This window comes from Miniopterus natalensis, chromosome 2 (genome assembly GCF_054644295.1).
Source record: "Miniopterus natalensis isolate mMinNat1 chromosome 2, mMinNat1.hap1, whole genome shotgun sequence".
Classification (NCBI taxonomy): Eukaryota; Metazoa; Chordata; class Mammalia; order Chiroptera; family Miniopteridae; genus Miniopterus; species Miniopterus natalensis.
In genome coordinates, this window is record NC_142082.1 from 82,048,836 (window position 1) to 82,120,924 (window position 72,089).

Consider the following 72,089-nt stretch of genomic DNA (forward strand, 5'->3'; position numbering starts at 1 on the left):
GGAATGAAATCCAGTGTTTGGGTCTGAACATCAGGGAGAACTAAAAAAGAAAAAAAAAAAATGTTTCAAATTTTTTGAAGGTAATTCTCAAACAAGAAAAACAGCAAAAAATATAACTGGGGCACCAACTCCTTCATTTCCTAACTTATCTTCCTCACTCACCGTGCCTCCCTCATTTATCATATCCCTGACTGAAAACTGGCCACAATTCTCTGGGTGAATTGTCCTCTTCTGCCAATCATCTGACTTTTGAAGGAGACATGTGGAAGAGTAAAAGAAGAAGGGATCAACTAAATGACCAGGCAAATAATCTCTGATGGGTAGGGTGACACCTGTTGCAGTCATATCACTTCCAGTACTTCACCTTATTAAGGTTGGTCTACAGGAGGTATTTAAGATAAGGCAGAATAGAAACTCAAAAGTGGTTCAAAAATCTTAGTATGATTGGAATGCAAGCTTTATAAATCAATAAAATATAAAAAACAAAACAAAAATCAGTTTAATGATCATGACTATGAAAGCTATAGCAAGTGGTATCAAGCACCCCACTTCAATTACCACTGAACATCCAGCCTCACAAAACAGAGAAAAAAAACCATGCTTGTATCACATGCTGTGCAATGATAATCAGATGAAAAAAATACTTCCCCTTTTTCTTTCCCTATTACTTGTCCCCCAGATTAAATCCTTTGGGAAAGTTAGTATAATATCTAGAGTCCATAAGTTGTCCTTTTTAGCTGCTTTTACTACAATCACACCATCATTCTCAAAATACTATCCCATATTTGTCTATATCCAAATACCCATTCCCTGGCAAAGTGACTATTTCAACCATTCATCAGATTACATTTACCAAGTATCTTACTTGGCTCCATCAGTGATTCCCAACTCTAGTACAATCTGAATTAATGTTCAGATATATGACTTATATTGAAGATCTACTTGACAGTTGGCTTTTGGATATTATAGATCATTTCCACAGCTATGCCTCAAATATGACAGCATTTTTCAATGGTATTAGGCTTAATGAAATTCATGTTTAATATTCATGAGTCATTGAGCTGTCTCCTTGCCTCCTGATTAAATTTTTCTTTAACTGGTCTAAGTACCAGGATGGCTATTAAGCATATTTTTTTTTTCTTTGTTAAAGCCAGTATTTCTCACAGTAAATATCACATTTGGAATGTTTCTTGTGACCCTCCAGTGTCTTTTCTCTAAATTATAAACAAATTCTTAATGTTGGATGGAAAAATAAAATGGAAGATAAAAGAGGCACTCTAAAACTAAATAATGTAAGGAATTTACATTGTTTATACATCTTTAAAGATAAGTAGATTCCATTAAAATAAAACTAATTAATAATCAAATTTAATCTCAGAACTTTTATACTCTTGGCTTCAAAAATGTTATGAATGAAGCAGTAATCGACAGTTGATTAAAATCAACTAACAGTGATCACACTTCTAAGAATATATCCTAAGAATCCTGAAACACCAATCAGAAAGAATATATGCACCCTTATGTTCATAGCAGCACAATTTACAACAGTTAAGATCTGGAAACAGCCCAAGTGCCCATCAGTAGATGAATGGATAGAAAAGCTGTGGTACATTTATACCATGGAATACTTTATAGCTGTAAAAAAGAAGGATCTCTTACCCTTTGGGACAGCATGGATGGATGTGGAGAATATTACACTAAGCAAAATAAGCCAGTCAGAGAAAGACAAGTATCGCATGATCTCACTCTTATGTGGAATCTAAAGAACAAAATAAATTGACAAACAAGATAGGACCACACACATGGAAGCATGAAACAGACTGACAGATCTCAGAGGGAAGGCAGGAGTGGGTGGGTGGGTGGGGAGAGATTAACCAAAGAATTTATATGCATATATGCATAACCCATGGTCGCAAACAATAATGTGGTGAAGGCCTGGGGTGGGGGGGTGTGCAGGGTGGAGGGGGTCAATGAGGAAAAAAAGGGGACCAACTTTAATTCTTTCAACAATAAAGATAGATTTTAAAAAATCAACTAACAAATATTTTTTCTTCGTTCACTGAAGTTTCTGGGCTAGGAAACAAGGTACCAAAATGAATAAACCATTATTTTTGTGTGCAAGAAGCTCATGATCTAGTGGGGAAAACAGGATATAGGCAATTATAACATGTTAGATTATGATAAATATTAAACAAGGGCATAAGCACCAAGCCTTGGGGACTCAAAGGGGACAGAAAATAATTCTGACTAGAATCATCAAGGGTTACTAAAGACTTTGTAAAGAATATAGAATTTAATGGAGACCTGAAGGCAAGGTAGGATTACTGGACAGGTGATGAATAAGAATATAGAGTATATTCTACTATACTATTGTTGAAACAGCAGAATCAAAGGCTCTGATTTCTAAAACTAAATGGAATGTTTGGGAAATGGCATAGTTTGGGGCACATAGAAGGTGGTTTTGATGAAAAATTAGAAAAATAGCTTGGATACAGATTATAAAAGACCTTGCTACTAATGTGAGTCAGACAGCCTTTTGATAGAAAGCCTTTTGGGCTTTTTCAGCAGAGGAGTTCCTTAATGACAAGTGTGCTTTGAAGATAACTAGGGACATTGTGGAGAGCACACTGAAAGGGGAGATGCTATTTTGATCTTTGCCAAAATAGGAAAGCTTTGAGGAATTATTTTTCATTACAAATCATGAAATTAGGAGGCATGTATAAACAAATACAAAAAATCCCTTCTGAAGATAGTTATTTCAACATAGTTATTTCTAAACCAAAGGAGGGGACTGTATTATGGTCTGGTAGATGATATAATTCTGGATATGAGGTGTTTGGTGCACTCATTTAGTCCCAGGCCTGACTTTTATGAGGCTGGTGCAAAAGGAGATAATGTGACATTGTGATCAGGTCACATTGTGATCAGGTCACAAAGGAAACTTTGATCAGAAGTACTTGTTAATCCTGTGTAAATCTGATCTCTGGGTGGGACCCTATTACTTGGGAGGGGTCTATGTGTAATATGTTTATGATTGCTTTATATTCCCTGTACGTCTAAATTTAGTCTCTTGAGGTGTGAAGAGCAGATCTGATTGAAATATAAAATTTTCATTTAAAATCCAAAACCATAATGTTAAAAAATTATCATACTCATCAGTCTGAAAAGCAACATATAATCACAGCAATCAGACCTCAAGTTCTGTTAAGAAAGTAGAGGTTGGTGGTAAAACGTGACCTCTGGAGCCAGCCAGACCAGACCTAAGTGCACACCTCCAGCTTTACCGTTTACTGGTTTCAGCTTCCTAACTGTAGAATGGAAATAATAATACCTGCTTATTAAATTATTGATACATTAAATAATTTAATAGATGTTCATTGTTTTGTTATTATTCACTACATCATTTCCTACTGCACGGTACTCACATATTCTTACTGAATGTCACTTCTAATTCTTAAGTGACAAATATTTGTGCTAAATATTTTTTCATGAAATTTTTATCCATTTATTCATTTGTCATTAATTATTGATTCTACTGTATGCTTGACACTAGGCACTTTAATTTTGATTATTTGTATCTACATCATATTCTTTACATAGAAAGTTTAAGTTAGCAGTACACTCCTGTTTGGAATCACTGATATTTTTCATCTGTACAAGCAAAATTATCTTATTACATATTTTTATTTTTATTGAATTTATTGGGGTAACACTGGTTAACAAAATTATGCAGTTTTCAAGTGCTCAATTTCACAGCACATTATCTGTACACTGTATTGTGTGTTCACCACCCCAAGTTAAGTCTCCTCCCATCACCATTTATCCCCCTATAGACCCCACATCCTTCTTGCCAGAACTGTCAGCCTGCTCTCAATCTATGAGTCTGTCTCTATTTCGCACAAGCAAAATTATTGAATGCTTTTTTCAGACTGCACTCCTCACCAGCTTCCCCATTTATCCTCTCGTGTGTGTGTGTGTGTGTGTGTGTGTGTGTGTGTTAATTCATTAGGATGTTCTTTCCTTCCTTGGAACCCAACTGGCATAACCCACAGGATATCCTGAGTCCTTTTGTAGGGAAGTGTGAAAAAGTCAGCATCCTTGGCAGCTAAAAACTTATTTATTTAGATTGCTTCTCATTCTACCTGAATTGAAAAGACAAATTTTCAGTTTAGTTTCAGTTTTATAAATGGCCAAAACTAGTTATACTGACATTAAAGGCCTACCTGACTTTATCATCATGTGCTCTCCATTTGCATCCTGTGATCTAGTAGGTCTTCATTCCTTATGTGTGCACACAGTCCATTCAACTCTTCATGCTCTTGATTATTATAGGGTTTTTCTATATGCAACATCTCCTTAACATTGTCTTCTACCTAAAATACATGCATCCTTTAAGTCTCAGCTTATTTTCACCTTGTTTATGAGATTGTTCCTGACCACCTGAGTCCTAGGAGATTCTCCTATAGTCCCCTTTCTTAAAAAAAGATGGCAGTTATAATCTGAACAAACAATTGTTTATAATGTACTTATTTGTTGAGTGTTCCCTCTGCTTAATTTTTATTTCCTAAAAATTCTATCAGTGTTTTGGGAGAAGGATCCATGCCTTATAATTTAACTGCATTGCCCTCAGTATCAAGGAGACTTTGACAAATAGAAGTTGCTGAATTAATATTTTTGGCAGATTAAATTCCATATCAAAATATTATTATTTCCATTTTATATTACAATATAACTTCTTCACAAAATCATAGAAATTGTGTATGCAAGGCATAAAATTATTTTTAATCAAATATCAAAAAATGTAAAAAATATTCTAACTGGGCCAACAAGAAAAAAATGACTTAGAACTTTTACTACTCTTCTAAAACGCATGGGGTAGAAGGTTTTTGGTTTTTTCCCCCCCAAGTCAATACTTTTTTTCCTTATTATTATGAGACCAAAAATATGAATAAGGCTTCAAAGGAAAATGTAATATAGGAGGTTGGTGACTGATATTTGTGCTGCATTTGTGCTTTTTTAATTCTGAAAAAATGAATTAATTTCTTTTCCACCTACATTTTTTTGCATTAAATAAAATGTTTTCATGGATTTGTAAGTGTTAACAGGACATTTTCCATTAGCTCCAGGTGTGTGTATGTATGTATATGTACTATACTTAGTACCCATACTCACATTGTATTCTAAGTACATTTTAGAAAATCACACCATGGAGAGGAAGAACAGCGACTTATGGTTTAGGCAGTGGAGAAGGTGCAAACTGATGTTCTCTTTTAAAAATGGACCATGTCAGTTGCCGGAAGCCATTCCATCCTTGATGCTTGACACAGTCCTTCAAGGAGGAGACATTTGCACAGCCAGTGCTCCATGGGACTTGGTGTATGGCATATCCCTCTTCCCATGCTTGTTCCCCTTCCTGACGCTCTGTGTCCTTACTCGAGTCATTGTGAGGTAGGAACCACCACCATTTTAGGAAGATTTCCCCATTTCAGGTATCAGATTACCTGCCTGAATGTATATGTAATCTTATCTAACCTCTGTAACCGTGCCCACTATTTTCACTCCAAAAAGCAGGCCTGACCTACGACCCTATAAAGCTGACCCAAGCCCTTTGTTCAGGGCCCAGAATTTGGAGACTGCTTTCTCTGGGACCGCATGCGTTAAATAAAGGTATCCTTTTACCTCCTCCGGTGTACGGCCTGAGTCTTTTCCTCTACAATTGCACCAGAAAAGGGCATTGCCCTAGCTGAAAACTTTTCCCTAGCAGGGGAGTTGGATAGAACTGGAAAAGACAATGATTCAGTAAAAGCCCCAAGGAGTACTGGAAAATCATGTGCCGCTTATGAAGAAGTCAAACTGTCAGCAGAAAGTTTTGGACTTGTTAGGCCCATTACCACAGGAAGTTCCCCACCAGGGAAGAGGCCTGGGTCTGGGGTCCTGCTGATTCGCTGGCACAGAGCAATCCACAGGGAGGCCACCAGTGAGTTCCCACTAAGGAATGTATTACTGAGGGATGTTTATATTAATGGAAAACTCTGGGAATCCCCACAAGGAAAGAGTAGTCTAGGATAGAGATTATTTCAATCTACACCTGAACCCTTATCATACACAGGATATTACAATGAGGATGGACTACTGCAAAGAATGTAAATGGAGAGACTAAGGCTAGGTGCCAGCCAGGAGGCCAATCACCGTAGCTAAAAACAATCACACACAAGCTACAGGACCCTTACTTAGGGCTTGCATAGCCTTCACATAAGAAAAGCTGGCTTAGTTATTCTCCTTTTAGCTGTGTGGTAGAGCAATAAAATAGTAACTTCAGAATATAAATAACAAACTAGAGATTAACCTGTATAATAACCTATAGAAATATAAACAATAGGTAAAAAAATTAACATACCTAAACAGATGTAAATTCTTTAGCCAAGGTCAGATAAGAAGGTATATTCATTAACTGTGAAAGGCCAAGACAGAAACCTGAACAAAGCATGGTCATGTTGTTTAACCAGCAATAAAATCAAATAGCATAAATACAGTTGTAAAAAGGAAATAAAGAAGAAGCTGATTCTCCTGATGCTCTGAACACTGTATCCTTCAGTCATTCTTTGCTGACACTGTCAACACCTTTGGGGACCCTTGGGACCACTGGGGCTGGACCCCGGCAGTCAGTGACATGAAAATGCTGATGTGCAGTTCAACTTTTTAACTTATTCACAGGAACCTGTCCTTGATAGGAAGGAAAAGGTGAATGCTAATTGATGCATAATAATAGAATCCATATAGAATAGGCATTACTACATCTTTTTGATCTTCACTTTAAGTTCAGGAGGCAATCACTCATTTCCATTTTACAGATGGAAAAATGAGGCAAAGAGAGGTTTAGTGATCTTTGGTCACATAGTGAATGACAAAGGTAGATTTCAAACACTTGCATTCTAAGTCCAGAGTCCACAATTTAATTGCTCTACTGTAATTGTCTTTTTGTCTAGTATAATACTGTTATGTTAATATTATAAGTGTCGCGGGAAAGGCTCAGGCCATACACCGGAGGAGGCGAAAGGATACCTTTATTAATGCATGCGGTCCCAGAGGAGGCAGTCTCCAAATTCTGGGCCCCAAACAAAGGGCTTGGGTCAGCTTTATAGGGTCCTAGGTCGGGCCTGCTTTTGGCGTGAAAATAGTGGGTGGGGTTACAGAGGTCAGATAAGGTTACATATACATTCAGACAGGTAACCTGATACCTGAAATGGGGACTCTTCCTAAAATGGCGGTGGTTCCTACCTCATAAGCAGTAGTAATAATTGTAGAAATATAATCTCGGCAACATACCGTGACAGAATATATTTCCATTCCCTTAAAACATGCACATACAGACACACCACAAAATCTATCATACCACTCTGTTTTGAGAGATTAACTACAATTTATAGTTTTATAAATTGTTTATAAGTTACATGTTATCTATTACTATGTCATTGCTAAACAGAAAAGAGTATTTTTAGGTTCTTTATTAGTTTTCTAGGACTGCCATAACAAATACCACAAATTAGTTTTCTTAAAACAATAGAAATTTATTTCCTTATTGTTTTGGAGGCAAAAATGTCCAAAATCAAGGTGTTGGCAGGGTTGGTTCCTTCTGGAGGTTCTGAGGAAAAATGTGTTCTATGCCTCTCTCTTAGCTTCTGTTGGTTGCTAGAAGTCCTTAGCACTCCTTAGCTTGTAGACTCATCACTCCAATCTCCCCTCTATCTGCACATGCATCTCCCTGTATGTATCTCTATGTCCAAATTTGCTTCTTCTTATAAGTGTAGTGGAAATGACTCAGGCCGTACACTGGAGGAGGCGAAAGGATACCTGTATTTAACACATGCGGTCCCAGAGGAGGCAGTCTCCAAATTCTGGGCCCCGAACAAAGGGCTTGGGTCAGCTTTATAGGGTCATAGGTCGGGCCTGCTTGTGGCGCGAAAATAGTGGGCAGGGTTACAGAGGTTAGATAAGGTTACATATACATTCAGGCAGGTAATCTGATACCTGAAATGGGGAAATCTTCCTAAAATGGTGGCAGTTCCTACCTCATAAGGACATCAGTCATTGGATTAGAATCCACCCTAATCCAGTATGACCTCATCTTGACTTGATAACATCTGTAAAGACCTTAGTTCAAAATAAATCATATTCACAGATACTGGAGGTTAGGATTTTAACATATCTTTTTGGGAAACACAGTTACACTCCTAGAAGTTTCCAATCTATAAGTCTACAATGAGGCTTAGTCTAGGAGCTCAGTGGTGATAGTTTTAAAAAGCAGGCCATTTAAGACCAAACTGTCAAAGAGAAAAAGATTTTCTTTATTAGTTTGTGACTTATTTACTTAGTGTGCTTCCCTCTCTGGTTTGAAAGTATCTCTAGGAGCAAGCTGTGACACAAAAGAAGTACGTATTACTATCTGTTTTCCTTGTGCAAGCACATTTCTACTATATGCAAAGTGTTTGTGAAGAATATACAAATTCTTCAGTCTTTGCTTTGTCGTAGCTTATAAATAATACTTAACTGTCTTTATTAATTTGCTGAATGCATTTCTTACATTCCTGCATTCCCTCAAAAAAAATGTAACATGTCTGATAAAAAGCACACCATGTCATTTCACTTTAATTATATTAGATTTTCAGTGTCTATCATTTTATCCTGCTTTCTTCCTTAGTTTTCATGTCTATTCCTTCTCACAACTAATAGTCACTTATCTTTTTAAAATTTTTTCTAGATGATTACAATATGAAATATCTAACATTTATTTTTACAATTGTCACAATAAAAAATTAGTAAATTACAGAAATGTATAAAAGATGTGAGAATAATAAAGATACTATTTTGATATACTGGTGTATATTTTATGAATATGTATTTTTACATAATATTAAACTAACTATAGACATTTCTATCCTTGTAGTTACTCATTTAACTTTAATAGCATATCAAAATTATTTATGACATTATTAAATACTTATAAAATAATTTCAATAGCTGAATAATATTTTATAATAGCTTCACTTAGTTATTTTTCTTTTGTTGAAGATTTGAGGGATTTCTAGTTTTTCTTTATTTATAAATACTGCTGTGATTACCAATTTTGGATATAAATAATTGACCATAAATGTGATTATTTTCATATTACTTATGTTTAGATGGAGAAATAGTCAAGAGTTCTGAACATTTTAGAAGTTCTTCATTTACATTAATCAATTTGGTTTTCTTTTTAATTTCATTTACTGCACTTGAAGTTTACCAAATTCTGTGGGGCCTGGGTCTTAATTGATTATTTGGTTCAGTTTCAGATTCAATTCATACTTAACAAAGTATCTGTTGTTATATTCCAAGTACTTTTGCAACTTTGTAAATAGTCTTCTAAAACCATGATTTATTTGAAATAATATCTAAACTTTATATTGTTTAACTCCTTTGTGTGTATCCTACTTTTCTACCTACCATCTCCAAGATGGTAAAGAGCTAATGAAATTACGTGGAGGTAAACACTAATTCAAGATACCATCTTTTCCCACTAATTGCCATTTACTCATAAGTGGAATCTTTGCTTCATCTTTAATTATCAAATAGATATACAGATAAAAATGAGAAAGTTCAAGGTGACATTGGACAAACCACTATTGTGATTACTTTTACACTGGAGGTCATTTAACCAAAAGACTAATAATTAAAGGTACTCCAGCACCAATAACTACAGCAGACAATAGAGAAGATCTATATATTTTCCATCAGATTACCTCTGTTTGGAGAAAAAAACAGAAGTACTAATGTACCTTGCTTAAGGCACATATAAATATTTTTAATTTTCACAACCTAAGAATTTAAAGCCCCTCTAAGAAAAAGGTAGAGAAACAATGATTTGACTGGAGCTGCCTCTAAAAGCACTATAGCAAAACCCTTCAGAAATTTTTTTTTTCTTTCTCTTTTTCATCTCCTAATGCATTTAGTTCCTCAGTGCAGAGCATCTTTATCATTTGTTCTACTTGGTTGACCAAGAAATTAAGGCCCATGGAGATTTGATGAAGATTACAGTTCCCAGTAGAGCCAGACGAGAGATTTTACAATTTTGAGCTCTTAATTCTTAATACTGGGCAAAGACTGCAGAGGTTATGTTTGTTTTTTAATTCAGACAGATAATCCTGTCACCTCCTCTCAAACTACCATTTCAGCTACCAAAAGACACCAATAAGAATTTCTCCTCTAACCTGAGTCTACTATCTTAGTGCTAAAAGAATAGTTTTCCAAGAACTTCAAGAATATTTACCCATTTGAGGCAAAATCTATATTTTATTCTGCGTTCTATACTTATTCCATTTTCAGGTAAAGTGAAGGTCACAGTTAATAAAGGCTAAATATCCTCTTTAAGTTTAGAGACATTCTGTACTCCCCCTCAAATAATTCTAGTTGATCATTGTTTCATGTGAAAGAAGGTTCCCAGAATGCACAAATAAGAGCCTGTTTAGAAATATCACTGAAATTGCTAGAGCTGAAATGGAAGTTAGAAAACACCCAAACACATAAATACCCTTTGATGAACTCATCAATAGACTAAATATAGGTAAAGAAAAAGTCAATGAATTAAAGTTACATCAACTAAAATTTTTCAAATGAAACAAAAAGAAGAAAATGTAAAAACAAACAAAAAATGCAAAAAACACCCAGAAACTTCAAGAGCAATGGGAAAATACGGAACAGTTTAACATATATGTAATTAGAGTCCTAAAGAAGAAAAATAGGTGGGTAGAAGAACTACCTGAAGAAATAATGACTGAGAATTTTTCAAAAATAATGAAAGAAATCAAATTACATATTCAAAAAGTACAGAAAACCCTAAGCACAAGAAGCATCAAAAACAGAATTACATTTTGATACAGCAATAAATAAAAGAACACAGATATATTTTAGCCAAGTAACTTTAAATCAATGATAACATCTTTAAAACAGCTAAAGGAAAAGATATATTAAGTACATAGAAACAAAGATGAGAATTATAGCAGACTTCTTATCAAACTTATGATACTAGGAAACAATGGAGTGATTGCTTTTGGCCACAAAAAAATGCTAAAGAAAGTTTGTCATGGCAGGAGTATAAAAACTACATGGAAATTTTGAAATAAAAAATACTAGAAAGAACATAAGTGAAGTAAATGTAAAATAAAACTTTTTATATTTAATCTCACTTTTAAAGATAACCGACTAAGGCAAAATAGGAATAATTTACTGTAGGGATTTTAACATAAAGAAAATATAATGTATGACAGCAATAGTATAAAAAATGGAAGAAGAAACTGGAATTATATTGTTGTAAAAATCTTACATTATATGTTAATTGTACAGTATTACCTGAAAGCAGACTGTGAAATATAAAATTGCACATTGTAAAGCCTAGACCACCACTAAACTTTTTATTAAAAAGGTAAAACTTAAAATCCAATAGTAAAAATGAAAATTGATCAAAAATATACTCAATCCAAAAGGAGGTAGATAGAAAGGGGACAAAATAGAACAAGCAGAAAGCAACCAGCAAGTGAATGGATTTAAAAGCAATCATGTCAATAATTATATTACATGTAGAATGTTCTAAATGTCCCAATAAAAATTATAGATATTGTCGTACTAAATAAACGAGAGTCAACTATATGTAGTCTATAAGAAAACCTTTTAATATAAAAGAAACAGGTATGCTAAAAGTAAAGGCATGTGGAAAATACATCATGATAATACAAATCAAAGGAAAAGGTGGAGTGGTTATATTACTATCAGACAAAGTAGACTTCAGAACAAGGAATTACTGGCATAAAAAGTGTCATTACATAATAATAATGAGTCAATTTATCAAAAAGACACAGCATGTAAAAAATATGTATGTACCTAATAACAGAGTTTCAAAATATATGACATAAAGGTGATAGAATTGAAAGGAAAAATCATTTCACAATTAAAGTTGGAGATTTTCAACACTTTCAGTAATTGATAGAATAAGTCATCAACAACAACAACAACAAAACAGTGAAAATATGAAACAATAGTCAACCAGCTTAATCTAAATGACACTCTTAGGACATTCCATCTAACAAGAGCAAAATCTACATTGTTTTTAAGTATACAGAGCATTTACAAAGATATGTCATATTCTAAGCCACAAATTTCAACAAATTTAAAATAATTGAAATACATAAATTATGTTCTTTAACCAAAAGGAAATTAAACTACACATAGACATCAATAACAGAGATATATGTAATATGTCAAATATTTAGAAAATAAAAAAAACATTTTTCTAAACAGCACAGATGAAAAAGTCACAAGGGAAATTATAAAATATTCTGAATAAAATAGGTAAAAACATGATGTCAAAATTTATGAGGCATTACTAAAGTAGTACTTATGGGGAAACTTCTGGCACTAAATACTTATATTAGAAAGCAAAAAGGTTTTCATATCAACACTTTCTCCCTGTTCCCATTCCCAGTTTCCAGGTCCCTGCCTGCATGAATCCTGCATGGACAATATCGTTTGACTGCTCTCAGGTTCTACTCACCCCAGAGCAGTCTATCCACTGTACTTGTAAAATTCAAGTAAACTTTTCTTTTTCTCCTCCCTTCCACTCCCACTACCACTCAAGGGTTCTTTAGTGGAGAAAAAGAAACCCCATTCTTCCATGCTACCTGCTTTATTCTCAGAAGGAATTATTTTATTTTTTCTAAAACATTTCCCTCAAGAATCAGAAATGAACCATAATTATTCTTTTAATTTTATTTTTCAATTACAGTTTCATTCAATATTATTTTCTATTAGTTTCAGGTATGCAGCATAGTGGTTAGACAATGATATACTTTACAAAGTGATCCCACCTGGTAGCATACATAGTTATTACAATATCGTTGACTATCATATCTATGGAGTATCATACATCCCTGTGACTATTTTGTATCTAGCAATTTATATTTGTTCATCCCTTCACCTTTTTTCACCCAGTCCCCCAACCCTCCTCCCCTCTGGCAACTATCACTCTGTTTTCTGTATCTTTGAGTCTATTAACATTGGTAAGTTGTTAAAGTTGCTGAAAGAGTAAGCACATGGACATTTCTCCCAAGGGAAATTTTTGATTGAAGTGGAATTTCTACATAGCTTAAAAATGTTTTTGTCTTGTTTAATTTTTGAGAAAGGGGGATGAAGAGGTAGAAAAACGTTTGTTTATTTGTTCAAATCTATGGTATAAATTCTTTTTCTACCTGCTTTTTATGTGAATGTAATATTGCTCTCAGCCCCAGAAGGAAATCTAGCATTCTAAGCAAAGCACACTGGTAAATAAAAAGTGATACATCTGACAACTCGATATAGATAGTGTTTTGATAAGCCTAGAATGTAAAAGGTGCTTTCTTTTTTCTTTTCTTTTCCCTCCATCCCTCTCTCCATTCTTACTTTTTCATTGTCTTTTTCTTCCTTTTATTTTCTCCTTCTCTGCTATCCAAGCAGAGCAATCTCTGTGGCACACTCATGTATATTTCTGACTGAACCAAAGAATCAAATGAATAAAGATGAATTTCAGCAGTAGCCGTGTTTATAGGAAGTTTCATATTCCATTTCAAATTGAGACCTGGGATCTCAGAATAAATATGTGAAGAAAAATTTACTGTTTTAGTACTTGGATTGGAGAAAGGGAAATTCAATTCAATTGTTTAAGAATCCATTAGCTAATGCATAATTGTATCAATATTTCCAGAAAAATTGGCTGAAATGCTTTGGTAGGCAACTGCTCAGCTCAGAAGAAACCAAAGAGGAGGTGCACTAGGAAAGTTAGGACCTGTATAAAATTACATTGTAAGACAGAAGATATCATTTGATGAGGATCAAACATCTGAGAGTTGGGCTGAAGAAAAAATAGCCATAAATTCTATCTGAGCACAAGATTTCTGAATTTGTAATTCTTTGCTTTGAAAGCTAAGTGGGTGTTTGAATTAAACGAGAACCCACACAAATTACATACTTTATGAATAAGAAATTGCTTGAATAGAGTGGTCTATTTATGGAATCTACAAATGTCTGTTCCCCTAATTTATGACTTAAGGTTCAATCTTGTTCATCATACAGTTAGAAGGGCAAATTCACAAGTGCATACAAGTGAGGTTTCACATAAAAATTTTCTTCCTCAAAAATGCCTTCCTTAATTTCATAGAGAATACAGCCCCTCCCTAGTTGCCAGTCTACCTTATTCCCCTTTGTATTCTGTTTATTGTCCATCTACTTCCACCAGAATGCAGGTTCATTCTGTTTAGGAAGCAGGAATTTCAATTTGTCTTGTATCTCCACAATTTATAGCAGGGTTTAGAACACACAAGTTACTCAATATTTAACTGAATGTCTAACACACTAATTGCCAAACATATTCACAAATGATGCCCATAAAGGTACATTTTAAAATCTAGCATTAAGGATAGAGGCAGTCACATAGGAAAATAACCATAAAAATGTGCTGAATGAATGAATAAATGGCTAAGTAAATGAATGAGTATAGGTACTTGATAAATCTAAAAACTTAGCTGAGGGCTGAGATTAAGAGAAAAATATTCAGTTTTGAATTTCTATAAAGCAACATTGATATGTTACAAGGGCACTTCCATTTTGCATCACTCTTTGGATTCCTGAGGTTCTAAACCAAAGAATGAAAATAATTCAAGATTCCCAATTACCCTGTAATTATCAACAGTTCATGGAAGCAACTTAGCTCACTTCCATCTTCCCTAATCGAATGTGTAGGAAGCAGCCCTTTTCCACACACTGTTTTAGGTTATGTACAACTACACAATTCACTGTCTCAAATTCTCTGAACAATTAACACTGATTTATTTGCACCATAATCGTCTCAGTCACCACAAGTCATTATTGAACCCTTCTATGCAATAGGTATGGACACTGCGGTGGGTGCTAGGAGGATCTGCATGGTGGAGGCAGGATAATGCACCTCCCTTCCCCCCAGTAGGATGTAGAATAATGTCCACATCCCATTTTCAGAACCTATTTATATGTTACCTTACATGATAAAAGGGACTTTGGAGATGTAATTAAATTAAATTTCTTGAGGTATGACATTATCCTGGATTATTCAGGTCAGCCAAGTGTAATCATAAGGGTCCCCATATGAGAGAGGCAGAAAAGTCAGAGAAAAGATATGAAATCAGAAACTGAGGTTGGAGTAATACAGAGCTACAAGTCAAGGAGCATGGGCAGCTTGTAGAAGCTGAAAGAGGCAAGGAAACAGATTCTATTTTAGTTCCAGAAAGAATTAAGTCCTACTGACACCTCGATTTTAGCCCAGTGAAACTCATTTCAGACTTTGACATTCAGAATTTTAAGATATCTATGTTGTTTAGAGCCACTAAGCTTGTTATAATTTGTTACAGATGCAATAGAAAACTAAATTCGACAAATTAGTATAATGTGAGGCCTCACCTCAAGGAGCTTACAGGACAGTTGATTACTCACATTTTGCATATAAGTAGTTGTTCAGTCCTGCACATCCCCATGCTTTCTCCATACCCTGTGCAGCATTCATCACAACCTGTACATTAACACCCAGGCTTTTACCCTTCATTACCAGTTAATGTTATTATTTCACACTTTCACTGAAGTAACAACCTCCTAATGATTTTCTTTATTTCTGATTCTTTCATCCTCTGTGAACAAACAATTAATTTTCTTTCCAAGCTACTCAGTCATGGAGTTTGACTCTCAAGGTGATATAGGCTAAAGAGCAAACGTATCATAACTATCATCCAAATGCATCAGCAGCATATTAACATTGCTTGGAAATTTTTAGTCCCCCCATTCCTATCATACACATTTCTACCATCTTCTATAGGCAGGCATGTTAGTAAATGCTTTGTTATATTAACTGTACCTTTCTAGTTATATCTCTCTACTTATTCTCCAAAACTGAACCAAATTCTCTGGAGCACTAAATCTTCCTACTTCTGCACCATTTTCATGCTACCTCTGCTGCCTAAAATGTTCTTCTCACAATACCTATAGGAATTTATCTGTCCCCCAAATTACAGTCTAAAAACAACCAAGTTTCTCTATGTAGCTTACAGTTGAGTGAGAAAGGCAGATATTAGAACCACATCATCAATCATGAAATGACAAATGTGCTAAGGGCTTCAAAGGAGAAACGTGGTGCTATCAGAGCGCACAACTAATTAACCTACTCAGGAAGGCCAGCAGAGGCTTTTCTCACTGACCTGAGGTCTCAGTGTTGATGAAGTGAAGGTGGGGACAGGGAATAGTCTAGACAGAGGGTACAGCCTATGCACTGGTCTAGCAGCAGAGATGCACGTGGAGTGCTTGAGGAAACAGAAGAAAGATGGTGTGGCTGGTGCATAGTGAGGAGCAGGCTGGTGCTGGGAAAACAGGCATAAACCAAATAGTGTGGAGTTTCTCAGATCGTGTTATGGGTATTCATTTTTATCACAAGATGAACTGTTGGAGTATTTTCATCAGGAAGGTGAAATAATCAGGTTTGAAACTCATGAAGATTGCTCTGACTGGAGGGTTGAAATTAATCATAAATGATAATGACAAAGGTGGATGCAACAGATCGATTGAAGTAGCGTAGGCATAAGCTGATGGTAGCTTGGACTCTAGGAGTGATTATGATTTTGGAAGTGGAGAGAGGTGGACCAATTGGAGACCAATTTAGGAGGTGACATCAACAGAACATAATGGAGGCTGATGGGGAGAGACAAGATGAAGTGCCTTCTAGGTTTCTGGCTTAAATAATAGAATAGAAGTTGTTATAACCATTCACTTGAAGAAGACAAGATTTGCAGTTTGGGGGAGTGCAAGGTAGTAATCACTGTAATTACTTTATATGGCATCCTCCATAATAAACTTTGTGTTGTTGTTTTAGTATAGATGGCACCTCTACCATGTAGTATACATTGCACAGCACCTAGCTATATAGCTCACACATGGTAGACACTACATAAAATGTTGATTAAATGAATGAATTCACAAACCCTTGCCACACTTGCAAGGGCCAGGTGAGATAAAGAGCTATGGTCACTCACAAATAGTACAAGAAGTATCTTAAACAAATGATTCACTTGTATCTTTAATTTTTGTGCAAGATTTAAAGACCAAATTGTAGGTATTTATTTTAAATAATTAAAGTGGCTATTATGTTTATTTAACATCTTCAGCGTTTATAATCACTGAAAATTTTATTTAAATAGATCATCTTGGCTGTCAAATTGTGGTATAAATCCTCAGAGCTGAAGTTTTATAGTAATAGAGTATCTAGCTCCTAGAACCTTTGCTCTAGTCCAAAGATATTTTCTAAGAAGTTGATCTCCCAAATGACTAACTTAATTCTGCTATTGGTTTGAGGTCATGTCATGGCTTCTTGGTGAGAGGATGTCTCCCTGAATGTCTCCCACATATACTGAAATTTGAGAAGCAGCTTGATTAAGGGAAGAAAACTCTGATTCATTCTTTAGCTTTGACACTAGTGAGTTATATAACTTACATTAAGTCATTTAACCTCTTTGATCTTCAGTTTTCTCATATATGAATGGGAATTACTCCCAATTTTAAGAGAGTATTAGAAATGAAGAACCTACAAAAAGCAAAGGAAATGTGTAATTGCAAACAATGTGTTTGAATGCTCTGCATGTTAGAATTCTTTTTTTTTTTTTTTTTCTTTACATGCTTTAGGCTTGGTTTGATGAAAAAAATTTAGATTTGCACCTAATGATTTCATTGCAACTATATGATACTTGGTATTATTGCAATGGAGATGAAAGATGGTGCTGACCTTAGGAACAGGCAAGTAAAAGAACTTTTGCTAGCCGTTCTGTATGATATGCTGTGAGGACACACACACACATTCCATTTAGAAAACAAGGGAAAAACCTGTCCTCAAAAACCCTGCCATACAAATAGGTAACTGATGTCAAACATGAGAAAGGCACTAAAATGTACTGCAACGCACAAGCAAAATGATACCATACATATATAATAATAATAATTGTAAACTTGTATAGCATTTACCAAGCAGTAGGAATCATTTAAAGTGCTTTGCATGCATGAATGTATTTATTCCCCATAACAACCTTACATGATAAGTACTATTGATATCTTCATTTCACAAATGAGGAAAAAGGTACTGGAAGGGTAAGTTACCCAAGGTTACAGAGTTACTGGCAGAGCTAGAGTTCCATGCTTTCAACCACTCTGTGGGAGGCAGGTATGCCATCTCAGATAACTGAACATAATAATTGTGTTCTAATTTTTGCCACAATTCTGAGAATAGATTTTGTGTAAAGAAATAAGAATAATAATTCTTATTTCCTATAACTTGATACCAGAGTTCTTAGTTTTTAAACAAATTTTCCACTAATGATGCATTTATTTCCTATCAACAGAAAAAAAAAAATGAAACCTTAGATAAGACTAATCATCTTGACCTTTGTTTTGAACAAAAAAATTTTGGCTGGAGTGATCCAGAAAATCCAAAAATGTGTCTTTTAACAATACTATTTTAGAAAAACGACAGAGGAAGTAAAATCTGAAAAAAAATTCAAACTCCAAATTCTACTTATATAAGCTATTCCTTTTATCCTGAATACTTCCTCCCTTCTTTTCCCCCTGGTCTTCATTCCTATGAAGATTTATCTCATGTATCATCTCCTACCAGGAAGTGCCACCTGACATCCCTCTTCTTCCTTCACTCCAGATGGTCTTAGTGTTCTATGCTCTATGCATTCACAGCATAGAGCTGTGCTCCCCTCCGTCATGGCATTTAAACCACTTAGCAGAGGTGTTTTTTTGTGTGTCTCATTTTAAAGCTTTTGAGAAACAGTGCCCTTTATCTTTGTAACCTCAGCATTTATCATGGAACCAGGCTCTCAATGTATATGTTTAGAATGAATGTCCACAAACGTTTTTATGTTGCTTCATGATAGGTTTTATATAAGAGCCACCAGTCTCTTCAATGGAGGATAGTTGATGAAAGGGATAAATGGCGAAATTTTATGTGACCACATCTGTGGTTATTGCAGATGTTGTGTGTTGTTGGGAAGAGGGAGAAAAAGTGGCAGAAGACCAGTGAAGTGTATTTTATTTCTTTGATCATTGTAAGTCATCCATGAAAACAATACAGGAATATTCATATCCTTGAAAACTTGTAGCTTTCTCCTCCTCTTGCTGCTTTGGCAGCAGTCATCACCTACTACCCATTACCTCACCAATTAAACCCATTAGCCAGAAAATGCAGCACAGCCAGATTACTTCACTGGATATCCTTGTCATTGTTGGTCAGTCTTTTTAACTGGTAATAAATTAAGACCACAATTTCAAAATAGAAATGATAAGTCCCCTGGATTTTATGGGAAAAAGATGTGGGAGAGTTGGGGCTAAGTGGCAGGGACATATGTACTCTCACTTTCTCCCAAAATTTCAAGGCTAAGGGAAGCTCTTTGAAGTTTAAGATCACCTCCCTTCTAAGCAAGCGATTACTCTATTTCAGTAAAGGTGGTGAATAACAGTGGCCTGGAGTTAGCTATTTGAGAATAATCAGTTTATAAACTACAATGCTATGCAGATTTTAATTAATACATTTTAATCCCCTACACAGTGCCTGCATGGAATAAGCACATATATGTGATGAAGTGAATGAAAACTCAGTTGTGTTGGAAGAAAAGAGATAAGGCAGAGAAGAATGTCCAGGGGTCCACTAGATTCATTTAGCATTTAGTGCAAAACAAGCCCCGTGTGCTACGTTGGAGCATGGAAAGATAAGTCAGGCAGCACCTACTGAACAATCTATTGGAAGATGTAATGTGAAATGAGATCAGAGGTGCAGAACTCTGGAGAACTTCTGTCAAGATATGAGGAGTGGATGAGAGAGAACAAGGAAAGGCCTGTGAGAGTTCACAAGAGCCCACTGTATAAGGTGACATGCACCTAGACTTGAGTGTTTTCTTTGATGAAATCTTAGAAATTAAGATTTAATGACTATAATCATTTAAACCCAAGCAGATCTGGGTTCTAACTTTTAGATTAAAAAATTAAAACTGATGACTTGCTATAGCTTTCTCCACCATCTCATACCCTATTATGTTTTTAAAGAACTATGAAGTAAAGGGGAAGAACTGTACTGTTCTTTTTTGTTTTCATGAAAAATGTGGGGTGTTTTTTATGGTGTGACTGGGGTTGGGGGTCATGATCATCTTTAACTATGAATCCCTGAAACGGAATTTCAATATGTGACTCTCTCTAAGTACAAGCTTTAGTCTTTGTATGCTTATTTTCAAGACTCAGTATACCATGGTTGGCTCCACAAGGTGCTATGGTCTCTTAAGATGTTAACTGAAAGAAGTTTCTCTCTTTGTCTCTCATTCTTTCTGTGTCCCTGTCTCTGTCTCTCTGTCCCAAATACACACTCATGCACACGCATGTGCTCACACAAGTTACACAGTCTTGTTCTAGGTTCAAATGATTATTTCTAACTACTTCATATATTTTATTATTTTAACTAAAATATTTATAAAACTCCTTCTGTGCACCTCATAATACGACAAAAATATAGATGTCACGAAATATATAGATACACCTGTTAGATGTCACAGAAATATACTGTCATATAATTTAGTTGAGGGAAAAAATGTTTAAATGCTTAATAAATAGACTATCTTATGCTAATGTGTTATGCTCCTTTTAATGAACTTTTTTATATGTTACCTACTTTGAATCTCAAGCAACTATGTGAGGTTGATGGAAAAGTTATCAATATCTCCATTTTCCCATTGAGGAAACTGATATAGGGAGTTAATATCCAGCCTGTGATCATATAGTTGGTATAAGACATGGTCAATAAGAGAAGCTACATCTTCTGAAATCTGATCCTCTGTTCCACAATTACCTTATTTGTCCTCTGGATGAGACTAGGTAGAAGCAAATGCTCACATTTTCATGAAGGGGCTCTGGGTCACAGGACTTGGAACCACATCATTCTCTTGGAAAAGGAAAGCAGAACAGAGAGTCTGAAAGTGAATGGGGCATGAGGCCAAAATGAGAGAATGGCTGAGTGGAAATGAAGCCAGCCATATCAAAAGTGAACAATGCTGAGAGAGAGAGAGAGAGAGAGAGAGAGAGAGAGAGAGAGAGAGAGAGAGAGAGAGAGAGAGAGAGAAAGAGAAAGAGAGAGAGGGAGAGAGAGAGAATCAATAGCTAATCCTGAGAAATGGTATGTGATTGAAGCAGTAATTGACAGATGAAAGTTTCTTCCAGGAAGAAACTTTGTCTTACCAGTAACAAGACACAACTGAGGCCAAGTATTAATTAGATGGCTGAGTATGTATAGATCTAGGGCAAACCAGGTTTAAGAAATAGGAGACATTTCTGCTTAAATTGATCAACATAAAACTTTTAAAAATACCAGCAGAAATTGATAAGCCAAACCTAAAATTAATATAGAAATGCAAAGGACTAGGCAAAAAACAATTTTAAAGAGTAGAAAGTTGGAGGATTTTCACTTCCCAATTTTAAAACTTTTTATAAAGGTACAGTACAGTAATCAAAACAGTACGGTGTTGCCATAAGGATAAGCAACTGAGAGTCTAGAAATAAGTCATTATGTTTATAGTCAATTAATTTTTCTTATTGTTAAAACCTTTATTTTTAAAATTCTTCCTCTGTCTAGAATGTAGTACCTATAAAATGAGAAACATAGATGAGATAATAATGGCAACATAAAAAAAAAAAAGGCGATGAGCGTGACAACAGGACACGTTTTTACTTATAGGGAACTGTTAAGGCAGAAAGAGGAGGGAGGAAAGAGAAAGGGAATGATAAAAGAGCAGAGAGGCAACAAGGAGGAAAAGGTTTTTGGCAAAAGTGCAACAGCAGTTTATTAGGAGAATGGATAATCTCTTCAACAAATGGTGCTGGGACAATTAGATATCTAATTACAAAAAGATTAATTTAACTCTTACCTCATGTCATACCCAGATTTATCCCAAAAAGTGATCATAGACCTAGATATAGGAGATAAATCTATAAGCCTTTTAGAAAAAAAACACAAAAACATCTTTATGACCTTGGGTTAGACAAAAAGTTCTTTAGAATCAAAAGAAAAGAAAAGAAAAAAAATGGACTTTATCTCATACTTTTGGGTTCTATTTGAGCAGTTCAGTAAGATCCAATAGAAGAATGGTGTATATTGAACTGAAATCTTTTTGTGTCAGTAAGCTTTTTTTATTCATCCTTTGCTCTGATCTGGGCTAATAAACCCATTAATTACCAGTAATTACAACTACTGATAATAGTAATTGTAGTAGTTTCCTATGACTGCTTTAATAAATAATCACAAAATAGTGGCTTAAAACAACACAAGTTTCTTATCTTACTGTTCTAGAAGTCTGATGTCCGAACAGACTTACAGGACTAATGTCAAGATGTCAGCAGGACTGGTTCCTTTTGGAGGCTCTAGAGGAAAATCATTTTTCTTACCTTTTCCAGCTTCTACAGACCACCTGCTTTCCTTGGCTCATGGCCCTTTCTTCCATCTTTAGAGCCAACAGCACAGCATCTTCAAATTCACTTTCTCTAACATCTGCTTCCATCATCACATTTTTTTTTCCCCCTGACCTTTCTGCCTCCCTCTAATAAGGACTCTTTTGATTACATTGAGTCTACCAAAGAATCCAGAATAACCACTCCATCACAAGATACTTAATTTAATCACACATACAAAATTCATTTTGTCATGTAAAGAACATTTTACAGGTTCCATCCAGGGTTAGGAATGGACATTTTAGGGAGATTATTATTCAGCTTAATACAGTAATTAAAAGTATCATCAAAAATGTTAATTCTGAAGTTACCTAGTTTACTGATTCTTTTAAAAGATACAATAAACTAAACATAAAAACACTTTGATATACAATTTAATTCCAATAAGATTTTGCATTTTGGAGGAAGAGTGTGTTGTGTGTGTGTGTGAAGAAGACTGTCAGATTTCAAAGCTTATTCTGCATTCTGTACTTTTACTTTGATACTCTGAGAATAAAAATACCACCAAATGCAAACTACAGATACAGAGATCATGGTATGAATAGACCATCATGTTCCTACTCCTTGATGTTTTGAAGAAAGGGGTATACTTTAGCATAATTGTAGGACACCAGCTGGTAGAATGTTCAGAATATCTTTATTTTATTTTTTTTGCTTTTCTTAAACATCTGGTCTCTTCTAGTAAATTTGTATGTCAGATAATTTTAATATTTTTGAGTTATTGAATTAACACTCCTATCATACTTTTGCAAATTCTACTTAATTTATAAGTTAAAGTTCATTTTAAATCCCTGTCTAGATTTTGTGACTTGCCCTAATAAGTAGTATAAGAAAGAATTGATTATATTTCCTCCATGTTAACAGCTTTCTAGCATCTCATTAGACAGAACAGGATTAATCTGAGAACAGTAATATATATCATGGTTTGGTAAGTTTGATATTTTAACACCAGTATCCTGTCATTCCACTCTATAACTAGACATAGTTATTGTTTTCAAAAAAATATTCATCTACTCATTTTTATTTATATTTTGCTTTGCTCTAAAAAGGCTTTAAGAACTTTTTTTTTAATTTAAAAGTATGTGTCTGGAACAACTTTATTTGATATAAAAATCTCAATGGCACTTTCAGAGTTTCTCCTTGAAACTCTCCAACCAGAAGTGAGAAAAGCTTCCAGGATTCTTGATAGCCACATTTTGACTCAGGTGCCCACAAACCATCTTAGATGGTGACTGGAGTTGGCACACTAACAATAGCTAATATTGTTGAGTGTTCCTCTGGATACATGCCTAGGACAGTGTGGATTCCCTCCACTGCCCCTGAAATCTGGTCTGTGTCCAGATGGATCCTAGCACACTTAGTGCCAAGGGGGTAGAGTGTATCTCTGGCTTGGGTGAGTGCCAGTGCCTCCGGTTGGGCAAACCTGTTTAGCCAGGTCCTAGAAGATTGATACCTGCTCTGTGGTTGAGGTATCCCCCATGGCTTGAGTATAAACATCAGTCTCATGTTGAAGTACTTCAGAGGTGTTGTTTTGTTTAATTTCATGACATGCATATGAAGTAGGCATCATAATTATTCCCATTTTACAAATGAGGACTCTGAGGTAGATATGGAAATAATTTCTCCATCCACTTGATTTTCTTGGCAATTTTTCTGTCCCTTGTTTAAAAGCGTGGGTGTTGGGGTCTATCAAAGATCAACTACTAGATATACACTTACTGCTGAGTAATCTTGAGCAAGTTACTTAACTTCTCTCAGTCATCTGTAAAATAAAAGGAATAGCAGTGCTTTTCTCTAAAGGGTTATCACAAAATCACCTTAGATAGGACCTCTAAATTATTTAGAAGAATGCCTGACACACAGTAGGTATTAACTACATCTCAGTTCTCATTTTTATTATATTTTCACCCCATTCTTTGTATTATAGCATTTTGTATGTGATCTCTCCCCCTCCCTCCACCCCATTAGAATGTAAGTTTTTCTTTTTCTGATTTTTGTTTTGTTTTATTTATCTTTATTGTTGAAAGTATTACAGATATACTCCCTTCCCCCCCCACCATTAATCCCTTCCAAACTGCATCCTCCACCCCCCCCAGGCCTTCTCCACACTATTGTCTATGTCCACGGGTTATGCATATATGCATATAAGTTCTTTGATTAATCTCTTCCCACCTACTCCCCAACCCTGCCTTCCTACTGAAATTCATCAATCTGTTCCATGCTTCTGTGTCTCTGGATCTATTTTGTTTCTCAGTCTATTTTGTTTATTAGATTTCACATAAGAGTGAGATCATGTAAAACTGAATCAGGAAGAATCAGAAAACCTGAATAGGCTAATAACAATTAATGAAATTGAAGCAGCAATAAAAAAACTCCCAGCAAACAAAAGCCATGGTCCAGACAGCTTCACAGGGGAGCTTTCTAAGTCTTTAAGTTGTAGTGTTACATAGTTTACTAAAACTTTTTCTTGCTTTTTGAGGTAGGCCCTATAGTGCTATGAACTTCCCTCTTAGGACTGCTTTCAGTGTGTCCCACAGATTTGGGGTTGTTGTGTGTTCCTTTTCATTTGTTCCCAGGAAGATTTTTATTTCTTTTTTGATCTTATTGGTAACTCATTCATTATTTAGTAACATGCTATTTAGCCTCCATGTGTTTGAAAGTTTTTGAGTGTTTTTCCTATAGTTGATTTCTAATTTCATGCCATTGTGATCTGAGATGCTTGATATGATTTCAATCTTCTTGAACTTGTGGAGACTGTTTTTCTATCCTAACATGTGGTCAGTTTTTGAGCATGACCCATGTGCACTTGAGAGAAATGTATATTCTGCAGGTTTGGGGTGAAATGTTCTGTAAATATCAATTAAATCCATCTGATCTAGTGTGCTATTTAGAATTACTGTTTCTGTGTTGACTTTTTGTCTGGAAGATCTATCCAGTGAAGTCAGTGGGGTGTTCAAGTCCACAACTATGATTGTATTGCTGTTGATCTCTTCCTTAAAGTCCTTATTATTGATAGGTTCTTATTTATTGCCATTTTAATTCTTTAATGCCTGTTTTTCTATTTAACATTTCCTGCAATGCTGGTTTGGTGGTGATAAACTCTTTTAGCCTCTTTTTGTCTGGGAAGCTTGTTAATTCACCATCTATTTTGAATGATAGCCTTGCTGGATAGAGTGGTCTTGGTTTCAGATCCTTGTCTTGCATTACCTTGAATACTTTATAACATTCCCTTCTGGCCTGTAGAGTTGCTGATGAGAAGTCAGACAGACTTATGGATATTCCTTTGTAGGTAACAGATTGCTTTTCTCTAGCTTCCTTTAAGATTCTCTCTTTGTCTCAAATTTTTGGCATTTTAATTATGATGTGTCTGGGCCTGGGCCTCTTTGGATTTCTCTCGCTTGGGACTCTCTGTGCTTCCTGAATTTGTATGACTTTTTCTTTGACCACGTTAAGGAAGTTTTCTGCCATTATTTCTTCAAACATGTTCTTTAACCCTTACTTACTTTCAACCTCCTCTGGCACTCCTATGATGACATTATTGTTACATTTCATGTTGTCCTACAGCCCCCTTAGATTGTCCTCCTATTTTTTAATTGTTTTTTTTTTTTTTTTTTTTGATCTCGGATTTAGTGAATTTTCTCTACCCTGTCTTCTAATTCACTGATTTGATTCTCAGCTTCCTTTAATCTGCTATTCCTTCCAATGTGTTCTTTATTTCTGCTATGTCATTCTTCATTTCTGACTGGTCATTTTTCATAGTTTTCATATCTTTTTTCATGCTATTGAGCATCCTTACAACCAGTATTCTGAACTCTATATCTGACAGATCGCTTATCTCCATTTCATTTGGGTCTTTTTCTGGAGACTTCTCTTGTGCTTTCATTTGTGACTTGTTTTTGGTGTCACCATTTTGGCTGCCTATTTAGCTTTATTTCTATGTATTAGGTAGGCCTGCTAGGACTCTTAGTCTTTTTGGAGGGTCTCTGGTGCAAGCCAATGTCAGACACTGTTTGTAACTGGCCCTGAGTACCCTGTTTGGAGCTATCAACAACTCAAGGCTTGAGGTCTCCTCTGCTGGGGCTGGGTGTGGTTGGACAGGACCAAGAAGCACACCGAAGTCTGCTTTTCTAAGGCCTGGGTCCAGAAGCAATCAGGCAAAGACTCAAAGCCCTATGAAGTCTGCCTCTGCCTGCAGGCTGATTAATCTGATTCTCTTAATGAGCCTTAGGCTATAGAAACTCCACAGGATGGGGGACTGACTGTTATCAGTCTCTTAATGAGCCTCAAGCTATAGAAACTCCTTGGGGTAGGGTGAGAGGTTTACCAACAGGGTGGGGCAATTACTTCCCCCTCAGGTAAAAGCTACTTAGAAGGTAAATATCTGCCCTTGAAGTATGGGGAAATGACAGCATAGGAATCCATAGGGGTGCCTTCTAAACTCTATCTCCAGAGCCCGCAACCCTAGATTCTCCTCACACAGCTCTAGTCCACTCTGCCCCTGCTCTGCCTGGAGCCCAAGGTGAATGGCTGCACATGAAACTTTGTGTGTTGGCTCTTTAAGAGGGTGCCTGCACTTCCAGCCATTTCTCCCTGGCAGGCAGAAACCCTGCTGCTTTTCACAGCCAGATGTTATGTGGGCACCTTTCTCAGTTCTGGTGCTCTTGGCTGGGAAGCCCAGCCTGGAGTTTAGGCCCCAGAGTCCTCACTGAGAACTCCCTGCCCCTGAGATATCCCTCTGTACCTTCAGCTGCTTCCTGTGGGAGCCCAGCCAGCCCTCTCATGCTTCTGCACCTCCTATAGTCTCTTTGTGGTTTCCATTTTTCCTTCTTGGTTATGATGGTGCTCTCTAGCTCATCTTCAGTTGAAGTTGAATATTCAGGATGGTTTTTCTATATTTTAGTTATAATTTTAATTTGGTCTCATGAGAGTGTCAGTGTAGCTTCCACTCAGTCTGCTGCCATCTTTCTGTAGTCTATCCTGGCATTTTTCACAGCCCCATTCTTAATTGTCTTCTTTACTTTGTGTAGTCTTGCATTCATGGGTCCAATGGGCTCCCCTGTGCATAGACTTTGTGCTGTCCTGCCCCTCTTCTTGGGGCCTGGACTCCTGAGTGTTCATGATGGGGGGGTACAATGGTTTAAATGTTTATAAATTTTTATACCTGTTTTAAGACATGAGAAGAGCAAACACAGTTTTTTTTTGTTGACACGTATATTTTGATACCAACAATTACAGGCTTTGTATTGTAATGTGGAGCATGGCACGTTCCACTGCCACCTTACAGCTTATAATGTTGATAGTACTAAATTAAAGGTATTTTATATCAAATCTTGCCTTTTTTGCAAGTTTTCTATTCTTGCTGTAGAAAGCAGTTTGGCCATTCTGCCCTGGACTTTGAATAAACCCTTTGTATCTTGCACACAAAAAAAGGAAGTGTGAAAGCCAAGAAAGACCCCATGCCTGAGGCAACATTTAAATTGAGTAGTTTGTTATCTGAGGTATGAAACACCTTTATTCAAATTAAGAGTGGTCCATTCTATCCCTACTATATCTGATAGTATTTAAATTAAAAATAATTTTTGAAATTTATCAAATTATTTTTCTATAACTTTTGAGACAATGATTCCCTTTTAGTCAATTAATTTGATTGTTTTCTTTGGTAGATTTTCCACTGTTGAGCCATTCCTGACTTCTTGGAATACTTGTTTGATCATGTTTTATTTAAATTTACAGATTTATTTGCATAAAATTTTATATAGAATTTTGAAATCTATGTTTATAAGTAAACTAGGCCTATATTTTCTTATGTGTTGTGCTGTTTTTCATGGTTGTTGAAATCAAGTTAACGCAAACATCAAAAAATAAATTGACAGCTCCGTTTCTGTTTTTCAGAAACAATTCTATTATTGGTTATTTTCCATGAGTATTTATTATTCTGTGAATTTGTTTGTTAGCTGTTACTATTATTATTATTGGTGGTTGTGGTATTATTTCCCTGGTTGCCAGCTCAGGTTGCAGGTTAAGTTAGCTGAGATACATATATGTATGCATTCTAATACCTTTGTCCTTTCCTATACCACAGTTAAGTTAAAACCTCTAGAGTAGAAATGAAGCATCTATTTGCAATAATTTCTTAGAAATCTTCCCCAGGTGATAGTAATGTACAGCCAGGAATACTGCTGAGTTAGTTTCCTTCTTATTCAAATAAATAACTTTTGAATAGGTTCTAATATTTTTCTGGGTTTTTAAAAATCTTTTGTTTTGTCATTTTTTTTGTTTTTGCTTTTATTAATTTCTTTTCTTTTCTAGTTTATTTTGTTGTTATTTTTTCTAATTTTTGAGTCACTGTTTACATGTATATGTATTATATCTTGTTCTTATATTTTTACTATTTACATTGTTTTATATCATTTATATAATATACATAAATATGTGAATTTTCCTCAGTGCTGCTTTAGTTATTATTAAAATTAATTTTTAAAAATTTTACAATTATACTGTGTAGTTCCTTTCTAAATATTTTGGATAGAATATTTAAACTTTCAGATGGAAAAAATTTTTAATTATTATAAATTTCTCAGATTTATTACATTTAAATCAGAATGTTGTCTGTTTCCTCTCTACTTTTGCAATTTATTGAGGCTTACTTTGTGTTCCAATAATATTTAATTGTCATGAATATTCTATGTATACTTAAAAATATAATGTTCTATATTTTCAGTGATATATATTTTTTTCTCTCTTTAATTCTCCTTTATATTTCAATTAGAGTTTACATTCAATATTATTTTATATGAGTTTCAGGTGTGCAGCATAGTGGTTAAAGAATCATATACTTTACAAAATGATCCCCCAATATTTCAAGTACCCACCTGGCATGATACATAGTTATTATAATATTATTGCCTATATTCTGTATGCTGTACTTTACAGTATATATATATGATTTACTTTATTATATTACTTATGCATTTATATCTTTATTGTTTTGTTCACATGATCCACTTTGCATGTTAAAGTATCCTACTACTAGTCTAAGTTACAGAATAGACCAGAATATCTCTTGCAAATTTGCTTCATACCTAAGCCCTCCCTTATACCAGAGTTAATTTAGAATCTCTAGAGTAGAAATAAAGCATTTATTTTTTAAAGCAATAATTTGCTGTCATGTTAATAGCTGCCCAGTCTCAAGTGCTCCAAATCCTTAATTTCTGCATTATTTAATGGTTTTTAAGCTAATTTAAAAACCTTTTCAATATTTTTGTTTCAATTGCATCTCATGTATATAGCATACAGGAACATTCTTTCACTAGGAGATTTAAGTTGAAAATCATTCTTGAAAATTTCTTTTTACTCACCCCTCTGCTCTCTCTTTCCCACTCACTCCCATCTTCCACATCCAATCCAGCAGAAAGCCCCATGATATTATCACAGAACTCTCAAATCTGCTATTTCTTTAACTCCCAACACCTTAGTCTAGGCTAACATCATTGGTTGTCCAGATTTCTTCAGGAGTCTCCTACCTGGTATCCTCTCTCCCTCCCCTTTCCCTTACCAATCACTTTTCCCATCAAACTCAGAATAATCTTTTTAAACACTTGATTAGATTTCATCACACCTCTGCATAACATTATAAATGTCTTCCCCTAATATCCAAACTCTTAAGGTAGACTATGTAGACTTATATGGCCTTTTCCCTGACTAATTTCAGCCTTATTTCATGACACCATCTTCTAAGTGCCAAATATTCTGGCATTTTTTAGTTTCTCCAGCACAATGTAATTTCCATTCTGAAAATTTATCTATGTTGTTCATTCTACTGGAAATTCCCCTGGCTTCTCTTTATCTAATTAACTTCTACTCATCTCCCAAGCCTCTGCTCAAATATTAATTTCTCAAGACACCATATTCAACTACCCCATCTATAATGGCTCCTTCCTGTTATTTATAGAAAACCATTCTTTTCTTTCATTACACTTATACAGTTTATACTTAGATAGTTATTTGTGTGTTAATTATGTGTGTGTGAGTCATTTCTCCCTGACTACTGCCCTGTTCTATTAGGAAAGTGATTTGTGTCTGCTTTATCTATCCTCAGATATTTAGGGTAAAGTGTAGTTTCAGGCAAGTTGTAGGTCCTCTACAAAGGTTTGTTGAGTTAGAAAAGTTTTAGTTATATGTGAGAAAACTGTCTCTGAGAATTTATATAACTTTACTTATTCATTAAAACTTCAAGATTATCCTATGTTTTAGTTTTAGTTGAACCTTACAAGGATTTTGAGAACTTTTCATTACACAGGTCAATATAAGTTAAAGTCAAAGGTTTATAATATTATACAGCTGGATTCTGGCCATGCAAACATTGCCTACCTTAGCCCTTATTCTATGGACCTCCATCCCAATAAGGCAGCTACATGCAATCTGGGCAACTGTGGCCAACTCTGCCTCAGGACTATTGGGCACTTCGGCCTTAAATCCTTAGACATACTTGGAGGGAATCCATCACTATCCCCACCAATACTGCCATTAGATTTCATCTTTGACACAGAACGTGCTGACACTAAGAAGGTAATAGGAAAAACTCTTTTATCCTGTGAAACATTCAAATATTAATATGAACAGCATCACTTTTATTTTACCATGAGTTTCTCTTAAAGGGGGACAGAGACATTCAAGAAGCTCAAACAAAAACCAGCATTTAAAAAAAAACCTTTTTTTAAACAAGAAGTAGGACAGAAGAAAACTGTAAAAGAAGTTAAAAGAGGAGGTTTTCAAACTATTTTTCATCTTGATGGGAAAGAAAAAAAATCCTTGGAAGCTTTCCCAATACAGGAAGTTTGGATATTCTTGGCCTAATTCCTGTCTAGCACTCTGCACTGTTCCTCTCTCCAGCACACCTCCTCCAACCCCTCTGCTAAGGAGTGCTAATTTGCATAATTTAACTGCTTTACAGAAATGCCCATGGAATATAGTTTATAAAGTTAAGTTTACCATGGTCCTATTGGCCTGAGGGAAGACAGAAATGATGCATAAGCAAAGGGTAAATAGGAGGGTCTGTAAGAACTGAATTGGAAAATGTAAATGCATTTTACAGCTCTTGGGGCTAGCTCATGAAGGCTGATCTCATATATATGAGGAGTTAACTCTCCCCATGGTAGTAAATATGACACATACCATAAAATTCCAGCCACTAGAGTCACTAGTTTGGGTAAAATACTTTCAGGAAGCTGCTTCTAAGATGCACATAGTTTTTTTGTGTCATTTTTATTTGTTTGTTTGCTTGTTTCTTTTGCTTAGAACACAGGAATAAGACAAAGAGCTAATTCTGAATAAGGATGAATTCTGGAGCATAAAGGGAAAGCCTCAAGCTGGTTAAGTTTGATCTGAAAGGACATTGCAACATGATGCCTAAGATATAAAGGTTGATGTGAGAAGGAAAAAAGAACTTTACCTTTCCTTTAGCTTTGCCTTAGGATAGCTCTGTTGATGCAACAGGCATCTAACTATTAATAATGTTAACAGGGAAAATCAGTTAAAATGCTTGTGAGTTGAAACATCTGTGGTTTTTAATATGTCTTAGCTAATGACAATAGAGATGTTGGCCAGAATCCAGGGCAGAAGAGTTCTTCCTAGTGGACTTTCCCCACAGCACAGATTCATCTCCAACCATGGCCTGTATCTCTCCTGAGCAACATCTGTTGTCTAGAGATACTTCAATCTATTATCCCATAGGGTTTAACATGAGTCACATTGTGTAAGTTGAACCTCAGCATCCATGGGCCATTAGTCCAAGCTGATGCCCCTCCTGTAGAATATAAGCTTCATGACAGAAGATACTTTGTCTGACTTGTTCATAGCTGTATTCACAGTACCTAACCCAGTGCCTGTATCATAGTAGGCACAAGTAAATATTGAAACAACAAATGAATGAATGAGCAAACAAGAAGCTAAAGCAGAAGCTTAGTAGAATGATCAACTCATCTGGTTTGAAAACTGAAAAATCCAGTAACCCAGGAACCTCAGTCTTAGGCAAAGCAGGGTGGTCAATAACCTAATGTCCAATCATATGAGTAAAATCTACAATGTGGGCATGAGAGGTTATCCATCCAAGAAATGTTGTTTGAGTATCTAGTATGTTTCAGACACTGCTCCAGGAACTAAGATTAGGACAGTGCAGAAGACACAATACACCAAATGGAGTTTACATTCTGGTGTAGCAGTCATTAAATACACAGACCAACAGACATATATAACATAAGGTCAGGCAGTAAGATGTTCTATGAAGAGCAATGAAACAGCAAACTTGATAAAGAGTGATGAGGGAAGGGTGCTGCTTTGAATATGGTAAGTCAGTAAGTGTCTGCCTGATGTGATTGGTGTTCTGAATGAAGTGAAGGAGTAAAATTTGATGTTGTGTGGAAATGAGTGTTCAGAAAAGAAGAAAAGCAGATGCCTAGGCCCTGCAGCAGGAGAAAGCTAGGCTGTTGGAGAATCAAACTTTGCTATTGTTTGAACTACCCTCTGAAATTTAGGCCTACAGGAAAACAAGCCTGTATGATCACTCTTTTCATTTGTGCATTCCTTTATTCATTTACTTATTTCAAAAACACATTTTTAGGTGCCTACTGTGTCCAGGGGCTATGCCGTATATCAACATACAAGGACAACATTGTCTGGTTCTTGCCCATCTTTTCTCCTAAGGGACAGGAGCTCTCCCCAGTATTCTCTGGAGGTTTCTGAGGTTATATTCTGGACAGACTAAAAATTTTAAGGAGCCCTGAAGCCTAACTAGCTTCTACTAGTGCCGTAGCCTGGAATATCCTGCTTTAAGTCCCACCCACGAGGCTCATCGCTGCAGCAATTAGAGTTAGATAATTGAAAGGACCTACAAAATTCTATAGGATGTGCCCTGGATAAAGGTAAGGACATGAAACAGCAGGAAAAGGAAAGCACAAACATCAAAGAGTTCTGTGACTTCCAGCTCCAGTCCCCAGGCTGTGCTTCATTTTTAAATTGATTATTAACCCCATGGACATGTTGGCCTGAGGGTAGTCAAGCACAAGTTTACAGAGGGTTTTTATGTGCCACTCATCATGTGACTAAAATCAAGCTTAAGAACTGGTTAAATCAGGGACAAACCATCAAGCTATACATTTCAGTAAACAGTGTGGAGATGGTAATACTTGGTGCATCCAAGGGAGTTTTGGACATTCACCAGCATGTTATAAATCATTAGCTATTAATTTTCATCCTTATCTTGGCTGAAGATAAGGACCAGACTTCCAGGTGTCTTTGCCACTATGACTGCTGCTGCCTCAGCACTAAACTGTAAAAAATGTGAAACTTCATCTTTGCCCATTTTCTTCTTTCCCTTCCTGCTCATCTCATCTGGATCCATAAATTTGAAACACATTTATCACCTGATGAAACCTGAATTACAGCTTCTGCATTTAGCCAATTCTTCACTTAATATCACTGTTTAGATATCCAGGAGACATCTCTAACTTAATATGTTCAAAATAAAATTCTTATTTTTCTCTCCAATCCCCTCCCTCTCCCACCACCTTTTTAAACCCCATCCCCAATGCCCCTCCCTTCTGTCCTCATATGTTCTCTTGTGTCTATAAGACTATTTCTAGTTTGTCCCTTTATTTCATTCTTTAGATTTCACATATAAGTGAAATCATATGGTATTTGTGTTTCTCCGTCTTATTTCATTTAACATAATACCATCTAGGTCCATCCAGCTGTTGCAAATGGTAAGATTTCATTCATTTTATGGCCTAGTAATATTCCATCATACATATGCACCAAAACCTTTTTATCCACTCAACTACTGATGTATACTTGGGTTGCTTCCGTATTTTGGCTATTGTAATAGTGCTGCACTGAACATGGGCGCATAAATTCTTTCCAACTACTACTTATGGTTTCTTTTTCTCAGATATTAATTATAAATACAGTCTTATCATCTGTATGTACTTTAGCTATATAAGAGACTAAAATATATTATGACACCACAGCTGAGAATGAAAAGTACTGTGGATAATGTCGGAGAGGGAAGATTGTGGCACTGTGACAAGCAGCAGAGTGCCCCTGCTCCCAGCCACGGACCTGATTTGCTCCTATAATACTACATAGCTAGCTTGGAAAAACCAGAGAAAGATATCTGAGTGGACATGTTGCAAGTAGTGAGCACTGAAGAAACATCATAGAGTCTGGTAAGAGATGGGGGGTGCGTAGAAAGGAGGAGTCCCCCCTGAAGCCTGTGCTGGGCTCTGAGCTTGGAGGCTGCAAAGTTCCCACCCCTTGGGAGTGGGGACCAGCATCTGAAAGCAGGGATCTCACACCTGGAGCAGAGGAGAGGGGAGCAGTGTGCCCCACCTGGAGGGCAGAGAGACCCAGGGAAGTGGTGAGTCCCTGAGGAGGGGATGGTGCTTTCCTAGCAAAACAAAGCTTCTAATGGCAGCTGGACCAGACCAGCTTCTAATGCTCAGGGTGCTGGCCGTAAGAAAGGCTGTCCCAAAGCCTGTGGCACCGGAGTAGTGAGGGACCAACAGGCTGCACTGAGCAGCCACACACAGGGACCCTCTGCCGTCCTGTAAAGCATTGACTTGAGCCCCAGAAAGCATTGAATCTGTGTGGCATGGGGAAGGGAAGGAGAACCCTCCCACCCTGGGCTCCCAGTGCAGAGAGGCTGGAATTTGTGACCAGCTCTGAGGGGTGCCGTAGTGGTGCATGGAGCCATCTCAGCTTTACTGAGATCAGCAGGCCAGGGAACTGCATGGAACTGACTTCGGGTCTCCTTCTGCTGGGTGTCTTGGCCCATGGGCTTGCAGGGCAGACTCTCTGCTTGTGTGTTGCTTTGTGTGTTTTTGAGTTTCTGATTGCTGAACTGGCTCTCACCTTCCCAGTGTGCACTGGGCAGACAAGCAGAAGCTGGGATATGGGTCTGCGTAGTAGACTGTTCAAAAGGTGCGCCAGGTGCGACCAGCCCACTGGAATGGGGAAGGGAGGGGCAGTGAAGCACACCTGCCCCTCTTGCAGCCTAGGAGTACCACCCCCAACAGGGAAGGGGCTGGTCCAGCTCACTGAGGCCCCAGATACCCCTGCAGGGCGCAGTCCTGAGGGAGAAGGGAGAACAGCTCACAGGAGGACATTACAAGAATAAGAGTCTCAGGGACCATTGTTTGGGAACTGGAGGAAAAGCTGAAAACCCCTGCTGGGGCTGGGCTCACTGGAATGTTTTTTAATCAAACCCACTGAGCCCAGGCTGCTGAAATGGCCCATACAGAAAAGGCAACAGGCTGAAATAAATCTGAAGCTACAGCAGGCCAGTGCATGGGGAATTAGAATTGGAGGACAGTATAGAGACTGAGGAGCTGGCTGTGAAGCAGAGAGTAACTTCCTCAGAGTGAGTGCCTGACAGCAAAACCTCCAAGTAAGAGGAGTGATACCCTGGGTTACACTAGCCCACTAGCCATCTTGTACCCTAAAGACTCTACTGAAGACTCTGAGGTAAGACCAGGCAATTACAAGGTTGAAAAATAGCTGACAAGAGGAGGTGGTCCACGGAGAGCCTCAGATCAACCATCTACCTAAGGACACCAGAGCCAAACCTAGACGGGTCCTCACATTGGCTGATACACAAGTACCTCCCAGGAGAACTGAAATCAACACACAAAACAGCCTCAGACAGTGTAAGCTGCCTAGAAGAAACTCATCTGATTGACTCACCTGTTTCTTTCTTTCCTTCTTTCTTTCTTTCTTTCTTTCTTTCTTTCTTTCTTTCTTTCTTTCTTTCTTTCTTTCTTTCTTTCTTTCTTTCTTTCTTTCCTTTACTTCTCTCTCTCTTTCTCTTTCTCCCTTTCTCTTTCTTTCTCTTTCTTTCTTTCTCTTCTTTCTTTCTTTCTTTCTTTTTTTCTTTCTTTCTTTCTTTCTTTCTTTCTTTCTTTCTTTCTTTCTTTCTTTCTTTCTTTCTTTCTTTCTTTCTTTCTTGTTTTTTTCTTAGGATGAAGAAAAGGGTAAAAATAATTTTTCCCCCTTCTTTTTAAATTTTATAATTAAAAAAATTATTTACAATTTTTAATTAATTTTTTTCTTCTTATTTTTTTAAGAATTTTATTTTGCTTAGCTTGTTTTTTGTTTTGTTTATTTGCTTTGTTTTGTATTATCCTTGCTTCTATGATCAAGACTGTCTTGATACTCCCTGCTTAATTGCTGGGACTTTATCATTATACTCAAAGAGTTTACTGCTTTCCTCTATAGTTTCCCCCTATCTCTTACTGGACAGCCTCCCTGCCCTGGCTTTATCTGTCTCTCTCTCTCCTCTCTATCCATAGGCATCATTTTTTTTCTGCTCTCTTCTTCTTTTCTTTCTTTCTTTTGTTTCCCTTCCTTCTGTCTTCCTGTCTTTTTGCTTGATTGTTAGTATCTCTTTTTCTCTTTATTTTATTTTTTTCCCATTTTCAACTATTATCCTATTCTTATTCTCTCCCTTAATTTTTTGCTTGCCCTTCTTTCAGAATCTTTTCTCTGCCCCTTTTATCTCCCAGTAGCTTCTCTATTTATTACATTTTAGGTTAGTTTATTATTACTATTTTCTAAATTTTCATCACTATTAACAACAATACACTTTCTCTCTCTAAGCTTTACTTTTCTTTCTCTCTTTTTTTTAACATTTTTTGTTTTCTTCTCTAGAATTTGTGTTCTCCCTTTATCCTCCCAGTTCTATTTTCACTTGGGTAGTTTTCATTGTTATTGTCAAAATATTTTGCAAGATACCCCTTGTTTCCTGGAAGTCTAAGTTGTGTATTGTCATGTCTTGCCAGCAACTGTACAGCAGCTTACATGAAAAGATTGGGGTTGAGACACACACTTAGCCAACTTGAGAGGAAAGTCCTCCCAAAGACTGGTCAACAACAATCTAGACCCAACCACAACAGGAGATCCCAAAGAACCCACAAAAGGGACACCCACAAAAGGTTCACAACTAGATCAAAGAACTCAGAAGTATAAGGAAAACACATTTCTGGGATCCAATGGACTCACAACACAAAATCCCCCTCCATAAGACTGGGAGACACAAATACATTTAATTTATAGATATAAACACTAAGAGCCACCAAAGTGTGGACACAAAGATACAACCCCCAAATTAAAAGAAAAAAAAATCACCAGAAAAAGATTTTGATGAGATGGAGTTAAGCAAGTTATGAGAAATGGAGTTCAGAGTAATGATTATAAAGATATTCAAGGAAATTAATGAGAAAAAAAAGGCACTAGAGGGTAAGATCAAGGATCTTAGTGAAAACATGAAAAAAGAGATACATAACATAAACAAAAATCAGACAGAAATAAAGAATGCTGTATCTGATATCAAGAATACACTGGAAGGAACTAAAATCAGGCTCAATGAAACAGAGGATAGAATAAGTGACTTAGGAGAAAAGGTAGAAAAAAATCACACAATCAGAGCAGCAGAAAGAAAAAACACTTAAAAAGCATGAGGACAGTTTAAGGGAGTTTTGCTACAATGTGAAACAAAACAACGTTCACATTATAGCAGGACAAGAGGAGGAGGAAAGAGAGTAAGGGATAGAGAACTTGGTGGAGGAAATAATGACAGAAAATTTCCCCCTACTGGCCAGGTACAAAGCCGCACAAGTTCAGGAAGCACAGAGGGTTCCAAATGAGGGACTCAAAGAGACCCACTCCAAGACACATCATAATTAAAATGGCAAATGTCAAGGACAAAAAGAAAATATTAAGGGCTGCAAGAGAGAAACAAGCAGTGCCCTAAAAGGGAACCTCCGTAAAGCTGACATCAGATCTCTCAACAGAAACTCTTCAGGATAGAAGGGAGTGGCATGGAGTTCTCAAAGTAATGAAAATCAAGAACCTGCAACCAAGATTACTCTATCGAGCAAGGTTATCATTTAAATTTGAAGGTGAAATAAAGAGCTTCCCAGACAAAAAAAAAAAGGTAAAGGATTCAGTACCATGAAACCACTTTGCAAGAAATGCTAAAAGGACTGCTCTAAGAAAAAGAAGGAATAGTGAGAGAAAGGTACATCAGTATAAAGGGGGAAAATTGCATTAAATAAGTATATATCAGTAGTAACCTTAAATGTAAATGGAATAAATGGTCAAATCAAAAGACATAGAGTAGCTGAATGGATAAGAAACCATGACCCAAATATATGCTGTCTACAAGAGACCCACCTGAAAGTAAAAGATTCACACAGGCTAAAAGTGAAGGATTGGAATAAAATATTCCCTGCAAATGGAAACAAACAAACAAAAAAATGCTGAAATAGCAATACTTATTTCTGACAAAATAGACTTCAAAATAAAGACCATAACAAGAGACAAAGATAGCCACTATATAATACTAAAAAGATCAATCCAACAGGCAGAAATAACCCTAATAAACATTTATGCACCCAATATAGGAGCACCTAAATATTTAAAAAATTTCTTGGGGGACTTTAAGGGGGAGATTGACAGCAACACAATAATAGTGGGTACTTTAATACCCCACTGTCTGCGTGGGACAGATCATCAAGACAAAAAATCAACAGGTAAACACAGACCTTAAATGACTCACTAGACCTAATGGATTTAATTGACATCTTCAGAACATTTCATCCCAAAGCAGCAGAATACACATTCTTCTCAAGTGCACATGGAACATTCTCAAAAATACACCATATGTTAGGACACAGGGCAAGCCTCTCCAAATTCAAGAAGATTGAAATCATGTCAAGCATCTTCTCAGATCACAATGCCATGAAACTAGAAATCAACCACTATAAAAAAATTCAAAAATTTCAAACACATGGAAGCTAAATAGCACGTTATTAAACAATGAATGGGTTACCAATGAGATCAAGGGAGAAATCAAACACTTCATGGAAAGTAACAAATTGAACAGAAAACAACCCAAAATCTATAGGACATGGCGAAAGCAGTCTTAAGAGGAAAATTCATAGCATTACAAGCCTATCTCAAGAAACAAGAAAAAGATCTAATGAACCATCGAACACAACAACTAAAAGAACTAGAACAAGAACAGCAAGAAAAGCCCCGAGGAAGTAGAAGGGAGGAAATAATAAAAATCAGAGATGAAATTCATAACATAGAAACTAAAAAAACAATACAAAAATCAATGAAACCAAGAGCTGGTTCTTTGAAAAGATAAAAAAAGTGATGTAACAACTGACGTAACAGAAATACAAAGGGTTGTAAGAAAATACTATGAGTAAGTATATGCCAACAAACAGGACAACATGGGTGAAATGGACAAATTCCTCGAAGCATACAACCTTCCAAAGCTGAATCAAGAAGAGGCAGAAAACTTGAATAGGCCAATAACAACTAATGAAATTGAAGCAATAATAAAATAACTCCCAGCAAACAAAAGTCCCGGACCAGATGGATTTACAGGTGAGTTTTACCATTGAAAGAAGAATTAACACCTATTCTATTTAAACTATGCCAGAAAATTCAATAAGAGGGAAAACTCCCAAACTCTTTTTATGAGGCCAGCATCACCCTAATCCCAAAACCAGAAAACGACACTACAAAGAAAGAAAATTATAGACCAATACCCTTGATGAACATAGATGCTAAAATCCTCACTAAAATACTAGCAAACCAGATCCAGCAATATATTAAAAAGATCATGCACCACTACAAAGTGGGATTTATTCCAGGAATGCAACGCTGGAATAACATCCAAAAATCAATAAATGTGATACATCACATAAACAAAAGGAAGGACAAAAACCATATCAATAGATGCAGAAAAAGCACCTATTTAGCACCTATTTAGCAACAGAATTTAGCACCTATTTCTGATAAAAACTCTCAGCAAAGTGGAAATAGAGGGATCATACTTGAAGATAATAAAGGATATATATGAAAAACCTACAGCCAACATCATACTCAATGGTCAAAAACTAAAACCATTTCCCTTAAAAACAGGAACAAGACCAGGATGTCCACTTTCACCACCCTTATTCAACATAGTACTGAAAGTCCTTACCACGGCCATCGTACAGGAAGAAAACATAAAAGGTATCAAAACTGGAAAGGAGGAAGTAAAATTGTCATTATTTGCAGATGACATGATATTGTACATAGAAAATCCTAAAGACTCCATCAAAGTACTACTAGATTTGATAAATAAATTTGGCAAGGTAGCTGGATACAAAGTCAACATCCAGATATCAACGGCATTCTTATACACCAAAAATGAACTATCAGAGAGAAACTAAAAAAAAAAAAATACCACTTAACATTGCAACTAAAAAAGTAAGATAGCTAGAAATAAACTTAACCAAGGATGTAAAACACTTGTACTCAGAAAACTACAGGACACTGAAAAAGAAATAGAGGAAGATATGAACAAGTGGAAGAATATACCATGCTTATGGATTAGAAGAATTAATATTACTAAAATGCCCATAATACCCAAAGCAATTTATAAATTCAATGAAATTCCTATTAAAATACCAACAGCATATTTCACAGACCAAGAACAAACATTTCAAAAATTTATATGGAACCAAAAAAGACCTTGAATAGCTGCAGCCATCTTGAGAAAAAAAGAACAGAGTGGGAAGGATCACTTTACTGGACATCAAACTGTATTACAAAGCCACTGTAACCAAAACAGCTTGGTATTGGTACAACAACAGACATATAGATCAATGGAACAGAACAGAGACCCCAGAAATAGACCTTTGTCATTATGGTCAGTTAATATGTGACAAGATGGCAAGAGCATACAATGGAGTAAAGACAGTCTCTTCAATAAGTGGTGCTGGAAAAATTGGACAGATACATGCAAAAAATTGAGACTAGACCACCAACTTAGACCATACACAAAAATAAGCCTAAGTTGGAGAAAAGACTCAAATGTAAGTTGTGAAACTGTAAAAATCCTGGAAGAAAACATAGGCAATAAAGTCACAGACATCCCAAGTAGGGGAATTTTCACTGATACATCTCCTAAGAGAAGAGAAACGAAAGAAAAAACAAACATATGGGACTACATCAAACTAAAAAGCTTCTGCACAGCAAAAGAAAACAGCCCCAAAATACAAAGAAACCCCAAGGTTGGGAAAACATATTTGCCAAAGATGTATCTGATAAGGGGCTAATTTCCAAAGTGTACAAAAAACTCACATTGCTCAGCAAGAAGAAGACAAACAATCCAATTAAAAAATGAGCAAAGGACCTGAATAGACATTTCTCCAAAGAGAACATACAGATGGCCAAGAGGTATATGAAAAAATGCTAAATGTCACTATTCACCCGAGAGATGCAAGTTAAAACCACAATGAGGTATCACTTCATATCTGTCAGAATGGCTGCCATCAACAAATCAACAAATGACACGTGCTGGCAAGGATGTGGAGACAGATGAACCGGAGTACACTGCTAGTGGGAATGCAGACTGGTGCAGCCACTATGGAAAACAGTATGGAGGTTCCTCAAAAAATTAAAAATGGAACTGCCTTTTGACCCAGTGATCCCACTTCCAGGAATATATCCTAAGAATCCTGAAACACTAATCAAAAACAATAAATGCACTTTATGTTCATAGCAGTGCAATTTACAATAGCTGAGATCTGGAAACAGCCCAAGTGCCCATTAGTAGATAAATGGATAAAAAAGCTATGGCACATATACACCATGGAACACTACACTGCTGTAAATAGAAAGGATCTTGTACCATTTGGGACAATATGGGCGGACCTGGATAATATTATGATAAGCGAAATAAGCCAGGCAGAGAAAGACAAACATCATATTATCTCATTCATATGTGGAATCTAAAGAAGTTAATAAAGTTTTGAACAGAAATGATTCAGTGATATGGAAGCATGGATCAGACTGATGAATCTCAGAGGGATGGAGGAGGTGGGTGGTGGAGAGGGAGATATTAACCAAAGAATTCATATGCATATATGCACAACCCAAGGACACAGACAATGGTGTGGAGAGGAACTGGGGAAGGGAGTGGGATGGGATGGAAAGGGTCATTGGGGAGAAAAAGGGACATCTGTAATATTTTAAACAAAAAGAAAAAAAAAATTAAAAAATAAAAAGTACTGTGTCCCCGAGTCACAAGACAGCCCGGTGGTGCTGAATCGAATCATTTCAGATCCATCCTGGAATACTTTTGTGCTCAAATGGAAGAACACTACAAGCATAAGATAAAGTTTCAAAAGGCAACAGCCAGCACAGTTTAAAGATTCTTTTCCATGACAGTTTTTCCAACTTTTCTACATTTCAGTATTAAGTGGCCCCTCTGCTGTATAGAAAAATGTTTAAACAGTATTCAATGTACATGATAGAAATAAAACAGGATTATTTAAATTCATAAGGAATGTAGAGAATTTTTAATTTAAATCTAATTGATCTAAGACAAACAATCCAATTTAAAAATGGGCAAAGGACCTGAATAGACACTTCTCCAAAGAGGACATACAGATGGCCAAGGGACATATGAGAAAATGCTCAATATCGCTAATCATCAGGGAGATGTTAATTAAAACCACAATGAGGTATCACTTCACACCGGTGAGAATGGCTACCATCAACAAATCAACAAATAACATGTGCTGGTGAGGATGTGGAGAAAGGGGAGCCCTACTACTGGTGGGAATGCAGACTGGTGCAACCACTATGGAAAACAGTATGGAGGTTCCTCAAAAAATTAAAGATGGAACTGGCATTTGACACATTGATCCCACTTCTAGGAATATATCCTAAGAATTCTGAAACACTAATCAGAAAGAATATATGCACCCCTATGTTCATAGCAGCACAATTTATAATAGCTAAGATCTGGGAACAGCCCAAGTGCCCATCAGTAGATGAAGCTGTGGTATATTTACACAATGTAATACTATGCAGAAGTAAAAAAAAAAAAAAAAAAAAAAAAAGGATCTTTTACTCTTTGAGACAGCATGGATGGAACTGGAAAGTATTATGCTATGTGAAATAAGCAGTCAGATAAAGACAAGTATCACGTGATCTCACTCATATGTGGAAATCTAATGAACAAAATAAACTGATGAACAAAATAGATCCAGAGACATAGAAGCATGGAAGAGACTAATGAATCTCAGAGGGAAGGCAGAAATGAGTGGGGAGAAATTAACCAAAGAACATATATGCATATATGCATAACCCAGGAACATAGACAATAGTGTGGTGAAGGCCTGAGGGGTGTGATTGGGGGGTGTAAGGGGTCAATGCAGGAGGAAAGGGACATCTCTAATACATTCAACAATAAAAATAAATTAAAAAAAACTAATTGAAAGTTCTATTGGACAAACTCTACTGAGAAATTAAGAAAGAGAAAAGTCACTAGCTTTATTTATTATACATTCAGATTACTTATTAGAACAGTTTTAATTATCTTTGAGCTTCTATTGCTTTTAAACATATTCCATAGACTACAGAGTCAACATTTCTTCGTCTCAGACTGAGCCTACATCTAAGCTTCCAAAGCACATAATTCATCTACATAATTCAAGGCCCCATTAGTTTAGCCTTGAAACACTTTTCTAATCAATCCAAATGATATTTATTTATTTATTATTTTTATTTATTTATTTATTTAGTCAGTTGTCCCTTCATTTTTGGCATGTGAGAAATCTTTTAAGTCTCCTAAAGAATTAAGACCATGGCAAAACTAATTTGGCAGAATCAGAGTATTATAGTCTCCCTACACTCTTAAAAATAATCTCAAATTTAGGTAATGCATTTTTAAAACAGGATGACCTGGGATCTCTATTTAAAATGCCAAAATACCAGCATATTGAATTATTTCTCATATTTCCTGAATTTAGAGTCATTTCAGTCATGTCTCTTTAATTTTAATTTAGTCCATGAATTATATTGATACATTTTCTTGTTTAACTGTAATACCTGTAAGTGGAATTTTTTCCAGGGATCCCCAAATACTTTTATACGGTGGCTTATTGAGATGACTTTTGTATAAGTGACCTTAGAGCTTTTCTGCTTTAAATAGCTAGTTGTTTTTGTTTATTTGTTTATTTGTTTAAAGTTTCAGAGTCCATAATATTATTTCATCAGGCTCTTGCTGCTAAGTGTTCAGACAGGTGTAAGAAGGCTAAAATGTAACTTTGGAAATTAGGGGGAAAATACAAAAACTTCTCATCAGCTTTGCAATAAGGAATCAGAGTTCCCTCCTGGAGGTCTAAAGGAACTAAGGAAAAACCTTCAATTTGAAGCTGCAGACTATTTTAAGTACCCAAAAGGAGACTTAAATTTACATTTAAGGAAGATTGTCCATTTTATCTAGAAAAATAATTCAAGCAAGTTTAGTAAATTAAAAAAAAAAAAGTTTCAAAATGTACCCAATAATAATTCCTGGGGAGGATACAAAATCTTCATCAACTAATGTCCATATTTTAGACTGAGAAGTTAAGGGTTTTATTAAGTAATGTAAGTTTTGAAATGTGAGCCAGAGTTCTATATCCTTTGGAGAGATTTGGAGATTTGGAGGGAGAAAGATGTGTCTTGCTATTGAATGTAGAGCAGCTGTGCTGAAAATTGTTCTTTGGTCACAGGGAATTGAGAGGGTTCTTGGGCATGCAAATGTTTGCTGGAGTGCCAGAATGCATGGAAGAAAGACAGTAATGCAAGGTATTCCTCTCATGCTGGTACAGAAACTTAAATTGAAATGGTTTAGGATTGACCTAATTTGGGCAGTATAGCAAGCATGGGATTATTTAAGAGTGGCTAATACAGAGCTCTGATATTTGGCTATTGTGTTCTGAAGTTACTGTCCTGCTTGATGCTATGGAGCCAGACAATATACAATTTCAGGGTGTTTGTGGACCTCAGGATGACTTCATCCAATAACTTCCAAAGCTGAGAACAGCACATTGCATTTCCAAGCTCTTCAGATGGGTTCATTTCTTGGTCTAGAGCTACCTAAACTAGTACTGTAAACAAGTAGTGAATGGAAAAGAAGCATAATTAGATCTCAGCCCAGCATAGAATAAAGGATTGTCAACAAAAAGTCCAGAAGAACCTTCTGAGAAGCAAAAGAGTTTTATTCATATATGGTTTGCAAACCAGGGAGATATGAAAACCGTGCTCCACAGCATGGGTGGGTAGGGGATTAGGGCAGATTTTTTAAAAGACAAAACTGAAGAAGCCAACATTTAAGGGGATTGGTTGGCAAGAAAAAATAAATCATAAGTATACATTTTCTGATTGGTTGGGGCAATGGGATTATCCAGTATCAGCTAAATTAGCAGAGCTGTAGTAGCAGGTGGTTTTACAAGATATGGCAAACATCTTGATTCCTGTAAGGCTTGATAAAAACAAGATATTGTTAAGGTCCCAGCTCTCTTAGATCTTGCAAAAGCAGGATTTTTCTGTCATTAAAAAAACAATACAGAGGGTGCTATTTGTGACATAGGCAAAATCAGAGTCCATATTGCAAAGAAGTATGAATATCTGGCCACAAAATTGTATTATGATGTTGATGTCCACAGATGTATAAAACAAGTGGTGTGGCATCTCTGGCTCCATTTAAAAGTGGCTCCATTAATATTATTGTTCACAGAATGGTGGCTTGAATTATTGAGAAAATTCATAATCACAGAAAAATGGAAAAAAAAAAAGGGTCCTTATCGTTCCCCTTCCTCCATGAAAGGGGCAGATTGATCCTTCTTTAATATCCCATACTCAGTGGTTTTATGGTGTGTGTGGACTCTTAAAATTCATGCTACAAAGATGTAACAGAATAGTTAAATGGGACTCTGCTTGCATCAATTTCCACTGAGATGCCAATTTGACAGATATCAGAACTCTAAAGTGAATGTAAGAGTGATTCCCACACCCCATGTGGAGATTCACTTAAGAAATGTCCCCAAGACCCTGCTCCATAAGTCCTGGTTCCTCAGCCTGATCAGAATAGAGAAAGGCTTTAGAGAGGCTGGACAGGGAATTGGCAAAAATATTTGTTTGGAGATGGCTGTTATAAAGCTGCGAGTCACTTCTACTCCTTTTGCAGGATGGGTGGCAATTTCTTCTAACCATAGGGTAGTGAGGGGGGCTTCAATGGGAACTCGCAGAGAACTTCAAAACAGCTCCATCCTGGGAAATCTGGGGGCTAGAGAAGCCTTACGCACAGAGCCAGAAGAAGCTGCAGTTTCGGCACTGGCCTGCACCTTAGTGATTATGAAAGCAAGTAATATGTGAGTGTTTTCCTGAACCAGAAGTGGGTCTTGTTGGAGAGGGTCCAATGTGAAGATGTTTTGAGTCCTGCTCAAGAAAATCACTTAAAGGAAATGGTAATTCTTAGGAAAAAAAGACTGTGAGTTTACACTGAACCCAGGGCTTAGCGTGGGACATTAGTGACTGATGTAAGTAGAGAAACATCCACTCATGTATAGTCATGAGACTATAGCAGGAAGACTCCCAGTAGGGAACCTCTGATGAGCCCATGAAAGCATCACATCAATAAAGATTTAGTTATCAGTCAGGCCCTCCCAGGTCTAAGTGAACAGAAAACCAGCCAGCCAGGTAAGAACTGCTTCATCCTTTCACCTCTACTCTTTGACCAAGTTTAGGAGTTTGACCTTGGAAACATCCTTATAAAAGCACATGTGGAGAAGGTAAACAGGAAAGAGGAGAGAACAGGAGGGCAAGTACACCTTCCCCACCTGCAGGCTTGTAGGTAACTGAAGGTCCAAACTGGGGGAGAGAGATGTAACTGGAAGTTATGTTTAGAGCTTTGGTTATAATGTGCAGTTGGACATTTACTCTAATTATACATTGAGGTTGTGTTTGTCATTTAAAGTAAACACAGAGCACATAAAAGTGAACAGAAAAGGCAATGGGAACTTCCAAAACTCTCATTGGAGCAGTAGGAAGTTATCCCCATTGAAGAAAGTGTAAAAGGATAAGTTTTAAAAAGTAGGTTAAGAAAAATAAAGGCATATATTGATGACATCCCATGAGTTGTGTTTGTTGTATATTTAGCTTATAAGTAAATGTGGAAAGTTTAAGGAGTGTTTCTTTTTTTTTAATTTGTCTTTATTGTTGAAAATATTACAGTTGTCCCATTTTCCCCCCCATTGACCCCCTCTGCCTCTTTCCCACTCCCTCCCCAGGTCTTCATGCCATTATTGTCTGTGTCCATGAGTTATGCATATATGCACATAACTTCTTTGGTTAATCTCTTCCCACCCACCACCCCTCTTCCATCTTCCCTCTGAGATACGACCATCTGTTGCATGCTTCAATGTCTCTGACTCTATTTTGTTTTTCAGTTTATTTTATTAGCTTCTTCTTAAAGAAGACCCTTCAACATTTCATGTAATACTGATTTGGTGGTCATGAACTTCTTTAGTTTTTTCTTATCTGAGAAGCTCTCTATCTGACCTTCAATTCTGATTGATAGCCTTGCTGGGTAGAGTAATCCTGGTAGTAGGTTCTTGCTTTTCATCACTTTGAATATTTCTTGCCACTCCCTTCTGACCTGCAAAGTTTATGTTGAGAAATCAGCTGACAGTAGTATGGGTGCTCCCTTGTAGGTAATCAATTGCTTTTCTCTTGCTGCTTTTAAGATTCTCTCTTTGTCTTTAACAACTGGCACTTTAATTATGATCTACCTTGGTGTGGGCCTCTTTGGGTTCCTCTAGTTTGGGACTCTCTGTGCTTCCTGGACTTGTAAGTCTATTTCTTTCACCAGGTAGGGGAAGTTTTCTGTCATTATTTTTCAAGTAGGTTTTCAATTTCTTGATCTATTTCTTCTCTTTCTGGCATCCCCATAATGTGAATGTTGCGCCGCTTGAAGTTGTTCCAGAGACTCCTTACACTACCTTCATGTTTCTGGATTCATTTTTCTTTTTGCTGTTCTGATTGGATGTTTTTTGTTTTCCCATATTCCAAATTGCTTTTCTGATTCTCAACATCCTCTACTCTACTGTTGATTCTCTGTAAATTATTCTTCATTTCAGTTAGTGTAGCCTTCATTTCTGACTGGTTATTATGTTATTGATGACCTCACTAGTTTCCTTAATAGACTTACTAAGATCCTTGAGCATCCTTATAACCATTGTTTTCAACTCTATATCTAGTAGCTTGCTTGGCTCTGTTTAATTTAATTATTTTTCTGGAGATATCTTCTGTTCTTCCCTTTGTGACATGTTTCTTTGCCTCCACATTTTGGCTGCTTCCAGGTGTTTGTTTTCTGTGTATTAGATAAAGCTGCTATGTCTCCTGGAATTGGTAGAGTGGCTTTATGTAGTAGATGTCCTGTAGGGCCCAGTGACTCAGTCTCCCCAGTCCTCTGAGCTGGGCCTTCTAGGTGCTCCCCTGTGTGTGTTATGTGCACTGTCCTATTGTAGTTGAGCCTTGGTTGCTATTGTGGTCACTGGGAGGAATTGACCCCCAGGCCAATTGGCTGTGAGGACCAGCTGCAACTACAGCTGAAGAGCTGCTGTGCTGGAGACGCCCCTATGTAGCAGGATTTACTTCAGTGAAGCTTTAGTGTTCACTGAGTGCACCCCTTGAGTATGTCATGCATGGATGTGGTAGGGTTGTTTTCCAGTGTGGTCAAAGCTGACCATCGGGTACACTGTCTCTGGACCTCCCAGGAGGTGTAAAGTCAGCCTCTGCCTGTGCCCTACCCAGAGCCACCCAGCATGAGCTACATAGCAAACTGTAGATGGCTACTGCTTGTGTTAGGCTTGGAGGTGTCCAGGAGAGGCCAAGCTCTGAACCAATGCAGGCTGCTGTTAGTGTCATGCCTGGGGCTACTTATTGAGTGGTATGGGACACACTGAGGTCAGCTGCGACTTGTTTGAGAGATTTTAGGAAAGTCTTAAGCTTGAGGCTAGAGAGGCCACTTGCATAGAAAAGCCACTGGAAATAGCTTGGGTGAGCTTGCAAACAGGGAGGGGCAGGGTTTCTGGGAATCACCAGGGCATGGCAAAAGGTGTGAGTCAAGTTGATGGAGATTCAGAAAAGGTGCCTGTCTGCCAGCTCTGTGTGGGGAGGTCTCATCGAAGGAGCAATGGCTTCAGCCACCTCCTCTGTCAAGGGGAAAGCTGCCCCTCCAGCTCTGGCTCTGATTCCAGGCAAGTTAGTGCCCCCTCAAATGTCCCCTGTTCCTTTCAATCTGCTGCCCATCTCTGGAGCTCAGAGGGAGTGTATCTTAGTAAGCCCATGTGCCAGCCCTTTAAGAGGAGCTGCCTGGGACTCCAGCAGCCTCCATGTCACTCAGCCACAGTCTCCGCTGTTCTTTGCAGCCTGAAGTTGTGGGGACTTCTCTTCCTGGCACTGGAACCTTGTGCTGGGAGTCCTGGTGTGGGGCTGAGACCCCTTGCTCCTCTGGGAAACCTCCGCTGCCGAGATATCCCTCTTGGTTCTAAACTAAGGCATCTGGGTGTGCGACCACAGCTGCATCTCTGCAATTCAGCCAGTATTCAGCCCCACGTCTCTGCCCCTCCTACTGGGCTCGATGTGCTTCTTCAGTTCCCTAGTTGTAGGACTTCTGTTCAGCTAGATTTCAGCTGATGATGGTTTTTCTGTATTTTAGTTGCAATTTTGATGTGGTTGTGGGAGGTGTAGGGTACCACAGTTATCTATGCCTCCATTTTGTTTCAACCAGGTAGTGTTTCTTAATCGGAATTTTATATGAGGGTCACCAAAGAAGATGTTCCAAAACACATGTGCTCAGATTTTCTCTGGATATCCTTACTTATCAGCTGGTGGTGGAGTTCCAGCAGATGTATTTTTTGGTGGAAAAAGCTTTCAGAGAATTCTGATGCTCACCCCTGCTGTCAAACAATTTATTTACACTAAGCCATGTATTACAGTTCAATAATTACAGTTAAGGCATTGAAACAAAACAGGTTTGGGGAGGAATGTGACTAGCTTTTTGAATCAGAATTAATTTTGAGCTAGATTGGCCATTGTTTATATCATGTAATATTTCTCATATTATGTGAGAATTCACAGCTAATGCCACAAGAATAACAGTTAATGCTCTAAAGAGCATGCATTAATGGAAGCAGGAGGCAGTTGACATGAGGACACTGCATTGTTGAATGCAGAGAACAGCTGAAGAAGGGGACATTCAGGTAGCATTCAGGGAGAACAATGCAGTTTTGCTCATGCATGAAGACTATGGCTGCAGGATGCCTTTAAACATCACCTCTGAGTTTCCAAAACTCTTCTCGTACTTGCAGCACCTTCAAGTGGAATGAATGCTAAGCAACTGGAAGTATGTAAAATTTTAAGCAGTCTTTAGTTCAAGTTCAATGATATAGCAAATTGTAGTTAAGAAAGTTTAGAGGGAAATATCAGTGTTTTGTGTTTTATGCGGCTACTCTAATCAATTTGCTTCTTTCAAAGCATCTTTGAAATTCATGCTTATTTTGCCAATAGGTTGGCAATCTGTAACTACATTCAATGGATCATGTACATATAACAAAATCAGCTCCTTAAAGTTCTAGTAAGAGAGACAGAATCTACTATAAATAATGGAAACTTTTTTGCTGCCTGAAAGTATATTTGAGAAGCTAGTTATGAGCCCCTTTAATTTAAAAAAAAATCACAATAATTTGTTCAGTGTTTTATACTTTTCAAAATGTCCTCCCTGATAATATATTTTTTTTGTTTTACTCATAACAATCCAAGAAAGAAGGTATGACAAGTACTAAAATTCAATCAAATATCCTAAAAACTGAAAGTAGCAAAACCTTTAAATGATGAAGTCCAGCTTTTACTTTTCTCCTGGACTCTGTAGACAAATATGAACCCTGAATAGCTCCATGGCTTACATATGCAACTTGATAAGAAGGTTTTTGACATAAAAAATCTCACTAATGCAGTGCCTTTTCAGAGGCTGATGTCATCCAAACTTTGTGAAGCATGGAAGGTTGACCCAGGTACTACTATAAAGTAGCTCCAGACCTCAGACCTTTTATACCCAATTTTCTCAATTTGTGTACCACTTTCAGTCAGTGAAGCGCAAGTTCTATCTATTAAAACTTGTCATCATTTGTTTTTAGCTCAACAACTGAATTGCCAAGGATGAAAACACTTCTGAGTATTCAAAGAAGTTGGTCTTCTTCATGATTAACAAGTGCCTGCTCAAGGTAGGTGAGGATGAGATGTGAAAAGTGAAAAACTGAACAAAGTCTGAAACAGAACATCCCAAACCTCACCTATTTAATCATAAGTTGCATGATTCTGGGGTTTTCAATGAGAACCTTAGAGAAAATATCCATAAGATCAAATTTAAAACATCGTGTAAGGCCATATAAAGTTAAATGAGTAAAACTCCTGAAACTCATTTGTCGGAAATTTTTATGGAAATGTTTTGTCAACTCTGCCAAGCACAGCTCTGGGTTTTACATAAGAAAAGTGCATCTGGTGTGACTCCAAATTAGCCATCTAGCCTTCCTTGGTCAAAGCACTTAACTGCTGCTCATCAGCCTTTTGACATGTGTAAAATTGGGATACTACCAGCTAGCTACCTATCTTGCTCAACTTGGGTGTATTAAGATCACATGGGATAGCTTGGCTGGGTGTAGCTCAGTGGTTGAGAGTCGACCTAGGATCCAGGTGATCGGGGTTTGATTCCTGGTAAGGGTACATGCCCAGGTTGTGGGCTCGATCAATGACTCTCTCATCATTGATGTTTCTGTCTCTCTCTCTCCCTCTCCTTTCCTCTCTCTGAAATCAATAAAGATATGTTTAAAAACAAAAAATTACATGCGATAAAAATATGTGAAATTATTTCAGACCACTATACAAGTAAAAGATTGTTATTTCTATAAGATGTGTTGTCCACCTAGGTGGCACATAATGAGACACATTTTGGTCTTCACAGTTGCTATTTGAGCACTTGTCTTAGAGTCTCTTGCTTCTCCCACCATTGTCCACTCTGTTCTAATCCTTTCTTGAATCAACCTAGCCCTCAGACTTCTAGGTGTTGTCTTATGCTCTGATCTTGGCTCAGTGATAGAGTTGACTTATCTATGTTGACCTTTGGCAAATGCTCTATCTGACCAATTCCTGGTCTCCAGAACTCCATCCTAGTATCAGCATGTCTATCTAGTGGCTCTCATAGGATCTTCCCCCAAAGGAGGAAGGGGACATATTCCTTTCTCTTACCTCCTTACTCTCATGCCCATTTCCTATGTGCTGGCAAAGTGACTCAATATGAAGACAGGATAATTCTGTGGGACACAGATAAGAATGAAAAGGAGTTGGTGTGCTCTTCACAAGGGTCAATACTGGGACAAGCAGGAATCAGAAGGCTGGGGAGGCACCATGGGACTACATCACTCTTTGCTGCTCCAGATCCAACCTGGGATTCACTCCCAGATGCTTTGAGAATCAAGGGGAAGAGAACCTCTTCTCTCCTATTTATTCAGAGTAGATCACGTTCTTATGAACAGGGAAAATAATATAGCCCACTATTCTGTGCATTCAGAGGTTTGTGCCAATGAACTCCTTAGCAAAAATAAGTATCAAGAGCTTAGAGAGACTCAGACTGTTTCTTTGCTCCCACTTTAAGGCAAAGGTTCAAAGTCACACTGTTAGTCACAACACAATGGAAATATCCCTGAAAAAACTCTTGAACCTCTGCACAGTGGGATTTTTAAAATTTTCATAAGAGATGGGATGTAAGAAAAAATTGACATATTATGTGCCTCATGCACCAGGTACTGTGGGGGATGCTTTGAAATGTTACCACATCTAATATTTACATCCATTTTACAAGGCAGGTGACTGCCATTTATCATATACAACCACACAATATGTTATGAAACCCTCTTTTATAATTCCCCATCTTATCAATTCTGCCTTCCAATGGCATAATGAATTCAAGGAAACTGGACACTCCAGCCTCCCTTCCAACTATGTTGCAGGCAGGAGACCTCAGTCAAGCCCACTAATCAAATGCAGCTGCATGAGACTTTAATTTGGAAATGAGTGATATGAGTGTGAAAGCTTGTCAGGGCATTTGTATTGTTGGTACGGATGACAGCAGAAGGGTCCAGTTTTGGAAGTAGTAAGAAGGGTTGTAGAAAGGTCAAGTTCCTGGAATGTATAGCACTTGCAGTTAAGTTGAGTCCTTGCAGGTAAGTGGAGGCAACAGCAGGGGGCTCCTCAATCCTTGGGTAATAGCATAGTTTCGATTGTTGTTTGCAAAAGCTTAGCCTAGAGTCTATTTTTCTAACCCTCCCAGCAATTCTGAGCTACCTAATGCACTTTAATAAATTAATTTCCTTTTTAAGCATGAGATAACTGACTCACAGAGGGTAAACAACTTTCCAAAGGTCAAACAGCTAGTTAGAGACAAGATGAAAATAGAAAAGCTGTGTCATCTCCATAAGATGTGGAACTGTTTACTGAAATGTGTTGATCTCATTTTACCCATTCTCTCTTATGTACTGTACTATTTAGCTTATTGAATCAGCCTTCTTTGCCCTAGGCTAGAACTTATAAACTGTGAATGTGATCATCAAAACCTCATGATCCTTGGGGTAGAGAGTTTTGCAGAGAATTATAACAACTAACCTTGGCACAAATATTTAAGTGTTATAACATGTTCTCAACTGAAATGACCTTCATGACTCAGGTGTGTTTCTCCGGTGGTGCGTAGGCACTCAGTGACTCCCTCTGAGTCATTTCAAGGTAAGCGTGTGTCATTGAACAGAATCTGCACATCTTTATCAGACAGAAGCACATTGCTGAGAATTATTAGGTGTGCAAGATCCAGTGGACTTCTAGTGACTCAGAAGGAAGTCAGGAGGGTGGAACTGAGACCTTATACAATGTCCTGTTCTTCTGCTCCTGTGTGGTTTTCACAGCTGTCTTTTTGTACTTTTCAACACAGACATCTCAATGGTGATGATGAAGCAAGTGGTCCTTTTGGGAACACACATTTAGAGGAATAAAGGGATATGCATGCAATAGATAGACTGGCAGAAAAGAAACAGTCCCCAAAGTGAAATATGTTCCTTGTGACTAAGTATTTTTGAATTATATGGAGCAATTGCTGAGTCTTAGTCTATCTGTTGGTATATTCAGAGTATGAAATTGGCTTTTATGTCCTTCTAAGGAAAACCACTGGGAAGAAAACCTGTTGAACAAAAAATCATTACAAATCAAAAATAAACATTTTAAAAGTATCAGCTTCTCCCCATTCTGTGTGTCTTCCATTATACATGCTGCATAGATACCAGCACATTGCGCTTTAATAGTAGCTCTGAAATACAGTATTTACTAACTGTCTTTCTTACCTGCCTCATTAGAATATCCCTCACATGCAATTACACTTGTATTTTATTTTGGTTCTAAGCTACTGCAATTGCAGCTAGATTTTAGCCTAATCCCAAGATTTTACTGCAGAAACTGAATAAAGTTGCCTATTATTAGAGGTTTTGAGATATGAATTCTATGTGCAAAGCCATTCTAGTTAAAAAGAGAGTGTGTGCAAACCAATGACCTGAATCAGATTTTTAGCACCAGATTTTTAATAGCAGAATTTGTTCCAAATGAAGTCTTCTTCAAAACTCCAAAATATAAAATAGATATAAGGCATATTTTTAAACAAAGTTGTACATTTAAGATGTGTAAAATTTACTTGTTTTAACATTGATCAATGAGAACAATGAAGCCATCTTGACAAACACAAAAATTTGAAATCAAGAATGTGATTGACAGTTACAGTTGTATATTAATACTCACATCCTATATATTTCTGTATACTTTAGATAGCACAGTAATAAGAAATATAATTTACACAGATAGTCATTATAAATGTGGACATTTTAAAAGCTTGCTTTGAAACCTGAAGCTATTTTTCAGTAATCTGATTCTAAAACTTTAAATAAGAGTACTATAAAATTGTGTTTCAAAGTTGAACTTTATGAGCTTAAAAGTCAAACAAACAAAGAGCACACAAAATTTACAAGTTCCAAAAATATCTACAATAAATATTTTGTATTCATTGTGATGCAACCTCCCATATATCCCCTTGTTATTACACAATTTATGACTATTCAGTAGCAAAAGCATAGACTGAGAAGGTATGTCTTAGCAGCCTCTGGCCTTTATGTTATGGAGGCTCATATGTGACATAAACATGTAAGGCTGATACTTGAACAACATGGGGATTAGGGACACTGATCTCCCACACAGTTAAAAATCCTCATATAACTTTTGACTCCCCAGAAACTTAACTACGAAGAGCCTACTGTTGACCAGAAGCCTTACTGATAACATAAAGAGTTGATTAACATATATTTTGTATTTTATATATATTATATACTGTATTTTTGCAACAAAGTAAACTAGAGAAAATAATATTATTAAGAAAATTATTAGGAGAGAAAATACATACACACTTTAAACCCATGTTGTTCAAGGGTCAACTGTACTTCCTTGAACATTTATATGTATAAAGACATCTACAGACCTGAATTGGAATAAAAGTACTACAATTTTCATGAGAGCATACACACATATACACATAAGGAAGCATAGAGTTTATTAACACCACAAGTTAACAAGCTATAGGTATCACCTACCAGTAGCCTACTGTTTTAAAATTATGATTTTAAATTATTAAATTTAATCAAGAACTTAAAAAACCTTTAAAACTCCTGAAAAACTTATAGTCTTTCTGAACTGTCATAAATTACAACTAATAGATTGAAATAAAAGGTTTGTTTTTGTTTGTTTGTTTGAGTTTTTTGTATATTGATTTTCTTTTTTGTTAGTCATGTTTCACTAAGTGGGTAATGCAATATACATTTATTTCATAGTATAAATAACAATAATTCATCAATTTGCAACAATACAGACTATTATACAAAGAAAATATAAATGTGAATTATGTCCTCTGTTACAAAATATCTTTTAATCTTGATGATTTTATTCAGAAGGGAGCAAAGAAATAGGACTCTCTTTCAATGTGATTTTCTTTCTTTTAGGGAATCCATTTTGGAAAACAACAAACTTTCTAGCCAGAAAATGTTGAAATTAAAAGCAGCAATTCATTATCATGTTATCAAAACTCTCAAATTTGTGCCCTGGCTTATGTGGCTCAGTAGGCTGTGCATCATCCTGTGCACTGAGAGGTTGCTGGTTCAGTTACCAGTCAGGGCACATGCCCAGGCTGTGGGCTTGGTTCCCCTAGGGGGCATGCAGGAGGCAGCCTATCGATGTTTCTCTCTATCTTCCTTTCTCTCTCTAAAATCAATAAAAACATATATTTTTTAAAAACTTTCAAATTCGTGTATGTATTTGAACACTCCTAGAAATTATTTTCTAAAATATTTTGTTCTGCTTTAAAAAGAATTCATGAGGATTAACAAGCCTTTTAGATACATCAGTACTGAAGCAAATACTGTTGTACAGCTCAAAGCATTGTCCAAGATAACCTCTTGCAGCGATGGATATGTTCTCTATCTGTGTTGTCCAATACATTGTGGCATTTGAGCATTGGAAAAGACAGGTGTAACTGAGGAACTGATTTTTAAATTGTATTTAATTTTAAGTAACTTAACTTTAACATTATATTTAAATTGTTTCTTAACTTAAAGAGTTACATTTTTTAAATGGAACTTCAAAAATTGAGGATATGTAATCATGCAGTGTATTTTTTACCTTTTTATTCTCAGAAGTCCATAGTCTGGAATATAGTCATATATAAATGAAGAAAGGAGAACAGTCTGGTTTTTAAAAATTCTGTTACTAAAACAGCTTGTTTTAACTGACATCTCAAGAACTATCCTCAAAAATATCAAGCTATTATAATTTATTATCATTTCTGTTGCTTGAGTAAAATTACACAGAGCCAGGCTTAGTTTTCCTTGAATTTTGATCAAACATAACAAATGAACAAAACAAACATACAGACACCAACAAAACAGTGTTCCCTAAGAGTCCAAAGGACCTTTTTTTTGTATCTGTCAGTCTGCTGCTGCCGTTTAAGCAAATACAAACAAAGACTGCTGATGGGAAAGTGTGAGAATAAAGAAGTTCTTTCTTTGTTTTAGAATGAGTATGAGGTGGAAGAGAGTGAAAGAGAAAAACGTGGGGTTAATTTGTAACAACACAATCAGTGGAGTGTGTAAGTGTCATAAAAAATTACATTTTAATGACTTGTGAGTTTTATTGTCCTCAGGGTTTAAACAGTATGTGATCAGAATCACATTATGTACTAAAGAGTGTGTGGGTAGGTAGACAGTTTAAAGAAAGAAAGCAAACTCTCCATCCCATCATTATGACTGAATGAAAGTGGGACTAACACAATCCATATATCCAGTCCACTAGGAGTTTTCAAATGTTGATGTGCCTGATGTGCCTAGTGGATGCCTTTAAATCATTGTGTGAGATCAGCCAGAGCATAAAATACCAGAGTTTTAAGCTATACAGTTTGATAGTGTTCATATAAACATATTCAAAATATGTAAGTACATATGAAACAAATATTCTCCATAAAATAATATTTAGCTCAGAATCTTGGTCCCAATTAGTAGGCTATTTACCCTGCTTCCAAAGAAATCTGAGAAGGGGTCATATATTTTGTGGGCTCTTGTGTGGGTAGAATACAGGGTGGGGCAAAAGTAGGTTTAAAGTTGTTTATATGGAAAATAATACAATAATCAATAAATAATAGTACAAGAATAAACTTTGTGTTTTGCATAATCACAACTCTAAACTACTTTGGCCCACCCTGTATTCTGCTCATGTAACACATGCTCCTCCTGTGTTAGCACAGAGCAGCTCCTGTCCCAGAGTTATTTTAGTGGACTTGTATATTGTCTTAATAGGGTCTTTTTTCTCCTTGGAATTGGATAATAATCAACAGTTTGTCCAGCACCCCAATGTATATAAGGGACTGAAATGATCAGGAGACAAATTTGTGGCCCAGCTGGGCATGGTTCAGTGGTTGAGCATTGACCAAAGATCCAGGAGATCTTGGTTTGATTCCCAGTGAGGGCACGTGCCTGGGTTGTGGGCTTGATCCCCAGTGGGGAGTGTGCAGGAGGCAGCTGAACAATGACTCTCTCATCATTGATGTTTCTCTCTTTCCCTCCCTCTCCCTTCCTCTCTTATAAAAAAAAAAAAAGTAAAAGACAAATTTGTGTTGGCAATTATCCACTACCAATGAATGGATGAGGCTGATCAGAGGTGAAGACACCTACTGGAATATGTAGTCCATCAAATGTATTTGCCTTTTAGGAACAAAGACAGTATTTTGCTATGACAAAGGAACTTTGTGGTGGAAGATCCATACATCATTTGGTGCCCTGTTTATATGAACTGTGTAAATAACAGTGACTTTGGCAGTAGATACATATTTTGACTTTTTTTTAAAAAAATATATCTTTATTGATTTCAGAGAGAGGAAGGGAGAGGGAGAGAGAGATAGAAACATCAATGATGAGAGAGTCATTGATTGAGCCCACAACCTGGGCATGTGCCCTGACCGGGAATCGAACCCCAATCGCCTGGATCCTAGGTCGACGTTCAACTGCTGAGCCACACCCAGCTGGGCAATTTTGACATTTTTTAGTGGCTACAAAGATTAATAATGCTACAGAACTCTTTTTGTTCATTTTCCTCAGAACATTTCTTGTTTTTAGTATATACAGTGTTTAAGTGAATTACTACTCTGACTTCATAACCTTGCCCCAATTACTTGTGCCTATACTAAACATGATTTTCCTCACTTATAACCTATCAATTATTAAATCTGTAAGCTCTCCCAAAATATATAAAAGTTTCTGATTCAAGAATTTCCTCAGGTTTGGTCAGGAAGATGGCAGAACTGTGAGAAGAAGCAGAGTGCCCTTCCTCTCAGCCACAGACTCAATTTACTGCTAAATACTGTATAACCAGCTTTGAAAAACCAGAGAAATATACCTGAGTGGACATATTTCGAGTGGGGAGAACTGAAGAAACAACATAGAGTCTGATAAGAGAAGGGGTGGCATAGAAAAGGGTGTCCCCACTGAAGACTGTGCTGGGCTCTGAGCCCCAAGTCTTAAAGGCTGCAAAACTCCCTCCCCCTGGGAGTGTGGCCAGACATCCAAAAATGGGGATCTCAAACCCCAAACAGAGGAGAAGGGAAGTAGTGCCCCTCTCAGAGGGCAGAAAGACCCAGGGGAACAGTGCCTGTGAGGAGGGGACCATGCTTTCTTAGAGAAACAAAGTTTCTAATGACAGTCACGACCTGCGTCTTATGCTCAGGGTACTGACCATAGCAAAAGCAATCCAACAGTGCGTGCCCCCAAATAGAAAGAGGCTAGAGGTCTGCACTGAGCAGCCACATATAGGGACCCTCTGCCTTCCAGTAAGGAATTGTGTTGAGCACCAGAAAGCATTTAAACATGTGGTGTGGGGAAGGAAAAGAGAGCCCTCCCACTGACAGAGAGGGACTGGAGCTACCTGTGGAGTGGAGTTTTCCTCCAGCCACCTGAGCTCCCGGTGGGGAGATTCTGGGATTTTTGACCCACCCTGAGGGGTGCCCTGGAGGCCCACATGGAGACACCCTAGCTTTACTATCAGCAGTGCAGGGGAGCTGTGTGGGGCTAACTTTGTGTACCCTCTTGCTTGGTGACTTGCCACTGGGTGACGGGAACTTGCAGGTGGATTCTTTGCTTGCGTGTTGCTTTGTGTGTTTTTCAGATTTTGATTGCTGAACTGGCTTCCACCTTCCTAGCTTGCATTGGGCAGACAAACCAGCGGAAGCTGGGATTTATGTCTGCATTGTAGAGAGTTTGAAATTTGCGTGCCCCATGCAACCAGCCTACCATATATGGGAAAGGAAGGGCAGAGCACACCTACCTCTCCTGCAGGCTAAGAGCACCATCCCCAACAAGAAAGGGGCTGGTTCAGCTCACTGAAGCCCCAGATATCCCCCACAAGGCACAGTCCTGAGGGGGAAGGGAGAACAGCTCACAGGAGGACATTACAAGAATAAGACTCTCAGGGACTGTTGTTTGGGAACTGGAGGAAAAACTTAAAACCCTTACTGAGGGCTGGGCAGGCAAAGGACTCACTGAAATGTTTTTTAAATGAACCCACTGAGCCCAGGCAGCTGAAACTGCCCATACAGAAAAGGCAACAGACTGAAGTCAATTTGAAACTATAGCAGACCATTGTATGGGGAACTAGAATTGGAAGATAGGGTAGAGACTGAGGAGTAGGCTTTGAAGCAGAGGCTAACTTCCATACAGTGAGAGCCTGACAGTAAAACATCTAAATAAGGGGAGTGTTATCCCAAGCTGCACTAGCCATCCTGTATCCTAAAGACTCTACAGAACACTCTGCAGGAAGACCAGGCAACCACAAGGAGGAGGCAAAATAGCTAACAAGTGGAGGTGGTACACAGAGAGCCTCAGTCCAGCTAACTACCTAAGGACACCAGAGACAAACCTAGGTAGCTTTTGACATTGGCTGATACACAAGTACCTCCCAGGAATACTGAAATAAGCATACAAAGCAGTAAGCCACAGACAAAATAAGATGCCAAGATAAAGTCACCTGATTGATAAATTTTTTCTTTTTAATTTTTTTAAAAATTTTTAATTAATTTTTTAAATTGTTTTGCTTTTCTTTTTTTGGTATTTTTGTGTGTTTTTTTTTTTTTTTTTTTTTTTTTTTTTTTTTTTTTTGGTTTGTTTTTTGCTTTGTTTTGTTTTATCTTTTGTTCTACTATCAAGAATATCTTGATATTCTCTGCTTAATTGCTGGGACATTATCATTATGACCAATATGTTTACTACTTTTCTCTGTAGTTTCCCCCATATCTCTTATTGGACTTCCTTCCTGCCCTGGCTTGATCTCTCTCTCTCTTCTCGTTCCATTGGCATAACTTTTTCTTTCTTTCTTTCTTTCTTTCTTTCTTTCTTTCTTTCTTTCTTTCTTTCTTTCTTTCTTTCTTTCTTTCTTTCTTTCTTTCCATTTTCTCCCTTCAGCCTTCCTGTCTTCCTGTCTTTTTGTTTGTTAGTTTCTGTTTGTCTCATTACTGTATTTTTATTTTTTCGTTTTTAGCTAGTATCCTATTCCTACGCTCTACCCTTAGTATTTTGCTAACCTTTCTTTTAGAATCTTTACTCTGCCACTTTGATCTCCCAGTAGTTTCTCTATTTTTTACATTTTATTTTATTTTATTATTAATTTTTAAATTTGCATTACTATTAGCAATGATACCATTTTCTCTATCTCTATCTTTTTTCTCTCTTTTATTCTTTTTTTTTTTTTTTTTGCTTTAATATTTGTGTTCTCACTTCACTCTCCCAGTTTTATTTTCACTTGGAATGTTTTCATTGTGATTGTCAAGATATTTTGAAAGATGCTGCTTGTTTCCTGTAAGTTTGGTTGTGTATTGTCTTACCTTGCCATCACCAATACAACAGCTCACACAATGTGGTTGGGGCTGAGATACACAGTTAGCCAGCATGAGAGGAGGGTCCTCCTAAGAACCGGTTAACAACAATCTATACACAATCACTACAGGAGAGCCCAAAGAACCCACAAAAGAAACACCAATAAAAGGGACATACCTAGAGCAAATAGCTCAGAAGTTTAATGAAAACACACCTCTGGACTCTACTGGACACACTACAAAACCTCACCGCACAAAACTGGGGGACAGCAAATATATCTAATATACAGATACAAACACTTAGAGCCACCAAAATGGGAAGACAAAGAAACAACCCCCAAACTAAAGAAAAGGAAAAATCACCAGAAAAAGACCTTGATGAGATGGAGATAAGCAAGTTATCAGAAACAGAGTTCAGAGCAATGGTTATAAAGATGCTCAAGGTAATTAATGAGAACAAAAAGATACTTAATGGTAAGGTAGAGGAACTTAATGAAAATATAAAAAAAAGAGAGATAAATATCATAAGTAAGAATCAGGCAGAAAGGAAGAATACTATATCAGATATCAAGAATACCCTGGAAGGAATTAAAGCTGGCTCAATAAAGCAGAGGATGGAATACATAGCTTAAAGTATAAGGTAGAAAAAACACTCCATCAGAGCAGCAAAAAGAAAAAACACTTAAAAAGCATGAGGACAGTTTAAGGGAGCTTTGGGACAACATTAATCAAAATGACATTTGCATCATAGGGTTCCAGAGGGGGAGGAAAGAGAGTAAGGGATAGAGAAATTGGTGGAGGAAATAATGACAGAACACTTCCCTATGCTGGCAACAAAGAATGCCACATAAGCAGGAATTGCAGAGGGTTCCAAACAAGAGGGACCCAAAGACACACACTCCAAGACACATCATAATTAAAGTGGCAAATGCCAAGGACAAAGAATATTAAGGGCTGAAAGAGAGAGAAAATCAGTGACCTCCAAAGGAACACCATAAAGCTGGCATCAGATCTCTCAACAGAAACTCTTCAGGCCAGAAGGGAGTGACGCAGTTCTCAAAGTAATGAAAATCAAGAAAATGCAACCAAGATTGCTATATGCAGCAAGGCTATCATTTAAAACTGAAGGTGAAATAAAGAGCTTCCCAGACAAAAAAAAAGGCTAAAGGAGTTCAGTACCACCAAACCAGCATTGCAAGAAATGCTAAAAGAACTGATCTAAGAAAAAGAAAGAATAGTGAGAGAAAGGTACATCAGCATAAAGGGGGGAAATTGCATTAAATAAGTATATATCAATAGTAACCATAAATGTAAACAGAATAAATGGTCCAATCAAAAGACATAGAGTAGCTGAATGCATAAGAAAACAGGGCCCAAAAATATGCTGTTTACAAGAGACCCAGCTGAGAGCAAAAGTTTCACACAGGCTAATAGTAAAGAGATGGAATAAAATATTCCATACAAATGGAAACAAAAAAAAAATGCTGAAGTAGCAATACTTATTTCTGACAAAATAGACTTCAAAATAAAGACCATAACAAAAGACAAAGATAGTCACTACATAATACTAAAGGGATCAATCCAACAGGAGAAAAATAACCCTTATAAATATATATGCACCCAATATAGGACCACCTTAATATATAAAAAATTTCTTGGGGGACTTTAAGGTGTAGGTCAACAGCAACACAATCATAGTGTGGGACACCACACTGTCATTATTGGAATGATCATCAAGACAAATAACCAAAAGGGAAAAATAGACCTTAAATGACACAATAGATTCAATGAATTTAATTGACATTTACAAAACACTTCAACCCAAAGCAGCAGAATACACATCCTTCTCAAGTGCACATGGAACATTCTCAAAAATAGACCACATGTTAGGGCCCAAGGCAACTCTCTAGGAATAAAGTTAACCAAGGATGTAAAACACCTGTACTGAAATCATATCAGGCTTCTTCTTGGATCATAATGCCATGAAACTAGAAATCAACCACTACAAAAAAAACTTCAAAAATATTCAAACACCTGGAAGCTAAAAAGCATGTTATTAAACAATAAATGGGTTTCCAATTAGATCAAGGAAAAAAATAAAGCATTTCCTGGAGAAAAATTAAAATGAGCAGAAAACAACCCAATATCTATGGGACACAGCAAAGGCAGTACTGAGAGGAAAGTTCATAGCAGTACAGGCATAGTTCAAGAAACAAGATAAGCTCTACTAAACCACCTAACACAACAAGTAAAAGAACTAGAATGAAAGCATCAAGAAAAACCCCGAGGAAGTAGAAGGAAGGAAATAATATAGATCAGAGCAGAACTTGACACAGAGACTAAAAAAACAATATAAAAAATCAGTGAAACCAAGATCTGATCCTTTGAAAAAAATAAGGTTGATAGACCTTTAGCCAGACTCACAAAGAAACAAAGAGAGAGGACCCAAATAAATAAAGTCAGAGATGAAAGAGGTGATATAACAACCAACCCAACAGAAATACAAAAGATTATAACAATACCATGAGCAACTATATGCCAACAAATTGGACATGTGTGAAGTGGAAAAATTGCTAGAATCATACAATCTTCCTAAGCTGACTCAGGAAGAATCAAAAAACCTGAATAGGCTGATAATTAATGATATTGAAGCAGTAATCAAAAACTCCCAGCAAACAAAAGTTCTGGACCAGGTGGGTTTACAGGTGAGTTTTTTCAAACATTTAATGAAGAATTAACACCTATTATACTCAAACTATTCCAGAAAATTCAAGAGAAGGTAAAACTCCCAAACTCTTTTTATGAGGCCAGCATCATCTTGATCCCCAAAAGAGATAAATATACTACAAAAAGAAAATTACAGGACAGTATCTCTAATGCACACAGATGCTAAAATCCTCAATAAAATACTAGCTAACCGGATCCAGCAATACATTAAAAAGATCATACACCGTGACAAAGTAGGATTTATACCAGGGATGCAAGGCTGGTGTAACATTCACAAATCAATAAATGTGATACATCACATAAACAAAATGAAGGACAAAAATTCTATGATCATATCAATACATGCAGAAAAAGCATTCAAGAAAATCTAGCAACTATTTCTGATCAAAACTCTCAGCAAAGTGGGAATAGAGGGACCATACCTGAACATAATAAAGGCCATATATGACAAACATACAGCCAACATCATACTCAGTGGGCAAAAACTAAAACCATTTCCCTTAAAAACAGGAACAAAACAGGGATGTCCACTTTCATCACTCATTCAACATAGTGCTGGAAGTCCTAGCCACAGCCATCAGACAGGAAGAAAATATAAAAGGTATCCAAATTGGAAAGGAAGAGGTAAAACTGTCATTATTTGCAGATTACATGATAATGTACATAGAAAACTGTAAAGACTCCATCAAAGTTCTACTAGATTTGATCAGTGAATTCAGCAAGGTAGCTGGATACAAAATTAACATCCAGAAATTGACAGCATTTTTATACACCAATGATGAACTCTCAGAAAGAGAAACTAAAAAAAAAATACCATTTACATTTGCAACTGAAAAAATAAGATACCTAGGAATAAACTTAACTGAGGATGTAAAACACCTGTACTTGGAAAATTACAGGTTAGTGGAAAAAAAAAAAAAAAAAAAATAGAGGAAAAAATAAAAAAGTGGAAGAATATACTATGCTCATGGATTGGAAGAATTAATATCATTAAAATGTCCATACTACACAAAGCAATTTATAGATTCAATGCAACTTCTATTAAAATACCAACAGCATATTTCACAGATCTAGAACTAATATTCCAAAAATTTATATAGAACCAAAAAAACCCACTGAATGGCTGCAGCCATTGTGAGAAAGAACAGAGTGAGATATCTCACTTTACCAGATATAAAACTTTCTTACAAAGACATTGTAACCAAAACAGCCTGATATTGGTACAACAACACACATATAAATCATAGAACAGAACAGAGACCCCAGAAATAGACCCATGCAATTATGATCAGTTAATTTTTCACAAATGTGGCAAGAACATACAAAGGCAATCTCTTCAATAAATGGTGCTAGAGATATTGGAAAGCTACATGCAAAAAAAAAAAAAAAAATGAAACTAGACTATCAACTTACACCATACACAAAAATAAACTCAAAATGAATAAAAGACTTAAATGTAAGTCATGAAACCATAAAAATCCTGGAAGAAAACAGGTGTTAAAGTCACAGATATCTACGTAGTGAAATTTTCACTGATACATCTCCTAGGGCAACAGAAACAAAAGAAAAAATTAACAAATGGGACTACATCAAACTAAAAAGCTTCTGCACAGCAAAATATATCAGCCTCAATATACAAAGGAACACCATGGTGTGGGAGAACATATTTGCCAAGGATGTATCTGATAAGAGGCTAATCTCCAAAGTGTAAAAAACTCATACAACTCAAGAAGATGAATACAAACAACACAATTAAAACAAGGGTAAAAGACCTGAATAGACAATTCTCCAAAGAGGACATATAAATGGCCAAGAGACATATGAGAAAATGCTCAACATCACTAATCATCAGAGAGATAGATGTAAATTATAACCACAATGAGGTATCACTTCACACCTGTCAGAATGGATACCATCAACAAATCAACAAATGACATGATGGAGAGGATGTGGAGAAAGGGGACCCTGGTACACTGCTGGTGGGAATGCAGACTGGTACAGCCACTATGGAAAACAGTATGGAGTTTTCTCAAAAAATTAAAAACGGAACTGCCTTTTGACCTGGTGATTCTACTTTTAGGAATATATCCTAAGAATCCTGAAACACTAATCACAAAGAATATATGAACCCTTATGTTCATAGCAGTGTGATTTACAATAGCTAAAATCTGGAAATAGCCCAAGTGACTATCAGTGGATGATCTGATAAAAAAGCTGTGGGGTATTTTCACCATGGAATACTATGCAGCTGTAAAGAAGGATCCCATACTGTTTGAGACAGTATGGAAGGACCTGGAGAATATTATGCTAAGCAAAATAAGTCAGGTAGAGAAAGACAAACATCACACGATCTCACTTATATGTGGAATCTAAAGAACTTAATAAAGTTATTGACAGAATAGATTCAATGACATGGAAGCATGGATCTGACTGATGAATCTCAGCAGGTGTGGGGCAGGTGTGCGGAGAGGGAGAGATTAACCAAAGAACTTATATGCACATATACATATCCCAAGGACACAGACAATGGTCTGGGGAGGGTCTGGGGAGGGGGAGTGGGGCAGGGGGGAATGAGTCAAATGGGAGAAAAAAGGACATCTGTAATATTTTGAGCAATTAAAAAAAACCCCAAAGAATTTCCTCGGGAACCAGGCACAATTCAATTCCTATAAAATTTGCAATTTTGGGAAAACCTGCTAAAGAAAGGGGCTTGTCATTGCTAAAACACAAAAATACAAACAAACAAAAAAACAAGGCCCTGTATTTTAGGTTCAAACACCATATCTTTAGAAAAATTTAATCCAGACTCAGATTTGCAGGCCAGGACCAAAGTGGGCTTATGGAGAGTGAAGAGTGTGGCCCATCCCAAACTGAAGTAACCAGAAGATTTCATCTCTGGTTCTTAGATCTTATTATTACAGAAGTCCCCTGAAAAGTCTCATGATAAGGAGTGAAACTCTTGTTAGATACTTCACTTTCAGATGGGCCAGATTAACCATAGATTAACTTCGGAGACAGCTTGAAAAATTCCCCTAAAGCCTAGGAGCAATTATTGGTCTTAAGAATATTCACCACAACACCTTCAAGTGGTGGAAATTCACAATGTACAATGTACAGAAAGCCCTCTATGCAAAGTATTGAGATAGAGGAATGAAGTCTTATTTTTATCTTCAACCATCCCAAGTCTGAGTATTGTTTAAAAGGGGGAAAAAAGATGGAGAATAAATTTTTCATGGGATTCATATTTCTATACCAAGACCAAATTTATTTCAAACAGACTATTTTTGGAGCAAGGAACTTGAGATCTTTTGTCACCCCAGGTCTTTCTAATGAATAAATGCTAATTAATTCAACAAAAGCATCTTATAATCTTAAGTAGCGTCTGGAAATACTAATTTGGGGAGCTTCCAATCAGAAAACTTAAATCCTGTGACCCACAAACCAACAAATGATTGCCTCAATTGAAAGAAATTCAACCTTCCCTGTTTTTTATTAAATTTATTTTTTAAGTATAGTTGGTATACAATCATATATTGGTTATATTTATTTCAAAAGGTACAATATAGTGATTCAACATTTTTAAACTTTACAATGTGATCACCTCTTTAATTTAAGTGATCATCTGTCACTCTGTAAAATTATCACAATATTATTTACTGTTTTCTCCTTCCCCTTTCCACCCATTCCCCAATCCCTCTCTTCTGGTAACCACCTTTTTGATCTGTTTCTATGGGTCTGATTATTTATTTATTTTTTATTAAGTTGTGCTTCTAATGTATTTTAGACATCAACCTCTTATCAGATATATCATTTGCAAATATATTTTTCCAGAAACAAAAGAAAAAATAAACAAATGGGACTACATCAAGCTAAAAATCTTCTACACAGTGAAGGGAACCTTCAACAAAACAAAAAGTGAACCTTCTCTCTTTTGGTGTGTTTTCCTTTCCAAGTTTGTCCTGGTAATACTTTCAATCACTGTTTCCCCATCTCAAATTGGTTTTCTCAAGAACAAAGGAGACCTTGATTAGTGATGGCACACTGGTGCAGAAAGAGCTCTGGTCCAGAAGTCAAAAGATCTGAGATAGAGTACCATCATTTAGCCAAGTAATCTTGGACAAATTCCTGAATTCTTCTGATGCTTGACTTTCTTCCCTAAATAATGAAAATAATGAATAAGATGATCTTTTAGGTTCTTTTTAGATTTTAAGTTCTATAGTTTTTTGAATTATGCTCTTTCCTCATTTACAAAATGAGATGGTAATGACTACACTGATTATCTCATAGGATGTTTTAAAATATATGTAAAGTGCCCGGCCAGGCGTGGCTCAGTGGTTGAGCGTTGACCTGGGATCCAGGTGATCAGGGTTTGATTCTCGATCAGGGCATATGCCCTGGTTGAGGGCTTGATCAATGACTCTCTCATCATTGATGTTTCTGTCTCTCTCTCTCCCTCTCCTTTCCTCTCTCTGAAATCAATAAAGATATATTTAAAAAATAAAAAAAATAAAAATAAATTAAAAAAAATAAAATATATGTAAAGTACTATGGTATCAGAGCTTATATACATCCTGGGCCAATTATAAAAGTCAAGAATAATTCTATTAATTCTATATGTAATATGTCAAAGAGGTTGGCCAATATTTAAATGGAATATGCTTTTACTTATCTTGTTCTATTGTCTAATCTACAATGTTTCTTTAAAAGTCACTGTCTCTTCCTTGTGTTGAAGGAAGTAGTTGGAATCCAAAAGGCACTTATCAATGTGAAATTCAATCTGTTGAATGTAAAAATACCAGAATGAAAACTGTGATTATGATGTGTCTAGAAAGACAACAGAATAAATTCACATTTCATGAATCCAATAGTGGAGAGATTCCTTTATATTAGAATTATAATCCTTTTTTTATGAACAAATTTTTAGACTTAAGACATGTTATATTAGCATAGTGTAAGTTCCTTTCATACTTTAATAAAGCATGATTTTTAACTGAAAGAAACCATAGAAATAGTTTCATTAAATATTCTCATTTTAGAAGTAAATTGAGACTGGAATTATTAATTACTTGTATAAAATTAGAGGACAATAATAGTGCTGCCGAGACTCATATGCTACTCTTCTGACCCTCAGTCTGCTGCTCATTCCATTACAGCTAAGCAGTAGGAACATGAAGTATTGAAAGGGGAGAATACTAGTTTTTGTAATAATCTACAATATGATACCCTCTAACACAGTTTTCCTTGAAGCTAAGCTAATACCAGCTATTTTCCCTTTTGTCCTTTAGTTGGCCCCTAGAAGACTAAAGAAGAAAACACCATGGTTCCCAGTGCAGAAAACATGATTCTAATATTAATGAGTCTCCTGGGAGAGAGAACAACCTCATCACAGCCTGACATTTAGATGGACCATATAATTCTCCCAACATTCTAATATTAAAATCAATGAGAAATGTCTAAATTTTCTTTGAAAGACTGTCAATAAAGCCCAATCTAGGGATGAGCCAAAGCTAGCTCAATCTCCCTTTCTACTTGATTTCATTTTTTAAAAAATAAAAGAAACCATTAGAGGATGGATCAATATCCTAGACTTTTTAGGAAAAAAATTAAAAGTATTTACCAAAATATTGTTAATTGCCAAGTTCTTCTGGTTGAATCCACAGGCTAGTCCAACACACATTTAAATAAAAACACGGGACAGCGTCTTTTGTGACTATATTTGTTTGCTCTTGCAACCAAAGTATATCTGGTAACACTTAGGAAATTCTGTCCAAAGGTAAAATTTTAGCATGGTTGAAAGGAGCATTTTACAAATGAAACAATATTAATATGGTAGTTACTGGGGGAATAAAAGGAAGAAATAATGTTTGGTAAGCTTGGAATAGTGACTGTAGTCAAATAACAAATAAAGAGCTGAGATGGCTAATTATTATCCAGAAGATGTCATTAAAATATTAGCTCATGAATTTCAATTACCGAGTGCAAACTTATGCAAAACTGTATACTTCTCTACACATTTATACTTTAAAAATTTTATTATTATTATTATTATTGCTCGAATGTAATATGACATTACAAAGCTAGGCTGAGTAAATGTCAGCACTTCCAAACTTAATCTTGTGCTACCTTTGATGAAGGACTACTAGAACTAATACCAGATCATCAGAAAAAATATCTAGTATGCCCCACACTCCAAGTAATGCAATCATTACCTTCACCTTTCACAATTCTCAGAGTCAATGGATGGATCTTCCAGACAAAAAATCAACAAGGAAACAGTGGCCTTAAATGACACACTATACTAGAAGAATTTAATTTATATTTTCAGAGCATTCTACCCTAAAGCAGCAGAATATACATTCTTTTCAAGTTTACATGAACATTTTCTAGGATAGGCCACATGTTAGAACACAGAAAAAGTCTCAATAAATTGAGATTGAAGTCATATTAAACATCTTCAACTACAATGGTATGAAACAAGAAATCAGTTTAATAAAAACCCCACAAACACACGGAAGGTAAATAACATGTTACTAAACAATAAATGGGCTCACAATGAGATCAAGAAAGAAATTAAAAGATAACTTTAGACAAATGAAAACAAAAAACAACAACCCAATATCTATGGAAGACAAGCAAAAGCAGCCTTAAGAGAAAAAATGGCAGGCCTACCTCAAGAAGCAAGAAAAATCTCAAATAAACAATTTACCCTTACACCTAAAGGAACTAGAAAAAGAACAACAAACATAGCCCAAACTGAGTAGAAGAAAGAATATAATAAAGATCAGAGTGGACTATCTCAAACTGAAAAGTTTTTGCCCAGCAAAGGAAACCATCAACAAAATGAAAAGACAACAGCAATCCATTTTTTGGGTATTTAGCGAATTATGTTCAAATACTAATTCAAAAGAATATATGTATCCTTATGTTTATTACAGCATTATTTACAGTAGCCAAAATGTGGAAGCAACCTAAGTGTCCAAATGGATAAAAGAGGCATATATATATATATATATATATATATATATATATATATATATATATATATATATATATATATATATATGGTGGAATTTTACTTGGTCATAAAAAAGAATGAAATCTTATTATTTGTGACAACATGGATGAACCTAGTGGGTATTATTCTAGGTGAAAAAGTCAGACAGAAAAAGACAAATACTGTATGATTCCATTTATGTGTAGAATCTAAAAAACAAAATAGAAAACAAAATAAACAATGAAAGACAAACTCATAGGGGGAAAAAGCACAAACTGATGGTTGCCAAGTAGGAGGGATATTGGGGGCTGGCTGAAAAAG